The following is a 72,089-nucleotide window of genomic DNA, read 5'->3' as shown; positions in this document are numbered from 1 at the left end:
GAACAGAGCCCTATACGGAGAGAAAGACGAGAGGGAAGACTATAATGTTGCTCATCACTCTCTGGTTTTCTTTTCTCCAGTGATGCACAATAACAAGGCAGCGAAATGTGTTCTTTCTGTCCGTGTTTAATGGTAATATTCACCTTGAAAGAGGCACTCAACACACACACACACACAAAGCACTAACTCGCACAGCAAACACTCACTCACATATAGTACAACTCAATTTGTCAAAGGGATGTTGACTCAGCTGAGAGCTGTAACCCAGATTTGGTCTGCATGGAGAAGATAACGTAGATCTGTGGCTTCTGAGCCGAGTCTTCTCTTTCCTCTTCAATGCCTCTGTGTTCCAGAAACTCATCGCTCCCAGTGTCTTTACACGACAACACAGTCTAACATGATAAATTAGCTATGCTTATACCACCAGTCAAGAAGTAATATTGCTCTGTCAAATTTCCCGCTCATGTCTATGTTGGTCTCATCCATTATCTAAACCCACACAGCTGAAGACACACCCCAGCGAGGGCTGACACACAGAGACAAACAATCATTCAGGCTCACAATCACACCAACGGGCAATTCAGCGTCCGCAGTTTGTCTTTGGACTGTGGGAAGAAGCGGAGCACCCAGAGGAAACACAGGAGGGACATGGCAACTCCACACAGGGAGGGCAACGGTGCCAACCACTGCACCACCACCTCGCCATGTTACTGTAGGAGAATTCATTGAACTCTACAGTCTGAAAGTGTTCAAAACACAGAGACAAGTTTGAAGCAGGAAGTACATGTTTTGTTGTGATGGTCGCAGGGTTAGTGAAATCCCGAGCCATCGGAAACAATGCTGGGCCGACATGCAAGAAAGCCGTCGGTCGAAATTGTACATCATGTGATGCACTCGAGCCCAAAAATAATTTTTCATATCCATAATCATTTCAAAAGACACGATGGATGCATTTTTAGGAGCATTTCAACCATTCTGACACTGTTGGTAAATTTGACCTATTAGGTCGAATGAAAGTGAAAGCAGCAGGAAGTCGGTGAGCTCAGCCAGAGGACTCTGATGCTCAGACACAGTGCAGAGTCAGTGGTGCCACCTGGCTGTCTTGATTTGTTCGACTCTGTTTTGCAGTAGTATTTTGCATGTTGTGGCTCAAAATCTTGATTTTGATGTAAAAGTGAACTTCATGGCAGAACAAACTGTCTGCATCTTCCAGCCAGCTGCAGTTGCATATCTTTTTCCTGCTTAGTTTCTCTTTATAGCAGAACTGCACAAAAACACGTAGTGTGAGTTAACACCACACATAAAATGAATTAAAAAACACTTAAAAAACGACCTCTCATTGATGAAAACGGTCATTTTCAAACAGGAGTCAGTCCTGGAATAAATAATCACTTCCAGGATAATATACTCAATTAGACAGTTGAGCTTTTTTTTCATTCAGGCAATCAAAAACAATCATCTCACACCCACACAGCCACTCTAATTAAAAGAATCCCAAATATCATCAGATCTATCAGCTCTGAGAGGGATGAGTGTCTCCAACTTCAAGCTGTGTCGCAGATCATTCCAGTAGTGAGGTGGATAGTACTGAAGACCAGTCTTAGGGAGCATTCTGTAGTATTTGGTAGGTGAACTTGAAATAGTCCATCTCCCAAATGGGTTAACTCTATCCTCTACGTGCACAGATTATAAAATACTACTTGAAGTGTAAAACGAGGCTTTGGGCCGCAGCTATGCACATGAAGTGCGATGCAAGCTTTCAGGCAGCCTGTGCAGACAGCTGGTGGTCCAGCGTTTCATCCTCCATCAATAACCGCTGTATCAGTATCATACAGGGTATAGCATGCTGTGTAAGTGTGTGTGTGGGTGGATGCTGGGTTGATACAGATGCAGGCTTGGTTGGAAATGAAAATGAGTTTGGCTTTGTTTTGTCCGGTGAGCTAGCAGACATGATATCACAGGAGTGCACGGTCCTGGTGCGGCAAAAACTGCAGAGGAGCACAGGCCTTGAGTGTGAGGAAGAGTTATTTGTTTGCTACGGGGAAGCTATGACTTAATTACAAGTCATCACGACTCGGTACAGTAAGGGACTCTCTTACAGCACAGAGCATCAACATCTGCTCGGATTATAAAACTGTGGGAGGCAGACCCCTGAGAGCATCCTCATTAGTTCTCTGTTTATAGAATGGGGTTATATTTTCATCATTCATCGTTTTCCATGCCTTTTATAGGCTCTTTGAAAGGGACACACATGTATTTTCCTATTGTATATGTTCATGCGGTGTCAGACTGTCCTGTATCACCCTCAAAGCAAACCAATGGCACAAACAGAGAGTGAAATAATTGTTTCCAGGTTTCTATTGTATATATCATGTGCTTTTCTGCAGCGATGGAGGGCTATACTGCTCCAAGTCAAACAAGTCCTCTGAGATTTGAAAAGTCCTCATCGGAGCTGTTATTATTCAGATGTGACCTTTGGATAGTGATCAAAATAAAGTGCAAAGCTCTGTGTTCAGCTCTCAGTACGCTTACAGCTTCTACCTGAATCTCTGTGGTTCATGTCCCGGTCTGTACTTTCGGAGTGGGACACAGAATATGTCAGACGTGGACACATTCTGCTCCGTTTGGTCAGTGGATCAGTTCTACATGTCACAGGGAGGGGCAGTACAAACAGAAACAGTGAGCTGAAAAGGCTGCAGGCGACAGGACCTCCAGCTCGTCACCGAGGCGAACTCCTCTGCCACGCTGTGCGGTGCAGTGGAAATCACTCTATGCCTCTCCCCTCTCTCTCACCGTCTGGGCACAGGCGGCGGCAGGACTGCTGGTTGTCATGGCAACCTCTGGGTAATTGCTTTCCGTGGGAGGGCAGATGAGGAGGTGACCTCTCCGGGGGGCAGCAGTGTTCTCCCACCTCCACCGCCGTGGCTGTCGCTTCCTGCCCTTTACCAGCCGTTATAAAACTGCTGATGGCCCCACATGGCGTGCTATTTCTGGCTGAACACGCTTTTTGAATGGCTGTGTTGTCTAAAAGGGAGGGGGGGCTTCTTTTCAGCGGACAAAATAAAGAATTCTAAACATAAAGAAACACAACACGTCTCTGAAAGTGTCAGCATGACTGACAACAGTGGATCCTTCCGCCCAGTTCTGGGGCAGCGCAGCATCTCCAGCTCCAGTGCAGGTTGCCAGATACCGTCAGTGAGCATAGCTTTTGGTTTTGGTCTCTGTACAGGCACAATGGTAGCAAACCTGGCAACCTGACTGTGACAACAACACTCACGAGGACCACAGCCACCGTGCTACTGTTCAACAAAAAACAGTTAAAGCACGTTCTGACTCCAGCTCTGTGCTCAACATGAAGACGTGAGATTGATCCACGTCTCCTCGCTCTCAGAAACAAAGCCAGCGAGCATATTTTCCAAAAAGCTGACACTGCTATATTCTGTGAAAGAATTCCCAGCAGTCCCAGAGGAGGCTGCAGGGAGTCCTTGCAAAATAAAAAAAAAGCCAACAAGAAATAAATTCAAAGATATAGCAGTACAGTGAAGAATGACAGCAGTGATCCTGGGTTTCATTTTCAAGTGTAACAGTATATAAAGAAGAAAAGAATCAGGCGCCACAGCACAGAAAGCCCTCTAGGCAAAGAAACTGCATACTTACTTGCACCTCACTGTGGGGTACTCTAATTCACAGCCAGCTGTAAAAACCACACCAAGAAATACGGCTTCTTTCTCCTGAATCTGGAAGGGTCATGGACCAGGAGTCGGGACATTCACATCCATATCCCCCCATATACGACCAGCTGTTATCACGTGACTGACCTTGCATACTTAGAACAAACGTGAACTTACTCTTTTTAAGTGCAAACCGGTTCACTGCCAGTTGAACTTCCTGGATTGACTGAATCCTTCACTGCACTGCGTTGACGTAGTTTATCAAAAAGCTACAGCTGATGTTATCACTGCAGAGTGACACTGACACTGTGCTGGAGAAGGACCAGCACAGGCCTCCGTGTGACGCGTATCAAAGCCTGGAGACAGAAGCAGAACCGTCAGCCTCGTCTCTCTGTGTTTCGCTCCACATGGTCAGACCAAATTCACAGTCATCACTTTCTTACTATGGGTTGTGGACATGTGAGTGGCTGCAGCTGGCAATCTCAGAATACATTTTAAGTTCTGTTTTTTTATTTAAGGCTTTCTAGAAATCCCGTTAATGCCGTGGAAGGCATGAAGAGGAAATGTCTTTCAGGATAAAATCCACCCAGCCCCCTGCTGATGCTACACTGAGTGTAGCCTTCAGCTAATGCCCAGACACTAATGTTACAACCATGACTGCAAGTCAAAGGGTTACTCACAATACAAAATTTTCATACTATTTTGGCCTGGATTTACTAGGCTGACACCGATTATGATATTTGAGATAGCAATATAATGGCTTTGCTTTTCAATATAAACACAAACATAGTACTCAGAAAACATGGTTTGCTGGAACTAAAAGGGATGTCTTTTCTTAAAGTCTTTAGATCATGTCTCAGGCCCAGCACAGGGATTTCAATTTTGGATGGGCCAAAGTCATTTCGGCTTACAGAAACCAATAGTGGTCTTTTGAATGCTGAGATATCTTATTATTTAGACGCTGTAAACCACAGATAAACACATTCTACACAGCAGAAACTGACGTCTTACTATAGCTGACGTAAAACGCTGGGGGAAAAGCCTGAATAAAAAATGCTTGAGGGGCTGTGATTGGTCCACATTTCACACATGATAGTAGTCTAATAACTGTTGTCTTTAACTTTTTTATAGAGGGAAACATGCTTTCAGTCTGTACTGTGCCTGGAGGAGCTCCTGTTGGCTCACCAACAGAACTAGAGACTGAGTTCGGACAGATGATGTGAAAAGGACTGCTGTGATATATCCTCTCTTGATCCAGCATCACAGTCCTAGATAAGGCCTGAAAATGATTGGTTTTCTTATTGGCCACTATATGTAACATATAAGTGATACCATAGGCTCTGTAAATTATAGAACATTTCATGAGGAATGTTCACCTCTGTTGAAGTGATTAATGCTGTACTTAACTCCTGCCAGCAACTCCATATGCATCCATAGTGTTAAGTCAATAAAACAGCATAGTTAATTTAAACACAAGATACTTGTGCTCAAAAAGAGGATTCATTCTCAGTGAAGAACCTTGGAGCTCTAATCTGCCTCTATACATGTCAAAGAGCAGTGATTCCTAACACGTCTCTGGGGGTCATCAGGTGGAAACCTCCCTTCAACAGTGTTTCGCCTACTTAGTCCCACTACACCTCCAGGAGGCTAGGCGGTGAACTCCGGCGTCCCAGAGTCACCCCCCCTAGTGCCAGTTCACACTGCTCCTACACAATCCAAACAGCACTGCCACGTTCAACGGACCCAGAGATGCTCCAGGTAGTGGCCAGTACCGATGCTACCATTTAACTATTGCTAATGCTAATGCTAACCGCTAAGAAGAACAGAAGAAGACAATACAGTTCCGATGCTACCATTTAGCTAATGTTACGTGCTAACCGCTACCTGCTAAGAGGAACAGAAGAAGACAATAAAGCTAGATTCACCTATACTGTTAATGTTAACTGCTAACTAACTGCTAAGATACTATCCTACTACCACCGCTTTAGCTATTGTTAGCTGCTACAATGCTACCACAGGCCTAGATGTTACATGTAACTGCCGATTGCCACACTACCATCATCTACCCCTGCCTCTCACCAACTGCACCAATGAAATATGAATCCAAAAGTAGCTTGTATTAGCCATCTGATGTAACAGCCTCCATGCACAGTAACAATGCTTTTACAACACAGTCTAATACTCAATCTATTCCAAAACAAACTTTTTTAACAAATACAGAAACATGTAGACATGTGCTTTATTTAAAGTTACTGATCAATATTCTATAACAATGATCAATCCTGATGACTGCATCCCTGCTCTCATCAAACAGGCCCTGATAAACCCACTGTACACCACCTGCCCAGCACCAAACAGCAGACAGACACAGTCAGAGACCAGCCGGTAAACATGTTGGAGCATTTAGCAGCTAAAGAGACAGGTATTTGTCTCAGGAGTTGGTGGAGACCAAACCTGAGCTAAAAGAGAGCAAACACTGGACTCACAGTCATCAGGTGGACACAAACACCACTCCAAATGAATGCTCATGTTGTTCTGCCTCTGCTGTGTTTGCTCTATCCGTGATAAACTTCATTCATGACATGTTGTTCTGCTGTTCAGCTGAGTTGACACGTCAAACAGCCATGCTTAGGCAAAAAGTGGATGTCCCAGTAAGCAGGTCAGAGTTCAAGTGTCTGTAAAAAGGCAGGGAACACCTCTGCCTAACATATCATAAGACACTGTATGAATCAAGGGGGTAGAGGGTCTATCATTAAGTTCCGATTGGAGGAATTAATGAGGAGGAAGCCAACAAAAGCACAGCAGGCAGGAATAGGTCAGAGCATGTGGAGCCTTATTCCATCTGGATCATTTTCATCTCATGTTGAGGTTTTTCATACGGAGTGCCAATGCTGTCTCTGCTCCTTTTACACCTCATCTTACCACGAATTAGCAGCGGGGCAGCAGCGGGCTGCTGGAGCACTGTGGATAGCAAACACCGACTGACAGCGACTTTGCAGGAAATGCTGTAGATGCTAAGGAGGACATCGCAGCCAAAAGAACGCTGTGATGTCTGCGCTGACTGTCATTAACTTGCAGAAAATTGAATTAGTAATGGCTGCCCAAGGAAGAGCAGACAAGATGCAGGAAGAAGGGTCGCTGATTGAAATGTTCGCACTCCCGTAAATAAATGATCAGACTGGAAATGGCCCTGGAGTGCAGAAGCCTATCTGTATGCGAGGCACCAGAGTATTTCTGGTCAGCTGATCCAGATTTCTGTCAAAATCCTACATCAGGGACTATTCTGATCTGTCTTTTCCTCCGTCCTGCTAATGCACACATAGGAAACGATGCTGCACACATGGCCCACAATCTACAAGATGCAACAGGATGTAAGCCATAAAGGAAGAAAAACCTCATCCCCGCATCCACAGCGCAGCACAGCCCTCTGCGTAGAGCCCCAACCAATCAATGGTGCAGCAGGAGGGCCACTGCCCTCACTGGCTTCCCACCCACAAACAAGTCCAGTTGTTTTCCTCAGGACGAGCAATCAAGCCAGAGGCACCACGACCAGGAATCAAAGAGCTGTTGTGTGTTTATGAAATGAAAACCTGCAGCCAGAGCAGACTGCTTGAAAATCACTTCACACCCAGCTCTGGATCCACCACAGTACACTCTTCTGCATGACCTCACAGTGTGTGTTTATGGACTAGTATGCATTTACAAAATTGTTTTAAAAATGCATTTGGATGTGCAACTGAAATCTCTTCTTGCTATCTCCAAGAAGTGATGGAAATTATGTTTGAAATATGCAGCGGTTGCTGAGGAAGCCTCGTACAGTGGCAGACTTGGACTCTGGGGCCCTTGGCCAGCCCAGGCAGGGGGGTCGTCCTCTACAGGCCGTCACATAAAGAGCACCTACACACAGGCTTGAAATCATCTAGTGGTTGCCGCTTGCTGTTCTGCACTGCTGCATTACAGGTGAGTATGATAATATATACAGACAACAGTGACCACATCCAATTGATGGGAGGTGCAACATCATTAAATCTCTCTATGGAGGTCAGTGCAGCACTGAGATATAGTGAAGAGTGACTCAACAGCAAGACAAAAAACTAAAATCAGCTAGTGGTTAGAAAATATATTGTCATAATGTCGTGCTAGCTCCAACTCCAAAAGAGTTGTGTAAAACATAAATTAAAACAGAATGCAATGATTTCACTCTCTGTGTGTGTGTGTGTCCATACAGTAACATCCTTTATGCAATCATGTGTTGAACCTCGCTCCATCCTCGCCTTTCATTCCATTGAGTCTATGTCAAAAAAGATTAGTAAAGTATCACAGCAACGAGCAACCAGCAAGCAGGACCCACCATGTGACTGGCGTGTGAACATGCCTCCATACGCTACACATCTTTATTTATAGTATTTTTTATGCTACCTTCTGTGCAGCCAACAGGCACTGTAGATTAGTGAGAGGAAGTGCTATTAATTATTGAGACCACAAAGTCTCAGAGAGAAAAAAAAAAAAACCACCAGTGGTCTCCAGCCACTGTCAGTGTGCCTGTTTTAAGGTTCTTCTCAGCATGTCAAAATGACAGACGCCTGCTTTATATCACAGTGAATGAAGGAATCATACTGTATAGTTTCAGTATATAGAATGTCCTCATGTTACCAATGGCTGTATTTCTAAATTAGTAACACATGAGGCCATAAAACATTCACAAAATGCCAAACAGGGGTGAGGCGTCTGATTATCGCCACAGTATTTTTCAAGCCTTCGTTCTGTTTTTCACAGAGTCAAGTGTGAGTTTAGAATTGTGTGATTTACGCGCTCACTGCAGTCTGGGGCTGTGGGAGGCTACACAGTGAACGCACTAACAATCAGCCACGCAGCAGAGCAGACAGGCTGACACGAATGCAGCGGAGACCTCAAGTCTTGCCCCAATTTGAGCTTCGCTTCTGTTCCTCTACAGCTTTGTTCTCAATTTGTTTTGGCACATTTTGGATTTTTTTGATTGGACTGGATGTCCCAAGACAAACACTTCATGACTTTAATAGCTATAGCCATTCACTTAGCTTGACACTGCCAGTGTCCCCAGGAGGTGAGATTAATCTTGCAACAACTGTTGCATCACTGCTGACTTCAGTATAGCATCCACCTTCCTTTCAAATCTCCTGCACTGGTGATGAGGTCTGAGCGAACGGCTTGTCTTATCAGGCTACATCTTGAATCCATCAAAACACCTTTAACCAACACAAAACAATGTTCCCTCAGTGCGTTTCAGCCGCTCGGCTACTTCACAGCTGACAATGACTGTGCATTCAGAGGTGAAGTATCTGCCTCAGGCTGTCTTAAATGCTCAGGGAGGCAGAAATTTGCATCACCAGATGGATTCAGCCTGTCACCATTTCCTCGTGTACTGTATTTACCTTGGACTGGATGGCCTCTCAGGGGAAATCTAGACTCTGCTCACTGCTACACACACCGGCAGGAACCTTCCTGAACAAATAGAGATGCAATTTGCCGGTGGCAAAGGGCTGCTTTTCCAGGGCTGCCAAGATGTCCACTTATTTCATCCTCCTTCTGTGAGAGCAGGTAGCTGACTGCAGGCCGCCACGGCTGCTGTCCGCTGACACAGACACAAAGGGCCCGAGACAGCCAGGCTCAAACTAAAGCTAGCGGGCAGCAGTGGAGCTGTCTGCTGGTTGCTGACCACTCGATGTGCATAAAAAGAATCCAGCTGAGCAGCAAACTACAACGCTGACGATCTCGGAAGAAAAAGGACAGTGATTTTTCTAAATATACCCTCGTCATTTCTAGCAAATGCTTCACGTTTGTTTTAGAAATATAAAGGCTGTAGGAACTGAAATAAAATACACAGGAAGCAGCAATAAATAATTATATATCATATAACATAGGTATAACAACTACAGTTAGGCACCACTGCAGGTGAGGGGTGCCATAAACGGGAAAATCTGAGTGAGAATGATGAGGTTACACCATTGGTCGGTTGAGTGTCAGAGTTTCCCCATTGACCATCGTTCTTTTAAAATGAATACTCACACACAGTGAGTAATAATTAATTAATTAATAACTTAATTTACGTCCTTATAGTGGTTTCAAGTTGGGGGGGGGCAGAACACAGAAGTTTGGTGCAAGTGTGGTATGTTGGGAAAAAACAAATGCATAAGGGCATCTTTCTATTTGAAACACTGTCAAAGATAGATAAACTCCTTGCAGGGGGCAGGGGTGGTATTTTGCCCACTGGTCTCTTTGGTATACTATTTTCATTATGAAAATATGAACATCCTCATTTCACTATTACATTATATAAACAGCTACCCAGAAGGCAATGGGTCCCAGTAGGCTCTAAAACTGAAAAAAAACAGCTGTTATGCTATGAAATCAAAAACCCGAAAGAAATAGAACGATAAAAAATGTAACTAACGAAACACTCCTCCTCATCCTCGATCAGGTGGAGTGTTTCAGCTACCTGGGCTATATTTAAACACTGAAAGCACCCAAACATCTATGTATTGCACAACGCTGGAGAAACTCTGACACACCGTCTTTGTTTTATCCACAACTCTCTGCACTGCTGTTGTAGCTGAGCAGAAACCCGAACTCTTCCAAAACAACTGAGTCAAAGGATGCAGGCGGGTCACTGCCCTCGCCAGTGTGTGCAGACTTGTCACGCTGGCTCATGTCAGTTTTTTCACGTACAGGTAAGCCTCCAAGTTTTTTTTCTGTTTGGTTGTTGTTGAGGTTGTTCTTCTCCTTCTTCTTCTTCTTTGAGTGAATGACTACTCAGCAATAGACGCGACAGCTAATGTTTTAAATACTGCCACCTGCTGGAGCGGAGGGGAATGTGGCAAATACGCGTTATGCCTCCCGACAACATTGCAGAAAACCCGATTTTTATCGTTTTGTGAAAGGTTAAAAGTATGTGAGACTTATGGGACAATATTTAAACGAGAGGACAGAGAAGAGGACCAAGAAAAGCGGGAGGGTTGACGGGTCTGCCTGCCAGATTCTGTGTCTCAGAATGTGGTGTAACACCTGCACAGTGAGTCTGAACCGGGCTGGCAGTGGTAAACTGGTAAACACAGAGGATCTGCCAAAAGCCTCAGTATGAATCCTCAGACAGTCAACACTTTCAAGTTGTCCAGAGAATAAAAGGCACATTTCATCTAAATATGAACAGAATATATTTTTCATGAACTGATTTCATAGTCACATTTAATGATCAGCATGACGACAGCGCCTTTCCTGCACTGATAAAATGTGTATTTTTCTGTTAAAATCAAGGCTACACTAAATTGTTGACTTTATGTTAAGGGTCTCTAACTTTTTCCTTTTTTTAAACCATGAGACTACTCAAAACCAGTGAACTTTGTTCAGAGACATACTTAATCATATTCCGCCTCCATGGTTCATGGCTGCCTAAAACCTGCTGCTTTTACCACACTGATTGATTCAGCTTCCCCATCTGATCACCAGTAATGGACGACAAGAGCAACTATACAATTCACCTTCCACATTAGCAGTGTCAGACTTTCATTTCAGTGTGGAGATCATCATCACGTCTTTATCATCACATTATTCACAGGCTCTGGTCTCCCAGTGTGCCTTGAATACTCCAATTTCACCACGAGACATTTTGACTCGGAGGGAAAAGCACAGATGCTACTCATGACATTAATGATGGTTCAGTAAACCGTGGCAGTGTAACAGTGAGCCAGCACGCACAATACCAGGACTTTCATTTCATCATTTACACAGCGTGTCAAAAAGGCCTATCAGTGCTCAGCTACAGCAACCAATCTGAGACACACCCTGACTGTCACCTGACAGCTGGGCAGCACTGCACTGGTCCCAGACCAGTACAAGGACTGACAATCACAAACGGCCAGGACCAGAACTAAGAATCATGAACCTCCAGGACCAGGACTGAGAATCAAAATTGAAACTGGAACGGGGCTTAGTATTTAGCTGTTACTGCACAGCCTTGGCTCTATAAAACTCAGTTACAGGCATATTTTGTCTGCTATGGCACACATCTATTCTGTAAATCACTTGTCCTGTGTTCTCCTTTGAGAAAAAATCTGAACACCAAAGGCACGACGCTTAATGACACGATGACACCCTGTCTTTGCATCAGCTGGTCAGAAACACTGCTAAGTTTGCCCCTAAAAGATACACCTTCACAGCCAATCAAATGTCTTCATTTTAAACCATATTTGAATACAGCAGTAATGTCAGAAATCTAATGCAGGGTGTCCTGCATTAAAGCTCACTGGTGAAATCATTTTTCAGTTATCCTCTGATGCACTATGAGGAGCTCTCTGATTTGACACGCTCTCGTGATGCACTGACATCTCGTGTCCACGGCCGTCAAAGCAGCTTCATTAACAATTTAAGAGCTCTAAGATAATTACTGCATGACTTGGTGAGAGAGTTCAGTGGACAAACATGGATGTCTTTTCAAAATGTGCTCTATCATCTATTGGTGAGTCAACCTGTGACATCCAGATTCCTTCATCACCACCAAAACTCTAATACTGCTCCTCCTCATCTTCATAAGCATCGTGATCACATTCAGCGCAAAACTAGAAGGGATTATGTAAATTACAAAGGGTAGTAGTTGTCTATATGGGAATTTTTTAAGGAAGGAAATCGTCTGGGAATAAGCAAATATTACTTGCTATCAAAAATTAAATGTCACTATTTTACAAACACACACACACACTCAAAGGCAATATAGAAGTAAAATAATCTCCCCCTTAAAAAATGTGATAATGTATGAAGGTTTTTTAACATGGGAGCTGAGGTTGTCTCATTATCATTAGATTCTGAGAGAAAGCGAGAGAAAATGTCTAGAGACAACCCACGGGCGATAAAAATAACAGCAGCTCTTCGTCAGTGCGCTGCTCTTAATGAACAGCCATTGTCAGCTGTACAACCCCAATTCCGAAAAAGCTGGGACGCTGTGTAAAACATGAATCAAACAGAATGTGATCATTTGCTAATCCTTTCTATTCAACTGAAAACAGTACAAAGACAATAGATTTATATATAATATATAACATCAGCTTTATTGACTTTTGTAAACATCTGCTTGTTCTGAATTTGATGCAGCAGCATGTTTCAAACGAGTCGGGACAGGAGCAACGAAAGACTGGGAAAGTTGTGGAACGTTTGGATCATTCCACAGGTAAACAGGTTGATTGGTAACAGGTGATAGTATCATGATTGGGTATGAAAGGAGCATCCTGGAAAGGCTCAGTCGTTCACAAGCCAGGCTGGAGCGAGGTTCACCTCTTTGTGAACACATGATTGGATAAAGGAAGGTCAGAACATCTCAGAAAGTGTATTACCAAACAGTCTCTTATCGAGCAGAAGCAGGCTCTGGGAATATCCGGGTCTGATTATGAGCTCCCTGACCATCTCATCGCTCACCAGTGGACAATTGTGGAAAAGACTCGGTTATGGCTCCGCTTAAGGAGTGAACCTGAAAAGTGAGCTCCTCTGATGCTTTGGCATCAGATGCGATTTCTGCTGCGACCGTGCATCGACTTTTGACCCAAGATACTGAAGCGAACCATGAAGGCTGCTTAGCTGCAGCTATCAAGAGATGCTTCATGTGTGTGTCTGCTGAGCATGTTAAAACTCTAAGGGTATAATTAAATGCTTGGTATCAGCAAGTACCCAAATGGATGTACTTGTACTTTATCTGAAAAAAAAAAAAATAAAAACAGTGCACCCCTGCTCATAAACAATAAAGCTCACCAAAAATCCTTCAATTGACAGAATTCCACTTTTTTTTTTGCTCAGCTCGCATGAGATATGTGCCGCAGTCACTGTCATTGAATGAGCAACATAAACATAAACTTGAACAGACTCGTTTCCACTGACACCTGCGCTACTTGCAGCACTTCTGTATCTGGTTGTGTTTAGAGTATCTGCAGCACGTTTGTGTATTTTGTTGTGTTTTCTGTATCTGCATCGTGCGTGCTTTGAAATTCTCAAGAAGAATCAGGAATTTGCTTCTGTTTTGTCTGCTTGTGTTTTCTTAAGCTGCAGTGCATTGCGCTCTCAGGGACACCGTAGCATCGTAGTGTGTGAGAGCAGCGCAGTTTGTATTTTGGTCGTGTCATATTGTACTAAAAATTGTGTAGAAACAAGCATGAATAATAACCTCATTTTCCAAACACAGGGAGGCAGTGTTTCTATTGGCCGACCAAGCGCCCACACTCATTCCAGGTTGAACAAAAGTGAACTCTGAGCTGCACATCCATCAGAGCCAGCAAGAGATCGCGGCGAAATAGGAAGCGCACTGGCTTCAGCGGGAGTGAATGGGGGATGAAGTGAGTATTTGTATACCAGAAATGTCATCTGAGCGTGGTTTCAGAGTCAGCAGCCTGCTACACGTGAACCACACACTTTGATCAACAGCCTACTCTGGCTTTCCTGCTAAAGGCTCCATTTTTATCTGACCTACAAACACATGTTGTCCTGTTGAACGAGCCACCAGACAAACATAAACTAAGGCTGACCAATTCCTACTTATGAAATCACAATATGGCAAAGTGCAAAATCCAAATCACATGAGATTTGTGGCGCTGCAGAGATGCCCTGGCCTACAAATCACATTCTCGACACATAAGGGAACATGTTTGTTTGGTACAGACTCCAATTTGTGTGTGTGTGTGTGCGTGTGTGCGTGAAATGCAAAAATGACCATTCCCACTAAAATCATGACTCGTCGCGGTATCTGTCATGACATGATTTTTCTGCATGTTGTTCAGCCACTGTAAACCACAAATGACCTCTGTCCATCCAGATGCCGGTGTGCTTCTTAGTCTTCAATACCACTAACAACACAGTGTCTGCCTATGATGCACAAAATATGCCACACATTTGTTTACTTTGTCCCTCTTCCCCTGCTGGGGCTCAGCCTGCCAGCAGCTGTCAATCAAACACAAACAGGGACACGCCCCTCCAGCTGCTGACAGGAAAAGGAGCATTTCTGATATTTCCCCAAGACCTTTTTTTTGTTATTTTACTAATAAACTAGTAACAATACATTTAATAAACACACTGCCATATTTTGAACTTAACATAACATACAGTGGGCTATGTACAGTGGCCCCTCATGTTTTCCAGTCTGGTTTCTGTCAGGACTTGATGAACCTGCCCCCCCCCCCTCATTGGACGGAGGTGCTGCAGCACAGACAGAATGCACAACCAGTATCTAACCTGCAGCATCTCTGACAACAACAGCAGGCCACACAGTCGGGCTGCCTCTGCAGAGCGTGTATCTGATTGTGGCTCCTGCATCACTTGAGGCGACAGAAACACAACCCAGGAAGCACCAAGAAAACCGGAGTGCTGGCTGCACGGTGGTTAGCCCCGCTGGGACTCCGCACCTGCCAACAACAGGGCCTCTGTGGGCCGTTTCATTCATGTCAACCCGGTGGGCGGTCGCGCTCCAGCCCGGCACAAAGCCTCATACACGCAGCCGGTGTTGCGCTACTTTCCCTCTGAATCCCGGTATGGCATTTCCTCTGAAACGCGCCGTTATCTTCTCCTGTAGCCACTCCTCAAACAGTCAACAAACCGAGCGGCGACAGTCCGCCGTCCCCGCAGCCTGCAGCCGCACGGCCGCCACGGAGCCGCCCGCCGCCGCCGCCGCGCCGCGCCGCCGTGTTGTGTTCACGGTGCCGGCGGACTCTGAGCGCCACCTGAGCCGAACTCACCTGCTTTCAGCAGAGATGTTGCTGCGGGCTGGAGGTCCGCTCCTCCGCTGCCACACCGTCCTCCATCTTCCCTGTAGCGGGTGCTGCTGCTGCTGCTGTGTGTGTGTGTATGTGTGTGTGTGTGTGTGTGTTTTCGCCAGCCTCACAGCCCCTCCTTCTTCCCCACCACAAGCGCCACATCATTATGGACACAACAAACCGCCCGTCCGCCGTCGGACTGCTCTGACTGCTGGAGCACTTTGCAGCACTTTTTTAAAACCTGAGCAAAAATATCACATAACTATTCATTTCACATTATTTTATATGACTTTGTACGACTGTTTTTAAAAAGCATCTTATGTTTTCATCGAATTTTCAGTCATCACCATCTTTTTCTCTGCATACATCAGCTCTAATGTTGCTTCTAATCCATCTCTGCATCGTCAGGTATGTAATTCTGCTGGAAAGTACTACACTACTTTTAATAGCATTTTTTTATGTGTGTGTTTTGGTTAAAACAGTCAAATGTTAATTTATTTAGTCTGAAACATGTCAGCAGGTTATCAGCCCATGCCCTATGTGTAATGGCAGAATGAATGTCTGAGGACATGGTCTCAGCGCCCTCAGTGGTGGCTGCAGGCCTGGTTGGCACCAGACCGCCCCCTTGACTTTCAGCCAAGCCAGCCTGGCCACCTGCTAAGAAATGTAGCTCCAGTCACTGTGAAAATTTGGAGGATTAAATAGCATTTCATTATGCATACTGAGTTGAAGATAATTAAATAAATCACAATATCATGGTTTTCTTCAGTAACCGTGTCACAGTTTGGTCCAGAATTCTACACAAAGTGTTTACACACTGAAACTTACGTGTGAAATCCTTGGGATCAAAAACTTGTTGAAAATGAAAATAGAGCAATAGATTGCTGTATACTGTATGTATGTATTTTTACTCTAAATATTTAAAGAATGGCCAGATGAGCTCTAAGACACTTCACTGGTGTGATTTGCTTGTCTACATTTTAGCGCATTAACATTTTTTAAAAGTTTGTTCTTTACATCCTGATGCCTTCCAAGCATTAGTGTTTGCTCTGACTCCAACAGAACATCATTACATTTATTTTTCCAAAGAATGACAGTTCACAGCTTCACAGTGTCCACGGTCATGTTCATGCAGTGTACATCTCTCAGCGGCGTCTGCTGTTGTTCTCATGTCATTCTTGGTGTAATCCGTTGCCTGATTGGTCGGACTCTCCTCCTCATTCGCCTTAGCTGCTCATTATATCCTCCAAACAGGCTGAAGACCTTTTCATAGCCTCATCCATTAAAAAACTATTTCCTGTGATCAGAAAGCATTTGATGAAGGCAATTTCATCATCTGACTATGCAACTATAGGTGCAAGTAAATTACATTTGGGGAAATTGTCATGTTGCCTGGATTGCTCTTCAGTGTATCAGACAAAACATCTCTGCAAAATGTTGAATATCACTTTGGCGAAAGTGAAGATGTGGGTTTTGAAGCTGATATCAGAATCCAAAATGACCCATATCTCCTCACTTTTGATTTGATTTAGACTGCCAAACTTCTGAGAAAGAATATCGCTCTTAGTCTTGGGTCTTAAAAGTATTCTGTTTTAAAATAAAATACTGTTCAGCAAATGTAAGTCAGGTCAAACCCTTAGGGTCGTGAGGCTCCTCTGAAATAAAGATAATTGATGTCAAGCATGTATAGTAGGAAGAAAAGTGGGCCAAGACAACTGTCCAGGGGGACTCCTTAACATTTATCAGAAGTTCCTGAGACTTGATCTCCGAAGTGAATAAAGAACTTCCTGTTGAGGAAAGATCTAAAAGTTATTAACAGTTGCAGACAGACCAACCCAGTTTTCTACCAATACTTATAGCATGTACCTTGTTATATTACACTAACTAATCACGTTATAAATTCCCAGTCAATAAGCCAGGCCGGGTTATGCTGGGAAAGAACTGTTTTGCCTAAAATGTCGTGTGACCGAGTCAGAAACTAAAGCATTTAATGCTGTTCTGATCGTCCACACTCAAAGACAGGATGAAAAGCTGTCCGTCAGAGAAAGACATGATGTCATGATGAAAGGTGTGGAGGGGAAGTGGCTTCCAAAGCTATTCTTCCATCCAACAAACAATCCTGACGGAGCATACTGCCGCCTCAGGTCTTCACCTCTCTGACTTTGTTAAAGCATCAGTGGTGTAGTTTATCAGCAGGTCCACACAGCCACACTCACTACACTCAGATAGCAACAAATGAACAACAGGTTATCCCAGATGAGCTTTATTTCTTGGTAAGCAGATGACAAAACAGTGAAAATGAAGATAAAGACTTAAACCCTATAAATAAATAGAAAATTAATGAGATGCTAAGGGATATTCATTAAGTACATATCCTCCACTGACGTCAACTGAAGAATAAATTAGAAAAACAGAAGCTACATTATTCTTTTTAAAAGCTTGTTGAACCTTAAAAAAAAATCTGCATAGATAGTCTTGTATTCAAAGTTTGTGTTCTAGGTCTGAAAGTTTAAATGTCCCCACCATACAGGTCTGATATGCACCCATTCTTGATGAACAAACCTAAAGAATACATGGCTCAAAAATACTAGTTTCAAGATTATCTATGATCATGTACACAGTGATTTAAGGTGATAAAGCATTTTACTTCATAACTCTTACTTTGTAGGTTTATAAGAGAAGCTAAGTACAACATGGTAAGGGTTACATGGAAGCACATGGAGACTGTAATGAGGAGCTAGGCAATTTTGGCTAGCCAGCCTGTGCACACTGTGGCCACTGAAACCAAATGCAGCATTTCCTTTTCTCCTCAAATCTGCCATTTTGTCTTTAAGAACAAGCCAATGTAGGCAATCCAATCAAACCTCTATATACAGATGTGACTGCACCCAGATTGGATCAAGACCCCACTGGGACACAAATGCTCCTTCCACATTTAGGTGTGATCAGGGGTGCATGTGACCACATAGTACATATGTATAATGAATGGTAATGGCTACACTGAGGAACAACAATGTTACATGTGTAAATTTATGTATTTGTTCTTTGTGTACTAACATATCATTGACAGCTAAACAACTAGTAACAACGGCCCATAACACCCTTGGGCAACAAAAAGATGGATCCTACTCAAAGTGCACTCCTTTATATTTTCTATCCAACTATCTGGATTAGAGCTGACTTCAGATTTGTTCGATTCAAATTTAAGAACACCATTCTTCCCTTATCAATACAGAGGACACAATGTAGTGAGAGGAGCTATCATTTCACCCTCTACATTACTGAAGGATGAACTGTGCAGATACAGCATGTTAAAATGTTATAAGTAATGCTATAAATTATTCCTCAACACAAAGATATAATGTAGATTTTGACCTTTTGATATTATGTCTATTTCTATACAAGGTAGTGACATAAAACAGCTAGGCCTACTGTTAGCTAACCTGGTGCAAAATAACAGACAATAATTCAAAGAATTGTCATATTGTTGTTTAGCAATGATATCCAACAAAACAATGATTGCCTGCTATCATCAAATACTCCAAAGTGCTGTACAGTTTTCACCTGTTGCACGCTACATCCCTGTAACAGATACTTGTAGTAACGGCAACATGTAGCACCAGTGAATGTCAAGGGACTCACTTCCCCAGCACTCTATCCTTCAAAGCCAAACATCAGTACCGCTAAACTGGAAAGCTAACATCTCTCTGCTCAGACATTTAATGCTTCAGGTTGGCAAAATGTAAGACTTGCAAGTTAGCTATGACTAACCTTTCACATAGCAAAACAACCTTTTTTTTTTTTTTAGCTAACAACTAGCTTTTTGGCTTTCTGTTGCAAGCTACTTCAACTTAGCTACATAGTTAGGACTCACTGACTATATTCACCAGTAAAATTAGAGGGTAGAAATCGACCAGCAACGACAAACAAGGACCAACAGAAGAAACGAACGAGATAATGACATGGTTAATAAGTGTTACCACCTTCAGAATGGAAATCTAAGGAACCTCAAACAAAACAGGAGTCTGGCTGTGCTTAAAACCTGCCATTGCAACAAGGGAGGCCGGAGTGAATTTTAACACATTGCTCTTAGGAGGTGTGAACGTGCAGCTGGAGAAAAAAATCAATCAATCAATAATTAAATGTCAGGAAGACATTTAGTCAGAGCCACTGTCATTCCATTCCAAAAAATAAAAGTTTAACCAGCCAAAAACGGGCCAAAACTTCAAAAATTACGAATGGTGTAAATGATCAAAACTCATTATTGTGAAACACTTCATCACTAGTAACAGTAGTAACTTTTTTATTTTATAATGACATTTGTCGTCACTTTTCATGACAGAGCTGTTTCCATTGCTCCCCACTGCTTCCCCTTTCAGCCAATCGCTTGAGAACAGACTTGAAATTTGAAATAAAAATGACCTCCAATAAAACTGCAGCTATGAAAATATGAATGATGAAACAACATTTCACAATCATGAACTGAGTTTTAACAAATGTTTTAGTTATGTCACAATTTTTGGGTCATTATATATTTTACATATTCATTTTGATAATATTGGCTATTTTGGCATTCCATACAATCAGGTCCAACAAGTGTGATTTTTAGTGTGTCAGACTGTGTCAGAGTGTAAATTCTGCTCTGCTCTCACCTCTGCAAAGACATTATTCCTCCTCCTGTGGCAGCTTCATTTCGGCTTTTTGCTGAACTATTTGAACAGCAATGATGTGCAGGTGAATGCCAAACCGGCAATAAAAAGAGCAGTGGAAATTTGACCTGAGGCAGTGAGACACCTGAAATAAGAACAGAATCTACTGACACACACATTGTGAGCAAATAGGCTCTATGTGTACAGATTTCCATTCTGAAGGGGTTCTGGCTCAGATGAAGCTCAAGGGAATCCAGATGTTTCCGAGGAAGAACAGGCTAGAGACCCATCCTCTCTCCTCACTGTCAGGAGGATAGGACAGTATCCAGGCTGCCCCATGACTGGTTTCTAAAGTCACCACTGCATCTGAAGTACTATTAGTTATACTCAGCACTACAGGTAGGCAAGCTGATCCTAAATCTGTGTCTAAAGGCAACTTCAATATTGAGAAAGGATGGGGCTAACTGTTCTCTCTGTCTCTCTCTCACGGCTGCTGACCAATAACAGTGTCTAACCATTTCTTATATGCCAGGGCGAAACGTCTCTGCTCGGGGTTACAGCAGTTGTCCAGGATACTGCTCACAAAGCTGTGCTCAGACGGCAGGGCGGGGGGGTCAGGCGGCAGGACGCCTCTCTTCAGTCGCTTGCTGTCACGGGGGTCTGGCAAGGACGCCCCGTCTACTTCCATAGCTTCACTAGCATTCCTCTGTCCATTCGCACTCTCCCCCCGGCCTGCACAGCCTTGAGCGCTGACCTTCTGCAGGCCCGGGTCGCTGTCGTTAAGGTGAACAGACTCGCTGTCTCCGTTGTTGCTGCAGTGGTGCTGGTGTTCCCTCCTCCAGTAGTGCCACAAGTAGAAGACATGCCGCCTGGAAGGGGTGAAGACATCACATCTTATTACTGAAATTTACTATACAAATTCACTTGATCCCAAAAAGTACCGCCATGAGGGCACATCGTCCACATATTGTGGTGTGTTTTTGGTCTGGTGCCATATTTCTTGGATTGGGATAAACTACCCATTTCCACGCTCTTGGAATGACATGATCAACAGTCAGCTATAGGTTTAATATTGGGTGTCCAAATACTTTCAGCTATATACTTTATAAAGTTGAGGCATTTATGCGACTAGCACTCAGAATAACCAATTTTCCTAGGGAGATCATTAAAGTTTCATGTTTTCATCTAAAAGTTTTATGTTATCACAACATTCAGTTTAACCCAATTAAAGCACAAGTCTGATCATACCTCGTCGCTGACTAACCATTGCTTTTTTACCTCTAATTAAGGACAAAACACATTGAACTCCAAACTAATGCATTTAAAAACATTCCTAACAGTTCTTGGCTGTCCCAAAGTAACCAGAATATTGGTATTTACCCCACAACAGCTACTGTCACACATTCTAAGTGCAAAGGCAATTTCAAGTGACGAATGAACAAAACTTTGAGCTGGACAAAACTGCTTATAAAGTTATAGGCTTGGGAAACTGATCAAATGAACTTCTCTGATGGTTTGGCTCTTTGAAATGATCAGATTGTATGGAATAGAATTAAGCATTTTACTCTGGAAACCTGCTTTACTATAGAAGGCAGTTTGCCAAAACAGTAACATTCACTGGTTTGAATAAATGTATTACAGTTTTGAGGAATATTCATACTGCACTGATGGATTTCGCACACTTTTATTATGAAAAATAATAGTTACTAATGGTTGATTGTGTGTTTTGTATAAAAAAAACTTAATTTGTTAAGTACCTTGTAAATAAAAGCTGTCGGACAGTACAGTGGAGTAAAAGTAGAAAGTAGTAGAAAATGAAAATATGCAAGTGCAAGTACCTACAGACTGACAGTTACTGCATAAATGTACTTGAATTAAAATGTATACTAACACTCCACAACTGCTTTTGGCAGATTTGGAGGATGCAAACAGTGAGATCATACAAATCTGAAAACCCACAACATAATACAACACCAGCAAAGAAGAGCAACTAACCAATAAATCTCTTGGCAGCGGGAGATCTTTTTTAATTCATGGCCTGTACATCAGCTGAAATTAACAGCACAAACAAACATCCATTAAAGTCTAACTGCAGTGTTGTGTACTGTGTTTCTGTTTTACCTAATTACAGTATCAGCAGTTTATGTGGAAACAATTTTAGGGAGCAGTCTCAAGTCACGTTTACTGTTCCGTTCACCTCTGTGGCCTCACCTGTGACTCCAGAGTGTCTCGTGTCCAGGAAAGGACTGGATCAGGTCTGAGCACAGCTCCATCTCCTGGTGGAAGAGTTGAAGGACTGCGGTGAAGCTGAGCTGCTTCTCCTCCTCACCCGCTGCCTCTGCTCCTGACAGCTCCCCGTTAGCCTGGGCGTGGCTGTGGTGGTGGGGACTGCTGCTGGGGACTGTGCTGGAGTGGTGCTGGGGTGAACTGGTGGTGGAAGCTGGAGCCTGGGAGAGCTCAGTGATCAGCTCCTTGAGCAGGAACTGGCGGTAGTGGAAGCCACTGTGGTCAGAAACATGCATGGACACCCATAGGCGCATGGAGGACAGCTCATCATGGAAAACCTGTTAGGAAACACAGGATTTCTTCACATTAATAGAACACCACAGCACAACTACAACACCACCACAAATTAGTGCTTCAAAAAAAAAAAAAAAAAAAGGCATGTTGTGGAACATCTTTTCTAACAAACACTGTTTCAACAAGATTTCCCAAAGACCTCATTAATTGACAAACTATTGCATTGCATTGAATCAGATTTTTAAGCCGTTCCAGCCAGATCTTCTGTGGCACACTGCCGGTTTTTTAACACAGGTACAGAATGTGGATGGGATTAATAAACAGGATTGCAGTTAACAAGACCGGAGCTCACTGTAGGGTTGTGTCCTTTCTCCTTTATTTTTATGGTGTTTACAACAGATGCCTGTTTTAGTAAATGTAACATCACCATTTTGTAAAATCTGCTGATTATGCCTATTATGTCTCTTCCCAGTCAGTCAGCTCAATGACATGACCACATAAAGCTTTAAATGTATTCAAAACTAAAGAAATGATAATCGCACTGGAACACAGGCTCCCAACAGTCCTTCGTGACACAAGTGCCATTGTTCAGGCCTACAAATACTTGAGAACTGTTCTAAGAACGGTTTTGTTTTTGATGACAGACTGAGATGAAAATGTGAAAAACCTCAGCAGCATCTCCACCGTCAAGGTAAACTAAACACCTCAGAAGCAGATCAGAGAATACTGGCAATTATTTAAACTTCTTCACTGTGAAAATGAATCAGTGACCCCACACATGTCCTCTGTCTAATTTATGCTAAGGCATCAGGAATGTGTTTTCACTGTGTATGTAAAACAAATATGACACTTGGTTTTCTTCCAGAAGTCATTAGACTTGGGAACAGTACAAGAAACCAGTCAGTTCACCTTGTGTATGGCTTAGTTAATACACTTGCACTCTCACAGTTGACAATATAATAATGTTCCTTTACAGTGTTGAATATTGTTGGTCAGCTGCCATTAATCCTTGTATATTCCAACTCTTTCCAACATAATCAGGTTTGTATCTTTAGATGGTTTTTACTAGTTTATATGAATTGTTCGTGTTCTGAATTTGCTGCCTCAAACTCAAACTGATAGTGCATGCAATATTAAATGTCAACCCTGCAGATGAGGAAACACTGCAGCCCTGTATTTATTTGCATTTCCAAGTTAGTGACTGCAGCACTTCTTGCACAAGCTAACCACAGCATTAAAGATCTTACAGATGTCTGATTGATTGGCAGTGGAAAAGGCAGGATCTAAGTCAAACCTGGGCAAATTACAGCCCGCGGGCCACATCCAGCCCTTTGTGGTTCCCTGTCCAGCCTGCATGAGGCCAACCATAAATCAGAACATATACTGCATATACTGACTGAAGAGCAGCTACGGCACAAGTGTCTCCCAGTGTATGAAAATACTACAATAAATTCCATGAATCTTTTAAAAAAGAAATGAAAAAAGATATATTCCTCGTCCCACCTTGACGTTGCCCATGGCCATGTGCTGCAGCACCCAGATGCGGTGGGACCAGGCGTTGTAGTTGCTGGGGTAGCGGCAGGCAGCGTCACAGCACACCTTCATCTCTTGGTGGAGTGTCCTGGCCAGATGGTCACTGAGCTGCTGGCTCCTCTCTGCATCAGCCTGCTCTGCTTCGTCCTGCTGCTGTTGCTTCACCCTGCTGCGACCCCCCGCAGAGGACTGACACAGGATCTGCTGCAGCACCCAGCGTCTGCAGGGAGACAACAGCTGATGAGTTAGAGAACTCCACTAACCTGGTGCAAGGTTACTCCTAAACCAATTTTTTCATTTACTTGCTCCAGTCAAAGAGAAACTTAAATTTTATAACTGCCATGTGTTGTTATGAAAACACATAATGAAGTTTCAATGTGTAGTCCTCAAAGACCCAATGAAAAAGGGTACAAAGTACAGCTCAGGCTCAGGCTCAGTGTTGAACAAGTGCTTTTTGTTTCGTGAAAATGCACCTCAGCTAGTTAAACTGTCTGCATGTCTGTTACACACCTCTACAAGATCCTGTTTTATGGCAGGTCCTGCTGTTCTTCATGTAAAACATGGATCTATTGAACTGTTTCCACAGTTTTTCCAGGGGAACCATTTCAAGAACCCAGGAACCTTACCTGCATTTCAACTATAGGCTCCATAGTCTAAATTTAGATCCTCAGCCCTAGTTCCTGGATAGACTGTAGTCTCTGCTCTGACTGTAATATTGTCTGATGGCACAGGGATTGTTGGGGCAGAGTTTGCAGGGCCGAATGTTGATGATTGGTTAAACACAAAACTGCTGCAACTTGTGTACAGCTTCATTCACAAAATAAGAAAGTCCTGGGTAAAACTAGAATCAACATTAGAATGAATAGCTATAATGTTTATTTAAAAAGTTTTATCCTCAACTTAGTGACTAAATAGAAAGAGAATTTCAAAAGGTGTACATGCGAATGAGCTGAGAGAGAACGATGTGATTAAGACAAAGTGAACGAAAACAAGCAACAAAAGTTCTGCTTGAGATTTCTGCCTGTTAAAAGGAAGTTATTCCTCGCCACTGTCGCAAAATGTTCGCTCATCAGGCCTCTGTAGATAAAGAGTTTGGTCCTTATCTGCTGTATATGGAAAGCATCCTGAGGTGCTATATAAATACATTTTAATTGAATTAATGCTGATTGTTTCATCATGATTGCATTCTAAAGCAGAAATTAATAACCATCAACTACTCAGGAAATCATGGTCTTCGAAGAAAGGTGTCCTGGGTGTTTCGGTCTCCTTCTCCACCCCTTCCTGACTCCTTTGCATCTATCCATTGCATCAATCGTCATCATCTGTGCCACGAGTGACAAGGACAGTGCTGAGAGAAAAACAGGCTGCTATGCAGTCAAATCTTACCGGTGTATCCACGTCTCTGGGCTCTTGGGGAATTTGGTGAGGGCCAGTTTGCCCAGGTACAGATCCTTCTCTGGGTTCAGAACGCCGCACTGCAGTAGCTCCTTCCTGCAACAACAATCTGCTGTGTATTACAATAGACCTACATGGAAGACTGTGGCCTGTTTCCACAGGGCAAGTGTAGCATGCTTACTCACACTGGTGTGTCGACTTGTGATAACATGCATTTCTATTGCTTCACAGCTGTCTCACTATGTTCAGCTTTGAGTACCTTATGTGTCAAGACATCAGACACCTTCGAGGGTGGAGCCCATGAACACATGACATTCATAAGAGCTAATATTTCTGTAGCTGTGTTGTCGCTAACCGCTGTGACTGGATGTGTCTGTACCTGACATTCCATGCCGTGGTGAAGTCCGGGTTAAGCAGCAACAGAGTGCAGGTGATATCCACTAAAGCTGAGGGACACACAAACATGAAGCCTTCAATGCTGTTATCCTCTGCTGTTGTGTGTGCAAAGACACAGCCAAAAAAAGCTTTTCAACATCAAGTTCGAATCAGCAGCTGACTGACCACACTCTGCCAATGTCTGTCAACATTTAATGATTCAGATTACTGGATTCACTGAACATTATGACAAGAGAGACTGAAACATGTCGGACTTCCAACAGGTTTTCCTGGTCAAAAACAAACAGTAATTACTGGGAAACAGAAATGCTGGTTTTGTGATTCCTGTCTGTCATGCAGTGCATTCAGTGCAGCCGCCATGTAGGTGAAGTCTAAATGAAATGTAGGTCAAGCTGAAACGAGCCAATAATTCAACAACACAGTGTAGGACATTACTTTGTTTGTTGCTTTTGTAATGTGTAGGTAAGTTGGTCTTTTAGAAGACATGTTCATGTTGAAATAATATACAAGTAGTATGTCTCTTATAGTACTGGTTTTACCTCTTATGGGTATAATACGCAAAAGCAGACATGGTTTAAACCTATGTGGGTTTTTTTTAGAAGGAATACACAAACATAATTTTGGGCCAATTTTCGACAGCTCTAATGACGTTGACAAGGTAAAAAATTAAATATATTGTCCTTGTACAGTTTTTAATGGAATAGATGATTATCAAATTCTGTTTCATCTTTTAGAGTGCATCACAACTTTTTTTTATAATCACGGTTGTAAAATAAAAATTATTTTCAATTTCATCCTGGCAGATGAAAGACTTTCTGATATGACACCTGGCAGTTAAGACACAAATCAAAACATAACTACAGACAGTAGGGGACTATGATGGCTTCTGTAGTAACAAGCACAATCTGTGCATCAGATGTAGGAAACATGTTCAATACCAGTACAAGTTTGTACAAATGGTAGTAATATTTAAGATATACTTTGCAGGCATTGCGGGTTGCTGTTCATAAACACAACATTAAAACCTGATGCCTCCATCCTTGCTCAACACCACCAGAAGTACATTGGCTTATATGTAGTCTGCAAGCTGCTGTTGTAGGAATGTTAGATTTGTGTTAATAGAAAAGATGATACTTGCAAACTAGCAAACTAACTAAGATAACCACTGAAACCTACCTGTCCAACAGAAAACTCCACATTACTGTGCACATCCTTTCCTTCAGTGCTCACCAGTGGGTGAAAGCCAACCCTAGATTCATTTCTGTGTTTTTTCAGCACTGTCTGCCATAGCTTCTTCTTGGATATGTGCTACATACAGCCCGGCACCTGGTTGCTATCTTTTCATACAGTCCTGACCTCACCACCACCATCGTTACTGGCTAGGGCTACACATCTACTGCGCATTGGTTGTGGCCCAAAAACGTCCAGGTCACAGCAAAACGAGAACAAAAATACAACTTTTGGGTTTAAGCCGTTTTGCACTCAATGGGCCAAAATTAAAAACTGCAAGTAGCAACGAGCAGCTATCAGGCATCACAAAGGTGAGCAAAGCCACTGAAGCTAGTTTAATTCTGTTTTAAAGGAGTGAGACCAATCACTCTGTGGTTTCCTCATCACAAAGCCTGCAGTATTGAGCATATGTGTTAGGCCACGGCCACATGTATTGCAGGCCTGTGATGCTGTTTACACATTTTGGTGTTAATACAGTAAAAATCCAAAATATTTCTATTCATATTACTGTTTTTTAAAAAATTCAAAATGGCAGAAAAGCCATCATGGCACACTTTTATGGTCCATGCACCATTTTTGTAGAGTACTTTGAGCTAGACTTGTGCACCAATTGGTCTTATGGTGTGAGGGGCATGTCCCTTCCTTAATTACAGCGCTGCCATCCTTCTGACTGAGCTCATATTTCCTGGGAAGCACTTGCACATCATTTCCAGTTATGGGGCTGAGTTTTATGTTCCTGCTTTGTTCCAACTGATGGCAATTTGAGATGCAGGATAAAAACAACAAATAATAAACCCTTACAAACAAAACAGGGCTCTAACCTTTCTGGGCTTGAACCCCAATAAGAAAACACAGAAACAGGGCAGGGTCTCTGTCTCTTTCATCATACACTTCATACGTCTAGGTCATAAGTGATATAGAGTATATACATTGGCTTTTTAGGAAAATCCTGCATAGCATACCTTTAACTAAAGATAGAGATGGGAAAGAGGAACATGTACACAAGCAGACAGCTGCTGTGTCCTATTCATGATTCACTAAACTGTGAGGTTAAAACTGAAAATAAAACCCTGTCTCCAGCACACTTTGTACAGATATGTTCTGGTATAGAATCTGTCAAATACATACAGGTCACAGTAAATACATTTTCAGAATAAAAAAAATCAACCTGTCGGAATGATTTTGTTTAGAAAGATGTGGAGAGAGTTTGGTTACCTTCCCTGTCCAGCCAGTGTTTACGCTGGCGGTAGAGCAGCAGCTTGTTGTGGACATATGGCAGCAGGAACTTGACACACCAGCTCTCCACTCCCAGCTTATTCTCCACCAACACAATGGGACTGCGGTTGTAGCGAGCCTCTGGACATGGGATTACACCAATCTCATCACTGAGGAAGCAGACACTGAGAATGAGGGCTCAAGGAGATTTTTATTTGCCGTATATGAACAAGGAAGAATTGTTGTGACAAGATATTGTGGCTTCCCTGGTGGAATAAGTCACATTCTCAGGAATATCTTAACAATTTTGACTGACCTTTTGCTCAGAAAATAAATGGCTCTGTGTCTTAGCTTATAAGCCATTTCGACTGGCTCTGTACTCCAGGCTTCTTGGAATGCTTTTTTTATTTTTTGTTTTAGACGTGTGTGTTTTTGGACTAAGATCTGTCTTGCTCATAAAGCTCGATTGTGGGACAAAAAATGCAAACACAAATGAGAAACCAGAACTGAAAGATCCTCCAATTACATGTAGATCTACTGTATGGAGATTACGGTTTCACAACCAAAATTACGATGAGTAGTGTCAAACTGCACGTTGACACTGTTCAACTGAAGTCAGGTATGTTTGTAGAAACACTTCGAACGTGTCATTTACGACCTGTATGTGCTGATTAGCAGTCCAAGACAAACACAGATGGGACAGTCCTAGTATCTGAGTGCCTTAACTGTTACAGTAAGAATTATAGCCAATGAGCCACTGTTTAATTTTTTAATTTTTCAAAATAAATGTCATTTTTTGCTTCTTTTGTTTGTTTCTTTGCTTGTTTGTTTTCCCTGCTGTACAGATAACATAATGAACCTTGACCCCAAAAACAAGGTACGCATCAAACTAGGAATTTTGTGAACAGTTTCTAGTATTAACTAGTATTAATGTTGAGGCAAACATTTGGACAATTTTAGCAGTACGGTATAAATCAGTAAACAAGCATTTGCGAGCAGATACATGCTGTTAACTTGCATCATCCATCTGCAGCAAAATTGGGGCACAAAACAAGCTTCAGCTGTAACATTGGCACAGTCTTTAAATTTTTCACTTTATTTTAAAATGTGCATGGGTCAGTGTTTTCTGTGCCATTTCATGATTGGTTTGTAGATGTGGCTCATCACAGGTTACACTGTAAGAAATGCAGTGTATGTGGGCCTCAAGCCACTGGTCTCAAGTCCTGAGTGCCGTTAGGGTGTTTTTGGGCCTTGTCTCTACAGCTAAAAACGAGAAATAACTGTTACTTAGAGGAAATAAACAGAATAGGAGAGGATGCCAGACTTAAGACTACATGAAATTTCTGTTTCTTGTGAATTTAACAAAACTGTTTCCTGCATTGAAATGAATGTGCATGCCACAGAACAAATGCAGCACTTCATTTGTTTAGTTTTGGAGTGAGAGGAGGGGAGGGAGGATATTTAGTTTTGTCTTTTGTTGAATAGTTGTACGCCTGGTATGTATATCTTGCAAAGATAATACTGAATAATAAGGTGGTCATTTTGAGAGAGGGGAGCTGTGTTTCCAAACATCACAATCCGCTGTGTTGAAGTTGCAAAAAACAACAAAATCTTATGATCTATTGAATGTTGATTTAGAATTCACGTGTCAATGTTATGATGACTCTTCAAAGCTTCAAACTATTCAGTATAGCTATACTGTATAATGTGCTGAATATTATACCTGAGTCTGAGTAGTTGTGAAATGATGAAGGTGCAGTGCAAGTGCAATATATCAGCACCTTCTTGAGGTTAAACTGGGTGTACAAAGGACCATTACATTGATAACAATGCTTATTTTCTGGTTTTAAAATGTTACAAACATGTATGTATTATAAAGCATTTCTGATCTCATGCTGGTGCAAATTTTAGGAAAATGCAACATGTTATCACTCATTTAGGAATTCTGGGCCACAGAAACATCTGACAACTTATCACATTTCACATTATCATGTGGCTGGTGTGTAATTCACTTAACATAAAACTGTAAATGAACAGGTTTGCTTGGAAGAAGAACAAGATGAATTTTGTCAGATGTTTAGAAGGGTTTCAGCTTTGTGCGCTGCACCAAGATTTGAATAACAGCATGCTCACCAGACTGTACCACCCAGACTTCACTAAGCCAGGGGGTCAATCATTACAAGCACATGTTGTACGGATGAGTGTTTTTCCAAACCACAGAACTTTCCATTTCCAGAAATTTCCATTTGACAGAGTTATGGTTCGACTACTTCATTCAGAGTCAGTATCTCAGCATTATGTGCTGGAACGAGCAAATACAGAATAAACATTCAGTCTCTCACTTCTAAGGTCCACATAGCGTACAACACAGTCCAGTACTTCAGCCCTCAAGAACTCGACATGTAGGTTCTAGGTTTTTCTATATTTAAATAAACTTAAAGAAACTTAAGTATAAATGCTCGTTTCAGTGGACGGACTTATCTGTTTTAAAGAGGTCACCATTTAATTCACGCCTCTGTGTTATCTTGTCATACACATTTTCACAACCCTTCACTGTCCACAGGATAAGTGCTAGTAAGGATTCACTACTAAAGTCTGCCTTCAATTCGGGTTACACTAGACGTTAGGTAACTGTAATATAATATAATATATATAACTGATGACGAGACTGTTTTCAAGTACTGCATATTTCGATATTAGCATTATAAAAAACGTAAGATAAACAGCTAGTAAGTAACGTCAATGTTAGCTAGTCAAAGCGTAGTGTTTGCTAACCGTGACAGCCTGATGCCGGTGTACCTCTGTAAGTTGAAGCACCTCCATGATGGGGACCCATGGGGAAATCTTAGATAACTAAATTTCAAACAAAACTATGTTACACTCGTTAATTAGTAGGTGAAGTAATCACACTGTTAATGAGCTAACGTTACTGGCCCGTGCAGACTGTGGCAGTTTTGACAGACGTCTGGCCACGTCAAAGGGCTACCATAACTAATTCAGTTAATGTTACATGAAACAACACACTGAAATTACTCAACGAGTAGCATCCTCGGGGTGTTTCTAAGAAACCCTTTCATCTAGCTACTTAACAGAACAAACAAACAGCTAAGCTAGCTTGCTAAAGTGTCAACTTTCCCTGTGCCGCTCTTATTCCAGGTAATAGTCCAAGCCCAAACAGTTGAAAATCAGGTTCAAGATGTTGTTTGGCTCAGGGTCCACTGGACGTGACAGACGCCGTCTGGTACGTTAACAGTGAACTATACTTACATGTTGGGGTTTCTCTTGAAGGCGTTAGTGATGTCTTTGACAACTCTCTGGACCAAGACGTCCACCTCCTCCTCCGACTCCGCCATTTTTATGGCACATAAACGTCACATGGATCAAGAACTTTTTCCGGGTAAAAAAAAACCGGAACTACGGAAGCCCAGAGAGGCCTTAAGCGAAAGTACCACGAAGCTGGAACGGTTCTGCTATTTTTTTTTTTTTGCGGTTGTCGGAAAAAAATAATTTCCAACTTGTATTATTTATCTAATATAACAATACAACTTACAGTTGTACAGAATCCTTGATTCCGTTTGGCATGATGACCATTTTTACTATTATTATTATTATATATTTTTTTATTTTATTATTATTATTAGTAGTAGTAGTAGTATTAGGCTATCATTACTATTATAATATTTTTTTTTAATGCATGCCATGTAGCAGTATGCTGTTCGAGGTATTCTGTAACTGTTCTAGTTCTGTTCTTTGTTGCCGCAGAAAACTGCACATGGCAACTATACTGCTAAAGCCCCAGAAACCAACCCGTACGCCTGTACCACAGGTTTGCTGCATGTTAATGAGTTTGTTATAATCTGGTTCAAAATAAAGAGGATTTAGCAATATGCACAAGGTTCCTCTGCAAGACATCTAGATTAAGATTCAAGATTCAAGATTGCCTTTATTGTCATTGAGCAAACATGTCAATAAAATTTGCATTGCAACCCCTGTGTTAGAAACAAGATAAGAAGATAAGAAAGATAATTAAATAAAGTAAAGATACTAGAAAAAATAAACTAGCATGCAGTGAAAATATGCGTAAATGCAATAAAAATATACCAGAAATGAAAATATACTAAGACAATAAACAGTAAACAATACCGTGTGTGTACTTAAATGTTATGTGCACAGAAGGTGAAGGTGAAGGTGGAGGTGAAGGTGCAAAAGTGCGGTGTGCAGTGGTTCACAGTTCTCACAGTCTCTCACTCCAGTGAGGGGCTGCTGGGGGTGGAAGCTCTGACAGCTCTGGGGAAGGAGCTGTCCCTCAGTCGGTTAGTGGTGGTGCCGGATGTTCCTGTACCGCTTTCCTGATGGAAGCCTCACCCGGCCTTCATATACAGAGTCTAGGTCAGGAAGGGGACAGCCCACGATGCCCTGTGCAGTTTTAACCACCTGTGCCAGTTGGTTCCTCTCCTGTGTGTTGGCTGAACACCACTGGGTGAGCTGGTGTATCTCCTCTCTGTAGTGGGTCTACATTAGGTCTATTAGGTGCACAAACTGCATTAAATCTTGTATCACTGCAATCCAGACTGTGCATTATTGACACATGACACAAACAAGTATAAGATTAACTAAATTATCTGAAAGTAATTTCCACACATGACCCTGCAGCCTTTTTTGGCTGCTGGGAGTCGAGGGAACTGGGGCAGTTGTCTGCTTTTCCTGGTTGGTAATCCAGCCCTGCTCAGATATCAAAGTGCCGATTGTCATATCTCTTTTCAAACTGATAAATGGAGCTCACTATCACTTAATCTATTGTAAATGATCTTTGTAACAGTATTTGTAATTGTGATTACTCGAGCGCCGTTTATATGGTCCCATTCAACAGGGAAACATGCATAAAGCACAAAACAGATCTGCCAGAAGGGGGGGATATGTAGCCATTATAGCCTTAGGACACATAGGGTGGCTATTGCAATCAGATAGTCTTGCCAAGCAATGCAGTGTGAAGCTCAACAAAATTATCCAGTGCATCATTTGTCCCACATGATGAGAGCTTCCTGAACTTTCTCTGTTTGTTTCATGTAAATCTTGCTTTGCAAAGTTTTCAAATCCAAACATTCGTCTTTGAAATTTCACATTTAACGTAAGATTAAGATCAAGCGCAGGCAACACTGCGACATACAGGCAATTCCCAGAGGTGATGTAATATTTAAAAAAAATCATGAAAAGACTGCATCCTTTGGAAATGAAACAGCTTGGCAGTCTCTCACTGACTCCCCCACCTGAAACTGAATAAAGCCTGAAACTTCACTTTCAAACAATGTTACATAAGAGATGAAGAGCATCTGTGGAAAAAGCGTGTTTTGCTGATGTGGGGGAACAGTGGGGGAGTCAGCTGTTTACTGGCCAGAAACCATCAAAGCTATTGTTTCACCCTGCTTCCTTATAATGCTGTAAGCAATGAGGAGCAGTATAAAAACATACTGATACTCGATAATTAAAATGTATTACAATAGAATGCACACAATTTTTATATACAATTTTTTTTTTTTATAAATGATCTAAATCTAAATTTACAGCCAGTTCAAATCAAACAGTGTTACATTACATACATCCACTTATTTCTCCATGTGTTCATTATTTTGTTGAGTGTGGACATTTGGATTAATCAGGGACAGTATTAGGGGTCAGTCTGCAACCTCAATTTGCCATTGTGGCCAAGAATGTGGACCGTACCATTTGATTTGAACCATAGTTCTGTGGCCTCATCCTGGTCCAGTGCCAAACTTTATGTCAACAACTGACCACACTGCAAAAAAGCACACATATATATATAAGGTCTCAAGAGACTAAATCTTGTAGAAAAACTAAATCTTGTAAAAGCTTACTGCACTGACCTTGATGGATTAAAAGGTTCAAGTCCTGCTCATACCTCTATATAGTGGTTACCCTGTAAGGTACAGCAACCAGGGAGAAACGAGATTTATTGAGGAAATCATTATGGCGACCCCCTGACCTACAGCACCTTTTCCTGCTGCACAAGCCAGGACAAATTCTGTACATTTGGTATCTGGATGTTTGTCCTCCAGAGGATTCAGCCTCACCTCTTGTCTCCCTCTCCTCTCGTATGAATGGTGTCCTTGTCTCTTCTCCCTCTGTGTGAATGATTCACTAGTGTCTAGTCCCTTGCATGTGTGCAGTCTGGCCTCTTTCCAGGTCGCCATGGTGGAGAGGAGGTCCTGTGACGCAGGTCCTGGAAGTAACTCCACTCAGATCCACATTTTTCATATAGTTTGTAATCTAATTTTAATATTTTCATCCTGATTTTTACTATTGTTATTTGGCTCTGTTCTCTTTTTTAAGGTTTCCTCTTTTGAAAGACATTTTTGGGAATATTTTCCTTATCGGATTCAAGGGTCTGACGATTGATGGTGTCATATGCTGTACAGATTGTGAAGCCCTATGAAGCAATTTGTGATTTTACGCTATATAAATAGAAGTGACACTTTTGAAGCAGAACTATTAAAAGCTGCAGACATTTACATTCACAGTATTAGTTAAACATTTGGGAAATCTAATGAGTTGCTTTCTTTCAGAGAGTGAGATGTCAGTTTCATGTCTGTGTGTTCAGTACGGAGCTGGAATCAGGACCTGCTCAGTCAGCTTAGCAAACAGTACGCAAGCAGGGAAAATAGGTCAAAAATGCACCTACCAATACCGCTAAAGCTGATTTTTTTTTGCACAGCAACAGCCATTTGCATTTTTAGAGGGTTTCAAATGCTGAAAAGTTTTCTAGATATTTATCCATCTGCCATATACTTCTGTGCAGCAACAGCTGTAGTGAGGGTTACAGACACTGAACAAAGGTTTTGGTTTTGATTTCTGTACAGGCACAGTAGCACCAAACCTGGCAACTCCACCATGATGATAAGACCTCAGGACGCTGCACACAGTCATTGTCTGGCTGTTGTTCTCCTTGAAATGGTCCCTCAACAAACAAAATACAAAATGTAAATTAGCACCATAGTTCTAATGATGTGATGTGCTGTTAACACCCTGTCCTCACATACCTGTTTTACACTGTTTATTGCAATGTGTTTTAAATGTAGTGTTTGCTGTGATTTATTGGGTTTATACAGTGAGGTCAGATATTACCTGCCTGGTCAAACTATGAGCAAAATGTGGAGGGTCAACCATGATGGGAACCATCGGTGAGCTTCCCTTCCAGCTGCCAGACCCACAGGATTCTCCCTTTAACTTGAACTACAGCTGTGTTTTGTTTGGGTCTGTGTTTCATTTAAGAAGCTGGTCCAACACAAATGGCTTGAATTACCCATTAGTGTTTCACTGCAGTAAGAAGGCAGTCAGTGTAACACATCAGACACTCTTGATAAGCAGATTACAGAATGAGTGACGGCAGTCGTGTAAGTTATAACTGCTGCATGTGAAAAGGAGTGAAGTGTGACATTGTTAGAGAGTGTGCAGCTTTGCAAAACCTCTTTGGGTGGAGGTCTGGGTGGATGGCTTGGCCAGCAAAGCATGGACTATTTGCCATTTCCTACCAACACTGAACGTTGTTCTATTTTCTAATGTTAACCAAACTGTTCTTTTGACCAAACCAAACCTTAACCATGTGGATGGCAGATCAGAAAACAGTCACATGAATAATTTCTCTCATGACCATAAAGGTATTGAGAAAAAAAACTGTCCTCCTGTTGATGGGGCTATCAGATCAGAAAAGGCTTGCACTATTTTGGAGGGCAATGTCAATGGAATGTGTCTACTGGTTTGACACCTTGAATATCCGAGGTATTGCTAACATACAGCAATAACGTGCAATAACATAAAAATTTTACATTCAGTGCTTCAACAGCAGTATCAAAGAGCTTTGACAAAAATAAAAGTGTGATGCTTTTCTAATAAATAACCAAACTCGAGCAGTCATGGAGCCATTGTTGACCAAAGCCAAATTAACTTCCAAATCTACACTCAATGAATGTTACTGGTAAAGGACCTTAAAGGTTTCTTGAAGACCCGGTCCCTTCTGAAACAGTTTGCTCACTGTAATACTCTTCTGTTCATACTGGTGGCACTGATCAGATTTTTTGTTAATATAAGTCTGTCTGAGCAGTCTGAGTTAGTCATAGTCCAGTGGGTAGATTCCAGTCTTTCTACAGAATTCCCTTTGTTTCCTCACACAGTGATTGCAAAGCTGCAATGGAGGGATAGTAAGACAAAGAGGGAAGTGCACACTAAAAGACTTTGGAAGACATCCACTTCAAACTATGGCTGGTAAACCCTCATTTAACTTCAGATAAACTTTGGAATACATTTTTCACAGAATGGGGAGTGTTGTTTAGAAAAAAGCACAGATATTTAATGGTCGGCATGAACAGGAGGAACGATTACACACAGCAAAGCCAGAAAGCCTGTCCTCACAAACAGACTGTGCTTACTTCATTTGTTAAGAACAGCAGGACTTCTGCAGGAGTGCAGGGGGTTTGGGAGGAAAGGCTTCTTCCTTGATGGTAGCTTGAGTGGGAAGACTTGTCACCGACGAGTTCAGGGCTTTCCGCATTCACAATAAAACTGAATGTAACCATACCGAATGTGGCACAAGCTATTTCTAACAAACAAGCCAGTCAAGCTGAAAAGTTCAGTCGCCCACTAAATTACGAAATAAGTTCGATGAAGAACAATAACAAGCTCTGTGTGATGTTTTTCTCCGAACATTTCATAAGGCTAAACACACACGTCCGTGTGAGTAAAAAACCTGAGTAAAAAAGGAATGTGCACCCCTGTTTATAACACACCTGATGTCATTAAAAATGAACTGGTGGCCCAGGAGCTCCCCTTGGACCTGAATGCTTTCTTGCTCTCGCCATCCACATTGACAGCTATCTCCATGAGTGCATAGTGTGAGCTCTCTTTTCTATTTTCAACTTCATCTTCATCTTCATTCTTTGTGTTTTCCTGGCTCACAATCAGATACCTGTATGCTACTGCATTGCAGTTCATTGGTCCTCGCCCTCACAAAAATTCGTATCATCAGTATAATTAGTATCACTTTATCGGCAGGGGTGTGCGTAAGACTGACATGACACTGTCTTGATTGTGTCATAACATGACATGACACTCTTCATGGAAATGAAGCAATCTTAATGAATGTTTGTGACTGTTGTCAGTAAGTGTCACGCGGTCAATTACCCCTAACTCTAACCCCATTAAAATGGAGTAATTGACACTTAATGACACTCAAAAATATTGTTTCTTCAATTATCGCCTCCTGAGGCACAAAGTGGTATTATAAGACAGGACGGGCCAGGTTTTGCTGGTTAGCATGCTAACGTTAGTAAATACTTCTGCAACACAATACATAGAGGTCTTTGACAAAATGTAAAAACTGTTAATTCTTCACATTCTGCTGAGAATTTAACTAAGATTCTTATATACTGAACCTTTAAGGACTGTTTTAGGTCACAGTGCAGATAGAGATCAAAACTATGTCTTCTTTTCACTTTCTCTGTTATATCATTACTACTGCAGAGAAGAAGCAACACATACTTTGCCCAGTAAGCAGAAGCAGACTTGTAGTATTATGTATTGGGATGTGATGTTTTTGAATATAACCATAACCAGATGTGTAATATGTTTCCACAGAAGCCAACTGTGGAGTTCTGAGCTCTGGGTATATCCTGCAGGGCCCACATATATTTCACATTAGATGTTTCATCCCTTGGAAAAATTACTCTCTTCTTGAAACAGGAAATAGAGGAATATACAGGGATGTAGCGGAGGGTGAACCCACATGAACACAGTTCATCCTTCCATTTATTTGCACAGTGCTTTGAGGCTGCTGATGTTTTGTAGTATCGGCGGTTCCAATGGTTCATGCTTACCAGTTAGAGATCGCATTTAACCTTTCTATTCAGCGCTGCAGCACTGTCCACATATCTTCATATCAAAGAAATCGAAGTTGTATTTTCCTCCTATCATTTTCATCATATTTTCATAGCTGTATTAGACAGGTTCAAACACTGGACTCTAAACATCAACCAGTAAAAAAAGGTTGACAAAATAGTCTTAACTCAAGGTCTACTGACTGGCTTTCCCCCCAACCATTCTACCACATCTCGTAGTCTTCATCGCTGAGTGAAGTAAGCTCAGCTGTCATGGAGTTGTCATCGTGTCTGAAGCTTTGGTCATGAGAGAATAGGTGGCCGTATTGATGGGGGGAGGTGGATGGTAGCTCCTCTCTCTGTACAGAGATGGCCTTTGGTTTCGGATGTGAACGTCCTCCTTAATCTTTCTCATGGCCCTGACTCATTCCTGGCTGATTGCTCTCAGTGTTGAAATGAATACTGTATAAAAGCAGAAAAAGATCCGTCAGAAATGTTTTAGAAGCACTTTGTCAGCGCTCTCTGGTGGACAAACCGTGTATAAGACGCTTTCCTTAAACTTTACAATAACTTGCTCTGTATATAACATGAGCACATTTATTTAATTAATTAATTCATTATTTGCTAATTAATTTTAATTACAAAATTTAAGGGCTATGGGTTGGCATAAGGGTAATGTAATGTTTGGGAGAGCGGGGAAGGGTCCTTTAACATTTCATGATTGCAGGTTTAGATTTTATTTCATTATTCCCATGTGAGATGTGTGTTGAATACATAAATAAACAGCAAATAGTCACATTAAAGCAGATATGATGTGTTTGTACTAATCGCATGTGTAACATGAAAAGTGTCACTCTTAGTGACGAACAGAGAATTATCACTCACTCTGCAGTTCACCTCAGCTCTATGGAGCATGTTAGCCTCTTTGTCCTAATTTTATGGCCCACAACTTTAATGTTGTTTGGTGTCAGTGCTCTCATCATCCTTATGATTGGATCAGAATTTTACACTGTGCACTACACTGTGGTCGACAAACCTTTTTGCACATACAACAACAGCAAACCATTGCATACACCATGGCTGACGAGTCGATCCAAAGCAACTTAATGATTCATGACCAAACCATGTGGATACAACCCCAAAATGACAAGAATCAGGCAGCTTCATTACACTGCCTCCTGGGTGAGGAATGGACATATCCTCCTGATGTTGAGAGGAATTAATCTGTCAGAGCAGGTTGTTGCAGCAGTGTTGGCAGCAAAGGCCGGCTGGTCATCCAGTTTCACATGTGGGTTCCTTGCAGTCTGAAGTGGAGACTCCATTGAGCTCTCAGTGGAAATGGACAGGTCATGGATGGGAGATGCTTGGCCTTGTCGTGGTTGAGCTTCAGGTGGTGTGCAGACATCCACTGAGAGACGTCAGCCTGACATGCAGAGATTTGCGCTGCCACCTGGGTTTCAGACTGGTGAAGGACAGGATTAGTTAAGTGTCGTCTTCATAGCTGATTTTGGAAAGTGATTAACAGAGCCTCTACAAGACTAAGCTGCTCCTCCTTCCAAAGGAGACATCTCCCATCCATGACCTCCCCATTAACAGGCATTAAAGTGAGAAAAGAGGAGTGGACCTAGACCAGAACCCTGAGGGACCCAGTAGTGAGGCTGCAAGATTTATACTCTTCACGTTACCCTGTAGGTGTGGTCCTTGAGGTAGGGTGTGAACAGGGAGAGTGCAGAGCCTGAGACTCCTAGTTCTTAGACGGTGGAGAGGAGGATCTAATGGTTCCCTGTGCTGAAAGGTCCAGCAGGATGCACGCAGCAGGATCCAGCATCCAGCAGGACGATCTAGCAGATCACTAATCTAGCAGTCTCTGTTGAGTGTGCTGCCTTGAAACCACACTGGTTGTGGTCACAAAGGTTGTTCTGGTGGAGATGTGCAGAGAGTTGAGTGAAAACAGGATGGGCAGTGGAAGGTAACCGGGGTAAGCACCTCATGGGGAGGTGAAAAGAAAGTTAGACGAGGAAATTAAGAGGTAGGACGGGACCTAAACTGTGCCTCAGGAGCTCCTGATCCATTTCTACTCCACATTGATCCAGTCTATTCTCCGCATAGTCATCGCTGTATATCATCCATCTATGAATCATGCATACTGTACTGTATGTTTACATTCATATACTGTCCATCATAACCACCCACTACTTATAGGAAGTAATCTAGTACTTCATATATATGTGTGTGTGTGTGTGTGTATTTTCTATACACAGCTTTGTTGTCCTTGTTTTTAGCTGTAAATACACTGAGTGTGTACACATACATGGCCAATAAAACTGACTCTGATTCTTATTTGAGACTATGTCTCATAATCTGTGCCTGCTGTGGTTCAACAGCCCACAGACTAATATGTAACATCAGTCAACTTTTTGCTTTGAAGCCCATGCATTTGTTCATGGTGGCCGGGTGGTTGAGGTGGATTTCCACGAGGACCCTGAACCAGTCTGGGTGCGGCCCTGGCTCATTAATGCTGCGGAGCAGAGTAGGCGGAGAGGCGCTGCGACCCGGACCTCTGCTTCTCCCTCCCGCCCCCGGGACATCCATTCATCCACCCGGATAAACACTCCATCCCTCCTGCTGCCATCGTTACATCATGTGAAAGACAACCGGTGGCGGTTTCGACTAGTTGGCGCTGTAGTTCTGCGCGGGACTGAACGGGAGACGGCCAGAAAACGACAGAGTTGGATCCCAGAGCCGCTGCAGAGATACGATGAGGACCGTCTGCCTCAGTCTCCAGGGTGAGTCCAGGTCATTTCAAAATGCAGTGTTGCACCAGAGTTCTACATATGGCACACATTTGTTTTTCTAACTTTGGTCTCAGTTTAGTTTAGTTTAGTTTAAGCAGAAAACTTGGATAAAGCAAAGCTGACTGCTGCCTCCTCCATCTGCTCTACAGCATGGATGCTGCTCTCTTGTCTCGCTGCAGCGCTGCTGCTGTGCGGCTCCGTCAGGGCGCAGCAGCCGCTCCTGCCCGGCTCCTGCAACTTTGAGCTGGGCACCTGTGGCTACGCATCAGACCCAGAGTACGGCAGCTGGAGGATGAATGAGGAAGGTACAGTGTCAACAACTGGCTCTGCTTATTGACAGAAATACACATGCTTGGAATGCTGCAGCATTACTCATACCTCCATTGAAATATGTCATGTTGAAATCTATCTTTCTGGCAAGGTGTATGGCTCTGGACCTGTAGAACCAGGTAACAGATATTCTGTAGTCACACATAAATCAATCAAGCCAATCAAACCAGGCAGATGAGACTTAATACGTACAATGAATGAATGCTGAACGTTTTTATTTGTAATATAAGAAAAGACAACATGAGGTGAAAGTGGTGAAAAGTAACCACAAAGCATCCTGTGTCTCCTGCGTATTGATCTGTGATCCGTCATGAGAGCCATAACAGCCTTTGAGGACTCAGAGGTCAGAGGCTCCTTAATGGTGGCACACTTAGCAAGATCTGAGAGGCCTCCCTGCCACCAGTCCCCCCCCCCCAAAAAAAAAACAACAAAAAACTGTCTTTCATCTGGAATCGTAAAAATGTTGCACACCATAGATGGTGGAGTTAGCTCCAGTAATACCCGATCACATCAACTTGCCTCGTCCTCTTTAACCCTTTAAAATGAGCAGACAGTTTAATGTCCTGAAAGGAGAGTTCTGATTATATCCATCATGACAAATGTATTGTCCAGAACAAAATATGCTTTCAAAGGCAGATGATGTTGAATTAATGTGTCAGGAGAGACTGTCACTTTATTCAGTGGTTGATTGAAATTGTTGCATTCAGGCAGTCATACCAGGACACATGCAATAATGTCTTTACTGTAATGAGAAATGTGATTGTTTGGCAGTTTATATGCACAGACTGTATGAATCATATAAACATTATTATTATGGCTCCCTGTAATGATGGGACCAAATTTACGTTGATGGATTAAAGATTTGCTTGAATGAAAAATGTCGACTATATCCCAAATGATCACAATGTTGAAAATCTCTCTGAGAAGCTCACAGACAGGCACAATACACACACAGAAGGCTAATTCCAGTTATATACTGGAGCTGTATGCAATACAGATTAGACACACAGTACCTTTAACTGCATGCAACAGGTGTTTAGTTTGACTGAAAAGAGGACTTCATTCATTCTACAAATATGATACATTATACAAAAAGGGAATATTGCTGCATGGCACCACTAGTGATCCGTGGCACCATTAAATGTTCACACTGTGCAGTACATCAGAAGAAAAAAGTAAAATAAAATCAGACAAATAAGCAACATTTTGTGCAGCAGATTTTTTTCAAATGATTGTTTTCTAACCCAGTAATCATCTGGTGATCACTTGTGGGAGTTCTAAAAATCCTGAGCTCGACGCTTTATTCCAAAAAACACCAGGTTGCCAGGTTAGTGGTTAATTGACAGCGACATCACCAAGTAACTTGGCACCCTGGGCCATCAATGGCCGTTCAGTTTTGAAGCTACAGCGATACTGTGTGTGTGTGTGTGTGTCTCTGTTTGCACTGGTGACACCAGCGGCAGATTAGTTAAACTCTCAATAGTAGCTCATAGCATTAATTCTTCAAACGACGTCTGCTGCTTCTTCTTCAGTGAAAACATCAGAATGTACAGTATGTACAGAGTCCACAAATATGTTTCATTTTAAAAGTTCAACAACTGGACACAAGCGGTCTCCTCCTTTGCTGTGAAGTTTACTCTCAGGGTCTGAGTGCTGCAGGGTTCAGGTTTTCCACATCACACTTGTAAGCCCCCCCCCCCCCCTCCCATCAGCATGGATTTATGTGGGTGGGGTGATTTTAACATTAGCTGCAGTGGTCAGTGATTTTAATCCTGCCTGGAGTGCACATGTGGGTCATTTTTCACCCCCCCCCCCCCCCCCCCCCCGTAATACTGTAATTACAGCAACAATTACATACTGTTTTCTGAGAACTGGCTGGTCCTCCTGTAGTTTATCTCCAGTCCAGAGTAGCTGTATATCCTACCTATTTTATTTGCTTTTAATCAGCTGAATGTGAAATTTAGCTTTTGTCTGGAAATGGAGGGTGTCCAAAATGTTTTTGCCAATCTGAACCAACAATGAAGCCTATTAGGGAACCAGTAAGCCCCTGGGAGAGCTGTAAAAGCTCTTCAGTGCTGTTGTAACATCAGCTCCAGATTCTTGGTGTGTATTCTCTTTTGGGCCCTGTTTTTTAGCCTGTGTTTGTTTGTGTTTTGTGATATTGGCACCATTAAAAGTAAGCTGAATTAGCTATTAGCATTTCCTGTTTGCAGTGTGGCCGTGGATGTACAGAGAACTATCACTGGATTACTGTGACTCACAACCAAGTCCTGCACTGTGTTTTTTTCAATGATTTCTGAGAAGATTTATGGACATTTATTCGCGAGGGACATCAGAGATAATGATATCTTTGGACGCTTGAGTCAAACTGAATGATATCAACATGTTGGTCATGCCTGTGTTCAGATTTGACTGAGCTCAGACATGCGTCTCCCTCCGTGCCTCACCTTCAGCTCTTCAGTGCCCCCCTGGGGAGACTTCTGCTTTTCTCTTTCAGCTCGGTCCTGCTGAAGGTCCATGTCTTTTACAGACCATATCCTGCAGTTCCTCGATGGTTGAAATGCCGTCTGGAACAATGAGTTAAATTACAGGAGAAGCACGGCGAATATTTCATTCACCTCCTCCCCTGGTAATGTTAATCCCATCTGAGTGGGTCTTAAATTGCATATTGGATCCAAACTAGTTGTGACCCTTCTTATATATTCACCTTTTAAACTCTGAAATGAGGTGAGCACAGTGGATGGGGGCTTTGGTGCCAGGCAGTGTTAGAGGCAGGCCTCGTTTCTCCTCTTTCATCAGTAAAATTGTACATTATACATTTAGAAAATAACTCCAAGTCCGCCTTTTCTTGCTGCTTTCCTGGACCATTTTGCTTAGTCGTCATGGAGATGGTTCAGTTGTCATCAAGTGATCAAAGAGACTGTGATGACAATTGAACAAATGATATCCACTGCGGGTGGAGCTGTTATTTGCATATTTCCCATGGCTTCTCCAGTGCACTTTTGTCCTGCTTCCAGTCTTTGAGCTAAGCTAGTTTAAACTTGTCCCTAACCTGCAGTATCTCTTAGATGTAAGTCTCCTCTCTGGTCCTCTGTGCACCTGGCTGTAATGTGTGTCTTGGGTGGTCCGATCACAAGTGGTTAGCTCACAGGTGTACAGGTGTGAACGCACCAAAGACGCATTGAGGATGCGATCGCTCAGATCAGACTCAGAGGCGATCTGACTCTGTGCAGGACTGAAAAAGGAGTAGAGCTCAAGGGCAGCACACGCTGATGGAAAAACACCTGCACCGACTGTTGTCAGCGCAGGCTTAGACACCACCTTGATCATCGCAGGTTGACAGGATGCATCACTGACATAGGAGCAGGTTTAATCTGCTTGCATCTCTGTCCAGTTTTCCAGTGTGGATGTGCTCCACCCAGGAATCTCCATCAGCTCCATCTGCACGTCGAGGCTGCTGTACCCTGACTGCTTCCTCTGTCTCTGTGATAATGTTTGGTGAGCTCTGCAGGCATTAACCGACACATGGCAAAAAGTAAAAAGCAAAACAAAACATTTTGTTGGAGCAGAAAACGGCCCATTTTGTTCATTTTTAAATTTCTACATGAATTTTGGCAACAAATTTAAGATAATCAGAATACAAGAAAGTATGGACCAAAACTGGCCGTCAGTTCAATTAGCAGTTCAGTTTTCATATTGTACAATAACGACACAAGATCATACGTTGGTAAATGTGCCTAGAGAATATTAGGAGTCTGGTGGAGAGCTTTAGTAGCTCCGACTGTTCTGCCTTCATGTCAGTCACTTCAGCCAGCGTGAGTCAACCTGTGCCGCAGCAGTGAAATCATATGATCTCTCCTCATGTCATTTTAAAGAGGAAGTGGTCGAACAGACTCATCAGTGATAACACATTGTGACAGATGACTGCATTTCCACTTTCATGGCCATGACTCAGACTTTTCCAAGTTGAATCAGATGTTTTTCTGTGTGTTTTTCTTCTCTCGATGTGTGTTGAGTAGCTGCCCTCACACTGTGGTCCCTGTTACTACTGTCTGCGCCGTTGTCCTGAGGATGCTGCAGACAGCCGCGTGTCTCCTCAGATGGACATGCTGTTACCAGCTGCCTCTTTTTCAGTAGAAGTCATCGGCGGCAAAGAAATGGCTTCCCACATGCCAGCATTACCAATTACAGTTTTACAGGCTGTTTCTCACGTCTCAAAAGAGTATCTGCAAAACCACTTGGAATAAATGATTAATAAAACTGCTCACAATGGCTGCACGACTGAGGGATGTCGACCATGTGTCGCGTCACTTCTGCTGCGTTGCAGTGAAATTAATTCCTCACGATTAGAACAGTGTGCGTTTACAAGCAGCTGAAACACCTTTTGGAAGCTTCCCCTCAGTGTGTGCACTTGATAGCACATTAGTAGTGTCTAATCTGAGCTGTCAAGGAAATGTAAACCATCACTGGATGTTTACTCTAACTTTTCTGAGTTCATTAGAAAGGGAAAAGTGCTGTAGCTGTGTGTTTGTCACTCTCATGATTTCATTGGATTGATGTGTGTGTGTCTTGACACACTGAAGTGGAACAGATTGGAATTAATTAGCAAACAATGTGTTACAAAGTAAAGAGGGCACCAGAGTGTTGAGTATGTTTAGCATGTTAGCCATTGTGCTAGCACAGTGATGACGTCTGGATGTTTTTTTAATTTTTAATTGTTACCAGGCCTTTATTAACAAGCCAGTCTTAAGTCAGCCTATTTCAGTCATTATATGAATACAGCTTCATCTTTTTCAAACAAAAGCATTTAAACCTGTAGAGTTAGAGCCTTTAACTAGTAGTAGTGCAGCTACATTGGACTCTATCAGTCTAGTCTGCAATCTGTTAGTATAGTAAAGTGTAATGTGGTGGCACTGAGACTCCTTAAATGGGTCAAACACACCGGATTGCCAAGCCACAATATTCCAGGGTAGCTGTGTTTCCACAGGCGCAGCTGCCAGGCAGGAATCAGGTGGGCTCTGCCCTACTTTTTTTATTTTTGGGTTAAGAGGCGAAAGTGGCGTGATACAAATGGCTGAAAACTGGACACACAAGGTGAAACCAAAGAGCCACATCAGTCTGGGTTCGCTGTTTGCATGTTCGTATTCACTTGAAACACAGCTGCACTGACGTCACAACCACAGCTCATTGAATTCATATCAGCGGGCAGAGGGAAGGGAGGTGACCCCGACCAGAGCTGCACACACATCACAGCAAAGTGTTTCCAATCTGTCCAATCTGACCTAAACTTTGTTGTCTGCTACCTTTTTATCAAAATATTCTGACTTAACTCACACAATACTCTGATTTATCAAAAAAAATTAGGACTTTATTTAAACTTCTCATTCCATCGTGACTTTATCTATTCTTGATACATATGTGTGTGTGTGTGTGTGGGTGTGTGAGTGTGTAATTTTGGTAAAACGACAACTTTATTATCATAATCTTAGAAATTTTTGAAAAGGTGCAACTTTATCTGTTAGTGTTATAACTTGTCTGAAAAAAATCCTGAATTTTTAGATCAATTTCTCTCCAATGCTGGTTTCATGTGTGCACTTTCTTTCAGAGAAAAGAGTTTTTTTTTAGTTCTGAATTGTGATAACAGTTTAAGTTTACCTGACTTGAAGCCTTATGCCGTACATTTGTAATTACACTGAGTTATTGATAAAAGATTATTTGATGAGATTTAATGTAGAAGTTTTGCAGTGTGAGGATGCACAGAGTTTTGATCTCCTTCATCATATAAGTGTGTCACCACATTCCACACGTCAAATCAGACATTCCGATCGACTCCCCCTTTTGTCTTGTTTTCCACCGGCTGCTGCACTGTGCGAATCAAACCGCAAAGCGCCCCGAGGCAGCTCCCTCTGTTTATGATAATCTGTCAGCGCAGTTTATGTTCCCACTGTTAAGATAAGTGGCGGTCCTGAAAATTGTGTGTGCCATCTCTCTTCCAGCCAAGCTTTAGGACGTCAGTGCGTACTCACTGTAGCTAGAGCGCTGCATATTCCCTACCCCGCTAGAGCTCTACCCCAAACAGAAGCTTCTGCAGAGAACCGGCGCGGTTTGCACTAAACCCATAACCAGACTGAGATGGAATGAACTTGGAGATGGTGATAGACTACACCCACTGTGGCAATAAATAGGCTCATAAAAAGAAGACGGGACCACGGTGGTGTTTTCTGTTTGGTTGCCACGGCAATGTGGGCTTGAGCTGAGGAAGCTGCGCCAAAAAAAGAACCCAAGGCAGAGTTTGTGGTTAAAACCAGGATGGATGTCCTAGGTGATTATATCCACTAAACAGAGACATCAGAGACAAAGACTTCAGGCTGTGCTGGGGCAGGATAAACAGAGGGATGGGGATGGATGGAGCGAGGTGGAGCGCTGTCTCACAGACCACCACGATGAAGACTCCTTATCTCCCTCTCTGGACTCTTAAGAGCTTCTCTTGGCCGATGTCTGACTTCAAAAGTTGACAAATTAAGGTGAAAAGGTCTGCTAATATTAGTGGCACTTAAGTCTATGGAACACTCATAAACACTCCTCTCCTCTCCTCTCCTCTCCTCTTCCTCTGCCGGTGGCAACGGAACAAAAGTTGAATTCAGGAGAACAAACAGTGCCCCGTGTTGTGCTGCTGAAAATGTCGGATTTGTCCACTAGTTGACGCCGATAATGGAAGTGAGCAAATCGCTCCTCAAAGGCTACTCAGAAGCTTCTCGATGAACATCATTTGACCAAATAAGGGATCACAGATACAGCTGTAAATCCCCCTGCCTCCCCTCCCCAAGTTGATTTAGAACTGAGGGCACGTAAACCAGCTTTCCATAAACACAGTTTATATCCACTAAATTGCCTCTCTGCTCTCTCAGACCTGCATGAGCCGGTAAGAAGTCTCTCAGCTATGACATAAAGGGAAGATGGAAACTCTACTTCAGGGTCACCTCATTTCTAATTCCCTTCATAGAATACATCATTGTCTCTCTTTAATTCATACTTTGGCCAGCCAGTAATACACATATCCCAAACCTGATGTGTATCTCTATTGTGCACTGTAATGGCACCTTACCTTTCCACATCCCCCTGTTTGTTCCCCCCTTCTTTTCTTGTGCTCCAGTGATGCACTCAGTCAGCACGCTGTGCTAATGACAGCGCACTGTAGAGCAATGGCGAGGCTGTGAGTTCAAGCCTCACCTGGAAGACAGTAAAGAGATTTCTGTTTCAACGAGGCGTCCTCGCTGCTGCAGCCCTGCCTTTAGCTCCCTCCATGTCTCCAGAATCTTTCTGTATTAGCGCCTGGACTGAATTGAGCATGTTTTAGTTCAGGTTCGTTTATGGTTGTGTATGACCGACCCTGCCAGAGGATTCTTGAACCCAGGGACAAGCCTCTCGAGCAGGTTTGTTACAAAGCTCAAATGCATGTGTCTGTTGCAGTGAATAAACAGTTTTGTAGGTTTATAGGTTCTTGACGCAGCTCCTCTTCCTGATCACCAAAAAAAACATCAGCTGAAATCTCTTGATACGAACAAAATATGATATGAAATAATCTATCTTTAGATAATGTAAAAAAAAAAAAGATTAGTATATATAACCAACACAGCAGCTCTCAGCCATGTCATATTCATCAGTATTTGTTCTCATAGGGCATTTGATAACAGTGGACTTCGCCTTCTTACGAGATCAAGAGCAGGCGGTTCTTGTCAGTCCAGTTCTGGACCATCAGGAGTGGAGCTGCGTGAGGCTGGTGTACCAGATCACTGGACGGGGTTCCCTACAGCTCCACCTCAGACCAGATGGCGATAACTTTGACTACAGGCTCTGGACTGCCAACAAAGCCTCCGACAGCTGGCTCATCGCTAGTGTGGACCTGCCCAACACCACAACCCCCTACCAGGTATGTATGGCTGTGAAGACCATAATCACATGGATCTGTGTGAAGCCACTTTTAACTAATATGCTGCTGTTTGTTCAAACTCACTCACTGTCAGACAGGAGTAGGTCACATTCATCCACGGCTCTGCACCTCCTTGCTGTTTGGTAATAACATTAAGAGGAAGAAACTTTGAAAATCTTTAACTAACCATGATGAAATAGAAGAAAATTGCAAGTTTCCTGTAAAATGTCAATTTGCTGCTCTACTCCATAACAGAATTATTCTTACGAGATGTGGTTTTCCTTCCTCATCCCTCCTGATAAGTGCACCTGGAATCTTGTCAGTAGTTTTGCTGCTGCTGCTGAAGATTTCCAAAAGTAGTAGAGAGTCAGAACAGCTCCACCTGCTCTCCATCTGCATTTGTTTTTAATTACCTGTCTGGTTTTATTATTAACCTGTCTGGTTATTATTATTTAATATTTTCACATTTCTGTAGGTCTATTTATAGGTATTGTTTCATGGTGGGAACCCACTAAAGCAGAAATAAATAACCATTAGACACTTTTTCATGTCTTGTTTTCATCCATTCATTGCATCCATTCAAAGATCAGTGAAGCCACAGTAAATCCAAAGTCAATACAAAGACAACACATGACTGTGTTCTTTAGTTCTTCAATTGAGCATCACAGCTTCCTCTATACAAGATCCACGATGGAGCTACGCTTGACAGAATCCCAGCCCTGACGCTGATATCGGCCAACTGCTAACCTTCCATTCCACAGTTGGTTGGTTATCTAACCAGGAATCATGGAAGTCTTCCAGTCAGGTTTTTGCAGTGCTGTGGTGGACCTGAGTACAATTTAGCACAGTTTAATTGTAATATGCATATGTATTAGCTTTGCTTGCTAATCTAAATTTAAAGAAAGCTAACCCTCCTTAAACACAGAGTGAGTCTGAGGCCAGGGCCCACAAGTACTATAATAGAAGCAATGATGCCATCTAAGCCTCTTTCTAAATTTAACTAGCTTCTTTATTGTTAACCAGAGCACTAACCTCTTCCGTAACAGTCCTGTTTAGAGCAACTTTTCTTAAAATGAACATACAGAACCTGAGACGAAATAAATGGCGCAACAGGGCATTAACTGAAAACTCTGTAATGGAGACTGTGAGGTTGCTCCACATGCCAGGCGGAGGGGAAAACAGAACTACGTGATGTTGGTACTTAAAGTAATGGCATGACAAAGGTTTAATGGCTGACTCCAGCTTTATCTGAAATTACTAAAGTATGGCTGCAGACCAGGGTTTATAGCTCTAGAATTAGGACTCGCATTATTGGCTTGTGTGCTCCAAAGCACTGACTGGAAGGGTCGCCTGTCTGTGGGCAGACGTGAGCACATTCACAGTTTCAGAGCTCATTCCCTAGACTCCCAATAACACACCAGAACGTCAGACTTAGCTGCATTTTAAAGACAAGAGAGGTGACGTACTGTGTGATATGATGCCATGATGTTGTGTTTGTTGTAAGTCTCTTTTTTCTCCCACAGATTTTGCTGGAAGGTCGACCTGGACGTGGCTCAGGGAACAGCGTGGCCATCTTTGAAATTCACATTGTTCCTGGTTACTGCATAGGTCAGTGTCAGCGTTATATCAGGTCAGATGCTTCACCTGTGATTTAGAGTCGGATGTGAAACTCTATTTATTCCACTTAAAATGTTAAGATAGAGTCAGGAATGAGGGTTGTCTTTGCTGTTCTTGTTACCAGAGTGTAATTTTGAGGAGCATCACCTTTGTGGCTACAGTAACAGCTGGAACCCAAATGTCAACTGGTATGTCGGGGGGAGTGTGGCGAGAGAGCCTGAATCTGACCTGCTGTTAAACCACACCAACAATAACCAGAGAGGTAAATACACACACACACACTGTATATATATGTATATATATATATATAAAAGATAAGTCTCTTTATAGTATCAGATCTTCTTCTTCCTACAATTCTCTTGAAAGGTTTGTAGCTTGCTCCTGCACAGAGGAAGACAGCTGCACATATACTGTACAATAGGAAATATAAGTTTGGATTCTCAGCAGTTAAAATAGACTCAGTCTCATTATACTTCAAAAAAGTATCAAATGTCCATAAACAAACCTTTACTGCAGCCTAAACCAGCTCCTCCCTGTCTGTTTCTATGGTCAGTATGTTCAGAACCCCCCAAACGAAAATATGCTAAATATACAGTTTCCATATGACGCTTGTGTGGTTAGCTGTGCACCCAGCTGGTTGTTATTGTGCAGAGTGCTGTACAGTGCCGAGGCCTGACTTCTACATCTTACAGCTGCTGTTTGCTCAAGATATGAGGAAGCAAAAGAACAATTTTGACTCCTGCCTGCATCACCTGTAACTGCATGGCTTAAATTCTGGAAGAGGAGACTCTCAAACAAACATCTTTATCATCGACTCAAAGTAAATCATGTTACAGTAGTGCCAAGGCTATCACAGAGAGGATAAGTGTATTTAGAAGAGTAAGTCTCAGTCTGTAACAGCTGCCCAAGGGTCTTTATGCATATCACTGTCCCCATGAGCACAACTCACAGTGTTACATCATCCACTGTATAATCTAAGGTATTGTCTCATCCATGTCCACAACTGTCAACTTGACCGTCTCCCACCTTGTTCATACTTCACTGTGCCTTAGCAACACATTTTTGCTTTTTAACGTAATGTCCAATCTCATCACAGGTGGTGTTAATCGACAGATGGTGTTTAAGATCAAAGTGCAAAAATATTCTTGCATAAGGCCCAGTGTCTAGCTTTGTGTTATCCATTTTCCAGCACTGCAGCATTGTTGTGGTTTGTGTTGACTCTGAGTACTTGTCTTCTCTCATTTGGATTTCTAATCAAACCAAGTGTTGTCATCAGTGAATTTTATTACTGTTGAGTTCTTCTTTTTTACCGCTGCTGCTTTCAGAGTATATCAAGGTTCATTTAATGTCATTTTACAACACAACACAATGAAATGTTAGTTGCACCCCCTTCATGCTACACACTCACAGAATATACATTGCTTAAATTAAAACAGAATCAAATAAAAAAAGAAAATAAAACAATATCTACAGTCATACATATATATACCTGAAACAATATGTACAGTATGTGTAGAGTCTGGAGGATGATTTGAGGAGTCTCACAGCCTGAGGAAGGAAGCTGCTCTGTAGTGGAACAGCAGCAGATACTTCTGTATCGCTTGTCAGACGGCAGCAGGGTGGACAGGCTGTGGCTGGGGGGTATTGTCTTTTAGTAGCCTTTGGGCTGTGCACAGGCACATCACCTCTCCAACATCATAGATGCTCTACATGCATTGTTCGTTTGCACATACTACCTACATTGTAATGGTTGAAATCTGCAAAGTTTGTCTTCTAGAAGGCTTTGAAGTGACTACAGATCCCTGCCCTGTTACAGCTCTTTCTGGAGCACCCTCTGATGTCTACTCTTTGAATAAGCTCCAGCGTGACCTCTTGGCATGCTGTATGTTGCTTGCTCATAGTCTAATTCTTCTGAAATGGAAAGGCGTAATTCCTCCGTCTCATACGCAGTGGATCTGGAATGTCTTATATAATATGAGGTTAGACAAAAGTAAGCACACACTGACGTATGTAGAAGAGGAGCGAGACTTACATGAGAACCCTCCATGCAAATGTGATGATAGGATAATGCTATTTATTAACTCATTCATATTGGTATTTTTATTATTCTATAAATCAGCAACAAAAAGCAATCTAAACTTGCAGAGTGTGGTACTCTGTGGATCTATTGACTGAATGTGAACTGGTGAGGGTACAGCCTGGCTGGGAAGTTGTCTTTGAAGTGCTGGAGAACCCGTTTCTCAAAGCATGGAGGGTGGAGCATGTTGTGACGACCTGCTCCGCCCAGTCTGCCTGTTACTTGGATTGTGTGGCTGTCTTTTCAGGCTCTGCAGATGGGCGCGACAGCGGGTCATCAGAAGTGCTGGCAACACCTGGCCGCTCAGAGCCAGTGCTCTTTTAAAAACCCTCTTGCTGGCTTCTCTCTCCTGTGGCTTCCACCCTATTTGTATTTATTTGTCTTGATCTTAATTTCCTAGTCAGGTAAATAAACATATTTTACTTACAGCTGTGCGCTCACCCCTTCCTTGTTTGAGCCAGATTGTGACAAAATGGGGGCTTGTCTTGGATGCAAGCCTGTTTGGTGAAGATTGAATCCAGCCTTAGTAATGACAAATGAGGCATTTGGTTTGTGAACTTGTGGTTTGTATTCTAAAGTAAGTTTAGGTGCTGTTTAGCAGCAGAGATTGAGAGAAGTGTCTTTAGTATCTGTCCAAAGACTCGGGCTGAGACCACTCAGATGCTGAATGGATGTAGTGAAGTGCTGAGGAGCTTGGGCACTGTTGTGGCCGTCCTTGGATTCACCACTGTACATGACCGGTACATGCATTTGTGTTTTTGTATGGCATGTGGTAGAATCAGGTTTGGTAAGTGAGCAACTTATTTTTATATTAGCAATGAAGAAGTTGTCACCTTAAATGTCGTTTTCAGCTCGGCAGTTTTGCCAAGCAGCTCTGGTAGGTTTGCGTGGTTTTGTTTGTGTGAGCTATGTTGTAGCTTGGGCTCCTCTTTGTGTTGTGCATCTTGGGATGACTGGTTGACTTGTGAGCCTTTGTTTCAGAGGAACCGTTGGGTATGCTGCTTTGGTTCAGAGTTATATTTCCTTTCCAGTTTTGTGTGCATTTGGTAGCTGGAATTTTTGGAAAGGCAGAGCATCTTAAATTATGGTTTGTTGCCTCCCCTTGTCTTCTTCTGTTGTGTTTTGGCGCAGAAGGCAGTCAGCCCGTTGATTGCAATAGCTTGATCCAGGATGTTGTTGATTTTCCTGTGACGGGACATTAGCCAGGAGTAGGCTGGGTCAGCCTTTGGCCCAAGCAGGGTTGGCTTAGCTGTTGTCTTGACTCTCTCCCCCCGTTTTCCTGGGCCGGTCGCACGCTTACGATGCTGTTTGGTCTGGCTAGGTGGTCAGACAATGTGGACAGTGAGTGTCTCAAGGTCCACTGCACTTAATCCATTTCCTGCGCTTCCTTTCCTCATGTTGAGTGATAGGTGCTATGAGGCACTGGCCACTGCATCTACACACACTGGCGTCACCATGGTAATAGTGGTACGTGCTGCATTTAAATAAACTTCAACTTGAATCAGGCAAAATCCCTGGCCACGACGCAATCTATGTGGATATGGACATATTCCCACTTCTAATCAGTTCATGGTCATGGTCTTCGTAGTCCCGAATCCAACTGCATATCAAGTTGCAGAGACCGGCCGTGCTCTGTAGTTTCACAGTCAGATTAGATTGATGGTTCTGGAGGCAGAATCTGTAATCAGGAAGGTGTGCTGGCCAGTGAAATGAGCTACTGTATTGTTTGGTTGGAATGAAGACTTGCATGTTTGGACCTCTGTGGCTTGCGGTTATATGTCTCATACATATCTAACAACATGCTGTAGTCAGCGCTCATCACAGTCAGTAAAGAACACACTTGTTTAATCTCAGAACACTGATGGAGGTGTTATGAGAATCACTGTATGAGTCATCATAACAATCAGTGAGTGAATGTCTTTTTCATTTGAACAGTCTTATGACAACTTGGACGTTCACACACATCCCTTATATGTGACTGTATCAGCCCATTACCAAGTACCCCCAGCTCATCTGTCTTATCTCATCTATCTTCCACTGCTCTAGGCCACCATATGTATGTGGACTCTGTGTACGCCAAGGACTTCCAGGAAGTGGCCAAACTGACCTCACCCATGACTACAGTGCCCATGGCTGGCTGCCTGTCCTTCTACTACCACCGAGACCAGGAGAGGGGAAACATCTTCTCAGTTTACACCCGAGACCAGCTAGGCCACTATGAGGAGATCTGGAGGCCAGAGGTGTATGCTACCACTGGCTGGACTCTGATCAGTGTTGACATCAAGGCCCCGCACCCACTGGAGGTCAGTACTGGAGCTAGAACGCACAATTATCAGCTTCATATGATGATTGGATTGAAATGAACAAAAATGTTCATTAATTTAGCTACTGCCCATCTGCTGTGCAAAATCACTATAGAAATACATTTTTGTTGCTTTCTTGATCATTTCTGTCAGTTATGATAACATTGGGATAACATTAGCTCAACAGTGGGTCAGGAAGCATGCAGTCAGACTATCAGACAAGATGTAAACAGACAACAGCTTATCCAGATTATATAAATCACTTTATCTGGACAATAACTCCTACAACTACAGTAAGTTAAAGTGTGCTGGTATCAAATTTGCATACTTATTATTTATCCAGTCATCCAACTTTCATGAAATGGTACTATTAGAGTTGAAATAATAGCAAAATGACTTAACACCATGTCTGCCTTGGGTTTTAACAAACTAACAAATCTAACAAACACCGAACAGTGAACAGTTCACTGCAAGTTTGATGGACTCTCCAAAAGCATGGACGTAAAATTCACTTAAGAACACCATCAAAAAATTCACAACAGTCGACTGGGAAAGACTGTGAATCCGGTGTGGTGTCTGCGTGTCTTAGGCTTTATGCATCTGCTCATTATTTTTTTTTATTTCTTTTTGGGTGTTAATTACAGTGTCCCTGAGAGCTCCACACACTGCAACCAAAAACAGAAAGCACAGCCAAATACAGAAACACTGCAAGTATCACAGACAGCAGAGCAAACTGTATCCAGGCTGGGACATGCTTGTTGTCCCACTGAATCAATTTAGCTCATTTTCCAACACCACTGATAGACAACTTCAGTAACTTCAAACACTTCCAGTTTCTGTTGCCATCTGTGTTACTTCCAGCATTTCTGTATTAGTTTTTTCTATTTGCAGCAATTTCTCTAAATGCTGTGCAAGTGTTAAGCTTTCAGGGCCACCGCAGTTAACCTGAATTTATTTAGAATTATATTAAAAAATTAATTTTGTGTGTTTTTGCTTTCAAATTGATACTAAATTAAGAGGAGTTTGTTAATCTTTCTGTAGCACATACAATAGATATAAATTTAGGTATGATGAAAATTAGCGACAACAGGCGTTAATGCTTAAATGCAATAAAAATACTTTTTTTTCAAAATTCATAAATGTTCATCATAAAAGCCATTCAAAATTCATTTATTTCACCAAAACAGCCATAAAATTGGCTTACAACCATTACATTGTAACAACAACACAACAGATGTAGTTTTCACTTTGACCAGTCTGATGAGAAACCAGTGCTTGCAACAGGTTCCTAGGTGTGTGTTGAATATGCACAAACCGGCATTGGAGGAATGCATGCACGATTCAGCTGCAATGTGGATTAAAGTGGTATGTTGCGAATTCGCGACAATAGCCGTTAAGGGGTTAAAAGTCCTGTTTTTGAACAATGTAGAATCACCTCCCGATGATTAGCGGTGGTCTCTGTATGAAAACAAAGACACAGCTGCAGAATAATGGTCTTACTACTCATCATGGGTTGTCATTTTATGCTTTCATGAGTTGTATGTGTACACCATCAAAAGGAAACTAAAACAGATGTCCTCTGCTTGTTTGCATAAGCATGGTGCCCAGCTCTCTGTGCCTCTGCACCACAATACTGATTTATTCCCATACAGCTGCAAGAATGATACTTTAAACAAAGTGCTGCTGTATACCATAACTGAGGACTGCTAGTTTAATGGTGCGGTGTAGTTGTAGCCCGGTGGCGTATGCTCATCAGGATGAGCTCAGCTTGGGGCTTGGCCGCTGCAAGTTTCTAACAGAAACTGCACAGAAGAGGCCAAAGATGTGGGCGGATGTGGCAACAAAAGATGCCATCAAGTTGCATCATTGGAAACGTAGGATCCGGTGATGTTGGAGCTTGATCCGTTGGGATATTCTCGGCCTCTGCTTCACAGATTTTACCATTCTTTTTAAATTTGTTCTGTTGTCCCCCAACATAATGAAAACACCATACCATTTCACTACTACTTCACTTCACCAAATACATCCATTCTGTGTAAGTGAGCTGCTTGTTCATAGCTGCTGCACATTTCCTGCAGTCGTCAGCAGTGTGTCCTGACCAGTGGCTGTCTCGGTATGAATGATCGTTATGGCCTGTGGGGGGAAACTCATCCTCAGCCTGTCTGTGTTGGCCTTGTTAATGTGGAGGAGTTTGTCTGACTGCAGCAGCTGAAAAACTCCACTTTTCATTCTCCTTCCCCTCGTCCTGCACAGTCTAGTGTAGATGCAGATGTATATGTAGGTGCAGGCTGGCACCACCTCGAAAGATGCATTCGGCACCACCCGTACAGGGTTATGTGACCTGTCTGTGTCTTTTCTGAGTAATGGTAGATGAGACCTGTGCAGTTCAAAACTCCTCAAGGCCAATAATGACGTGCATTCATACAAAAACACTTTTGACTTCCAGGACAGATATTCATGAGTCAGATTGTTTGCTTTTTCACAGTGTTGACCACAGAACCTAGCGTTGTCTACTCCTCAGATAGGAAAAAGATTGGAGCACACTGATGTTTTCCAGAGATGTCAGCTGCATCTCTACATGGAATTTATCTGGATTCCAGTGGGAGTTGCCAAAGTTTATGTCCCAGTGCCATCCACCATCTATTATAACAAGCAAATTGTCACAAGAATACAATTATATTGTTAAGTGGCAGACGGTAATGATCAGAAAGTTTTGCAGCAAAGGGATATAACGCATTAGAGGAAGCATGAAAAATGTATGTTCTTCATGCTCAGGGTATGAATCCAACATGCCTGCACACACTAAATACACATTCAGGAGTTCTACACACATTCTGTGAGTTTGTAAAAAACAAACTTGTCTTGTTTCTACATGAAAACATTAAATGATGCAGTTACTTCGTCGAGGTATATGATCAAATAGAATGAAAATGAAACAATTTGTACAGTTACTTGTACCTATATCAATACATGTATACACCCAGAGAGTATGCACAGTGTGTGCAAACTCAGTGTAAAGTTCCATGTCATTTATTTATGGTGGAGTGTGGAGGATGAGTTGAGGAGTCTCACAGTCTGAGTAAAGAAGCTGCTCTGTAGTCTGGTGGTACAGCAGCAGATACTTCTGTATTGCTTGTCAGATGGCAGCAGAGTGAACAGGCTGCCGCTTGGGTGGGTATTGTCTTTTAGTAGCCTTTGGGCTCTGTGCACCTCTGGCACCTCACCTCACTGACATCTCTGATGTTCAGTCGATGTGTACCAATGATGTTCACAGGAATTATGTCTTCTTAAGTTTCCTGAAGAGTTGCAGTCATTTCTGAGCTTCGGTTACAAGGGTGGAGGTCTGTGATGACCATGACATGTTCTGTACAATGCTGATTCCAAGGAACCTAAAATTGTTGACCTGTCCCACCTCAGCTCCACTGATGTAGACAGGGGTGTGTCTTTGCTACCTTTATTCTAAAACCATCAATCAGCTCCTTGGTTTTGACGGTCAGCAGTAGGTTGTTCTCTGTGCACCACCCTGCGAGGTTGTTCATTTCCTCTTGATATGAATTCTCATTGCTGGCCAATGATGGTGGTGTAGTCCACAAAGTCACAACAGAGTTCCCTGCATGTCTGGGATTGTACTTGTGGGTGTATAGCATGAACAGCAGGGGGCTGAGCACACAGCCAGGGGTGGCTAGGAGCACTAGAGCGGAGAAGGTTCGAACGCCAATCCAAACTGTCTGCATCCGCTTGAGAGGAAGTCCAATATCCAGTTGCAGAGAGTGGTACTGGGTGCTGGGTTTTTATCAGTTTCATGTGGGAGATTGTTTAAAAAGCTGAGCTGAAGTCAAGAAGCAGCATTCTGCCGTAGGTGACGGTGGGCAGTGGAGATGGCGTGCTCTGTGCATCTACTGGTTCTGAATGGAAACTGGCGAGGGTCCAGGTTGGCTGGGGAGTTGTCTTTGATGTGCTGGGGAATCAGTTTCTCAAAGCATTTCATCAGAATGGGGGTGAGTAGCACAGAGTTGTACACTGCAGACTTTGTATGTACAGGGATGTTGGTGGATGTCTTAAAGCAGGTGGGAATGCTTTCAGACAGTCACTCTGAAAGTGATATGTTAAAACTGTCAGTAATGATAATATATCAAGTAGCTGGTTGGCGCATGTTCTTAAGACACTGCCAGGAATGTCATCAGGTCTGGCAGCTTTGCTCACATGCACTCTGAGCTGGATTCTTCTCACATCCAGGCTTTCTGGTTGGGGAATAATTTTATTGTCTTTTGATTGTCTATTGATGCATGATGTCACTGATGATGTATTTCTCATGATTGATGTGGTTCCCCTCAGTGGTGGCTGTCAAGCTGATGTAGCTTCATCTGTCCACACTGTAGCTATTGTTTCTGATGGTTTAATCCTTTTAATCAGCTGGTTGTAAGTTGGCAGGAGAAATAGCAAAATGTGGTCTGATTGTCCAAAGTGGGGGGGCTTTGTTGCAGCCAGTAATGTTTCTGTAAACATGATCCAGGGTATCTCCCTTTACATCTGGGAACCACTGTCCATCAGCTTTGACTATTGATGGAAACATGAGTCCACCTCCCCCCATCTTACCAGAGTCGTGTGTTCTGTCAGTGCTGAACACAGTCCACCCATCACGCTGCAATAGCTTGATGCTACAGTGTTAGGAATCATCATGTGATAGTCAGCTACACCATGCACCATGACATTCTCCCAGATTAACAAGTTCACAGATCTCTGAGGATGTGAGCAGAAGACCCACCCTCTCTGCATGTGTGTGTGTGTGTGTGTGTGTGTGTGTGTGTGTGTGTGTGTGTTTGATAGAGATTTAGTGGACATTAATCTGCCAAAGGCTGCACAACCCCATCTTTTATGAGAGATCTTGGACTGAAGGTTAAATGAGATTTATGAAGTTTGCCTACAAATACTCTTCTTGACTCTTTATTTCTTTTCCATTTATACTGAGAGAAGCAGAGGACGTTGAAACTGATACATAAAAAAGCAAATTGTTGGATAAAAATTCATGCCCCCTGTGCATGAGACCAGGGCCAACAGCTCATTCACAGTATTCACAATACTCTGCAATGCTGCACAGAGTTACACTTTAAATCAGCTGAAACGAGAGCGCACTTCCAGCCAAAGGGTTACCCTACAGCTCGCACTGAAGGATTAATCATTTTTATATTGAAATAGTGAATTGTGACAATCATGATTTTAATGACATAAGGTGGAGGTGACAGTCTTAGCTTTCAACAGCAGGCAGACACAGGGTATTGCCTTAAAAGCACCGGGTCTCCAGGGCCTCCACTATGGCCGCTGGCAAAGTTTTTCCACATTGAATGAGGCAACCCTAGTCTCTTATGGGTTGCACTTGTGGTGGCGTTTAGTCCGGCTGGTCTGGCTGGGTGGTCAGACGATGTTTTGGGCGGTGATTGTCTGCAGGTCTGCTGCACTTAATCCAGTATAGCTACCGGCTGCCACATCCGCACACATCGCCGTCACCACTATTGAAACCTCTGCTAAGCTAACTTTAGCTTCACAGATGGATCAGAGAAGCTGCTGAGCAGTTCTGAACCCTGGAGGCCCGGTGCTTTTAAGGCAATACATGTTTAACTTTATTGATCACTGCTGGAAGTGCGCTCTCGTTTCAGTTGATTTAAAGTGTAACTCCGTGCAGCATTGCAGCGTATTGTAAATACTGTGAATGAGCTGTTGGCCCTGGTCTCAGCTGTTCCTGCTTCGTTGGTTTGTGAGAAAGATTTGCTGCTAACCCCTGCTCATTTTCTTTGTAATTAACTTATTTCAAGTGCCTCTGTTATTTGTCTGGTGCGCTTTTCTGACATGTCAGTGCAGGCAGACATCGCCTCTCTTTTCCCTTCATTTAATTTCTTTTTCATCTCACGCTGCAGAAAGATCACATTTTTCCAAATATCATCAAAGAAAAACACATATGGTACTTTTTTTCTTATTGTCGTGTTGTGCGCAGCAGAGTAGACACACACACACACACACTGACATGCAGTCACTCCTCTGTGGCTTTCCACTGCACATTCAAATGTGTATCCTTCCCTATGACTCCACAGTTTCCTCTCCCTGTGCATTCAGCCAGAACACCTCCCACAGCCTGCTGCTGCCTCTGTGGAAAGAGGCTTGCGTAACATTACTAACTGGGTCGGCTCCTCTGTCCAGGCCAAGCCAGGAGTCGTACAGAGCTTTTCCACCAAGCAGCGCTGACTAACCCATGTTCCTCAATTTGCCCTGCGCTGATGTCACTGTCTGGCTTCCACAGCTGTCTCGTCTAACAAACATGTCTTTAACATTTCAGCGAGCATGTTCTCAGGAACAATAGGTCTAAGTCATACACTGCTCATTTGCCATCTGTTAACGGTTGCTTTTTATGTCTGTGTGTGTTACCAGGTGGTATTTGAGGTGGCTTTTAACAGTGCCAGAGGTGGATATGTGGCAATTGATGACATCTCCTTTTCCCCTGAATTCTGCCACACTGACACAGGTGAGAGGAGACATTTAGGTCTCAGACACAGACTGTATTATATCACCGTCCCGGTTTAATTTGGCTGGCTGTTAAACATGCTGGACTCAAAGTCTAAGCTCAGACTAGAGGCTGCAATGTTAATTGCACCCCACAAAGCAAAAGTGTCGGACTTATGGTAGAGTATTTTGTTATTAGTACTACAATTAAGAAGTTTAGGCTCAGTGATTCTCAACAGCTCCTCCAACAAGCCCTCTGAGTGGTACTTCAACAGCGAGTCGCAGGCAAACCAGAAGCCAGCACATGTCACTCAAGACCTCTGGATGAAATGTAACATGAAAAAGGATCAGCACTGAGTTAAACTACTGAGTTTAATTCAGAAGACAAGAGAAAACGAGGAAGAGTCAGAAAACAGGAATAAGAGGAAAAAGGACAAGTGAAGAAAAGGGTAAAAAAAAAAAAAAAAACGACAGCCAGGGAGGAAAGAACAGAGGGACAAAAGGTGAGAGATTAAAGGAGGGAGGGAGGAGAGAGCAAGACAAAGAGAGAAACAGATGGGTTAGGCTCAGGCTCTAGCATACATAGAGTCAGTGCTATCTGTTAGCCTGCGGTTAGGTGTAGGGGGTTCAGGTTGGGGGACTTAATAACAATGGGACTAAAAAGGTAAAGTTTGTCGACAGTCCTTGAACCTGACTATCCTAATCTAATTTAATATAATCTGAGGGTGGCACTAAAGTCAAAGCCCTGGACTCAGCTAAATAGATAAAATCCTCTGGTAAATTTCAATAAAACCTTCCCACTAGTGGAGACTTAACAAGTCCTGCACTCATCAAACTCTTGCTAGCTGAGCAAAGAAGTGATATTTTAGAGAATAAAGAGTGTGAACACTTCACTCACTGCACACGGCTGCATACGGCTTCCTCTCAACATTAAAATCAGTGGATATGTTTGTACCTTTTCCCATGATGTTAAATCTGTGGAAGATGTCATACCATAATACTCTTTTACTCCAGGATTGTAACCATAACCCCCGCCTCCAAACTTTATTTGCATGATTCACACTATTCATGCCACTGACCTCTGTTAACCAGGCAGGTTCATGTTGGAGATGCTGTGTTTTGTGTTCCAGAGCCAACCTTTGACCCCTCGATAGCCAACTGTGACTTTGAGAACGGGCTGTGTCTGTACTATCAGGAGAGAGCGGAGAGTAAGGTGTGGAACAGAGTGTCAGTCAAGCCAAATGCCTACAGGATAGGAGACCACACCACAGGAGCAGGTGAGCCACACTGCACTGATGGATATCTGGATCATTTAAATACCTGCCTCGAAACATGCTGGAGCACCATTTCAAAGAAATATATTATCTCAACCAATGAATTGTGCTGCAACCTGAATTTGAAAAACATTATGAGGCTCTAGTAAGAGCTTGCTTTTGCATTTAATTTCACACATGGGAACATTTTAAATATACACCACTAAAAAGTCAGAAGCGTGAGTGTGTCATTGTCATGGTCTGCTTGGAGACTGACTTGAGCTGACAGTAAGTCATGGAAGGTCCGTTTTGTGGTTTCATTGAATCCAGGCCCTGCTGGCATCACTAGCTGGCCACTGGCCCAAAACAACATCCAGCACAACAAACCACTTCATAGTTTTTCAGCTTACTTCATTGTTTCATTGTGTGCATTGGGATCCTTTTTTTTATAATCTTGTTTCATCTTTAAAAACACTTTCCGTGCACTGTTTATGCGTACTGGCCAGTGTCCTAATTCAGTCCTGGGAGCTCATCCCTAAATCGGCTGGAGAACACAGGAAACCTGTGACAATGGATACATAACATTTTGCTAAGTTTATGAAGTGAGACATGGCTGGTGGTTCCATTCTAATAAACAAATAGCATGGGGAATTTGGGAAAATGGACACATCATTTCCTTCCAAAATAAAGCTGTGGTGCGACTCGTTATGCAAGGAAAGTAGAGTGACCTGGCCTTCAGATTCTCCAACATCACAGAGTTGCACTGGAATAGGAACTTTGTGAGTTATAATACGTGGTCCTTGCTACTCTATACCCAGGCAAGAAAATCATTTCTCATTTGCTGCCTCATGATGGAGAGGGCATTTAACGTCGCACCGTTTGAACTAACATTACCGCTGTTGTTCTTAATGATGTTCTTTGGCTTATTTTCTTAGGTTGCTTCCTCCTGGCAAACACTCGTTTCACCTCGAGGCCTGGTTACATGGGTCGGCTTCATGGTCCCTTTTTACCGGGGAATCACAAATACTGCCTGAGGTTCTACTACCTGCTTTATGGGTTTAGGAAAGTAGACAATGCTCTGGTTCTGTACATTTATGACGAGAATAATGTGGCCCAGGAGAAGGTGTGGAGCCTGGCTGACACTTCCAGGGCTGTGTGGACTGAGGTGGAGATCACCTACATGAAGCCCATGCTTTCCAAGGTATGAAGCACTGGATGGGTGATGTATGTGGAGGCTGATGTTTTTGAATGACCTGAATGGAGGAATGGAAACACAGGCTGATGGGTGGATGAGAGATGAATGGACTGGAATGGTAGCTGGATAAATGGTTGAATAGCAATCTTTTTCTCTGTTTCCCAGTTTGTGTTTGTCAGCATATGCAAGAACTTCTGGGAATGTGGCCTGGTAGCCATTGATGACATCACGGTGAGCCTGGGGGACTGTCAAATCACAGCAGGTAAAAGACTCACTGAGACACTCACTGACAACTCATGTTGATGCCAGGGGCCCTTTGACGTTTCAAATCCTTCATGTTGTTTGCCTAGATTCAATACAACACCAGAAAATCTTCTGCCAGAATGGACAGAACAAAAGGATTACAGATTTAATGATTTGAAGGATCCAGTGTGTGCATTGAGTGTCTGTGTCCTTCTTAAAGCAATGAAAGACATCGCTCAAAGCAAGTCTGCAAATGCATTTTCTGTTTTTAGTGGACAACATGTTCTTATTCAGCCATAATGGTACTCGAATTTTCAACTTCTTAAATTTGTATGGAGCAAAATCAACAATTCTGTGATAGGAAAAGTAGAATTGGCTCCTCAGTATTGTTAAAACAAGCAAACACAAAAAAATGTGGTATTTAATTTGAAAAACACAACAGTGTAGATGAATTTGCCATCAAAGGTGAGGGCAGACGGTACGGACAGATATCCACGACTCTGCATTTGCAGTCTGATCTCTATTTTCGTCATGGCAATGGACTTGGGAGGTAGTTAAAGGAACCAGTGGGACCCACAGCTTATATGGCTGTGCCTATACTCATAGAATGTGGAGTTACGGAATGTAACTAATGGTCGCACTTATTCATTTGAAAGAGCAATGGCCAATGGGGACACTTGACTGACCAGTGATGTGACTTCATCACTCACTCACTCACACAGTATGTCACAAGCCCTCGTGTTTATAGAGCCAGCCAGCCAAATCACAGCATCTGTGGCAGAGATATCATAGATATAATTTTTAGTTCTTATATGGGTCAAACTTCAAAACATGCTTGATCCCACTTTGAACTTAATAAAATCATTGGAGTCTGTCTTTGACTTAATTTTGAACTTGATGCTCATTGGATGATAAAAAACTACAGGATGTAATAGAAACCCCACCACTGACCTGAGCTCTGGGCGCCTTCCCTTCCCAGAATGATCCTTCGGTATTCATGACCCTACAGCACACACTGCGCACTGACTGTATGTGTTTGCTCCACAGGCTCCCTCCCAGGCCAGTGTAACTTTGAAAGTGGAGTCTGTGGCTTCATCCAGGATCAGAAAGAAGACAAAGCCGACTGGATGCGAGTCCGAGGACACACCCCCACCTCCTATACGGGACCCAGAGGAGACCACACCACTGGGGTGGGTGAGTCATTTCCTCGTTCATTCCTTTATTCATTCATTCAGAGCTCATGCCCCGACAAGATGGCTGGATGCAACCTGGTGTGTGAAACGTGAAGGATTAATACGTCACCCCACTGTTTCAGTTTTGAATCTCAGCACATCAGACTCTGACAATCATTTATTCTTATAATTCTGCTGAAGATGTCTGAACGTTGGAGCTGTTGGATGTTCTCATTGTTCTCATGTATACAGTATTCTGTGTTGTCTTCTTACAGCTGCAATAACAAGCCTTGGCTGGGATCAATAAAGTTCCACAATGTAAAGAGTGTTATTCATGGCTCTGTCCGCTCTGTGCTTCTCCAGGGTACTTCATGTACATCGAGGCGTCCCTCATGCGTCCGGGTCACAAAGCTCGGCTGCTGACCTCTGACCTGCGGGGCTCCTCCTCCCCTCAGTGTTTGATCTTCTATTACCACATGTATGGATCGGGCACCGGGATACTGAGCGTGCTTCTGCGGCACAGCAGCAGAGAGCAGGACACGCTGCTGTGGAGGCGGCGGGGTGAGCAGAGCGTCAGCTGGATGAGGGCGATGGTGGACTACCGCTGCGATGTCCGACACCAGGTACGAGGAAGATAGGAGTCACAGACTGTCTCCTAACAGTACGATAGTGAGACAACACCTTGAAATACCAAACAACAGCGTCTAGCTTTGCTTGTATCCACTGATAATTAAATTAAGCCAGCTCATGCAGACTGTGTGGTACAAATAGCTGTTGCACAAGTAGCTTTTGTACTCATGGATTTATGACTGTGCATCTGTGCATCAAACAGGCATGTATGCTGGTGCCACAGCTCGACCAACCTGGCCTCCATATTTTGTGTCCACACAATGGACACAAGATGCTCTGTTTGCCACTTCGCGCAGGCGCAGTGAGAAAAAAGGCACTGATCTTGGGGAATTGACTCATAGCTCTGTTTCAACTGTGCGAGAGCCTGACGATGCTGACCAAAATTTCGGGCACTATTACAAGATAGTGGCAGATTCGGGCCGACTCTAAAATGAGTTGTGCGGCTCAAAAATTGTGCCAAAACTGGCTCAAATTGTGTAGTGGATGCCCAGCTTTGTGTTTTCATATTGAAGACACAAAGGCATCTCAAAAAACATGTTAGCTTTGCATTAAAATGACATACTTGACCAAATCAGTCATAAAGATACAGAAAGACTCCTTCATGTTCATGGCAGATGTAATGTCAGTCTTTTTGAACACCACTTTAACTGCAGTGTTACCCAAAACTTAACTCAGAGTTAAGAAAACAATCTCACCTATTATTTAGGAGCTTCTCTGGACCATTTGAGCCCAAACTCAGCACAGGCTGACTGACAGATACTGGTTGTTAATTTGGGTTAGATGTGATTGGCTGTTGTCGTAAACAGTGCTAAACAGTTTTATGATTGTCTGTTCTGTCATTTTTCAGTTAGTTGCCCGACTACTAACTTAGCCTCTGGTTACCGTACTCACGTAGTTTCTGTTTCCGGCAGATTATATTTGAAGCCATCCGAGGACCATCACTACGAAGTGATATCGCTATCGATGACATCCGTTTTAAAAGAGGACCATGTGAAGGTTGGTGTAATACACAGTACTTCCTGTTTCACTCTGAACAGCTGTTGTCACCTCTCTGTCAAACATGTTTTTCCTTTACAGACCAAAATGTGACTTGTTTTTCCTTTAAAACCAGACCATGGAATGATTTAGATATTTGTACAGTAACAGTATTTAAGCAGCGCCCTGTGCATGAGTGTTGTTAGATGAGTGGAACTATAATATCTGTTGTTTTCCCCTCCTCTTCAGATCCTGGTGACATCACTCCATACTCGGGCTTCTCAGAGTATTTCAATGAGATTGAGAACTGAGGCTGGCGGGGAGTCTTTCAGAGTGGGTGGCTTTCAGAAGTATGGATGTGAACAGTCGACCATGACAATTTACAAAGTTGTAGAGCAATGGTTATGCTGCAGCCAGCGCCTCCACCACACTGTACTGCCGTCTTTCTTCACCTCCCGGTCCAGCAATTTCAGTTGTTGTGCTCTAACCCTCAGTGTTTCTGTGATCGCAGTGCAAGATAATGGAACTGTATGATATTATCCAACTACGTGTCACAACAGTCGCACCTCATTCTCATGACACCCAATTACACAATCACAACCCAGTGTTAAGCCCTCTTGACACTATGCACAAAAAGTTGTACAAATATTTGCCAAATCTGCCAAAGGTTAAGGAAAATGGTTATTTCAGTTGCAAAGCCGTACAGCTCCATCATTTTCATTCAGAGCTCAGGTAGAGGGAACTGATTTCCAAATGCACACAGATGACAAGCCCGGAGGCATGAGGTTTTCAGGACTCAAAATGCAGACCACAGACAACTCAGCGAGGTTTCAAAATAAAGGAAGTTTATTAACACAAAACGCTCAGGATAAATGACCAAAATGCAGACTAGGTAATGTGACAAAGTACAACAGAAAACGCTAAGGATAACTTAATTTGGTGAGGAACAAAAACAATCAACGGATCAAAAATAGCTAGGCAACAAAGTAGCAAACAAAAGATTCAAGGCTGGACTACTCACAAAAACTAAATAACAAAGTAGCAAACCAAAATGCTAAGCTAGACTAATCACAAGACTTACAGGGAACAGGAGACAAGGATCATAGAACGCTAGATATCAATGCAAGTACAGGACAAGGCACGAGACAATCAGGCACAGGACAAAGGGAGACACGGACTATATATACACAAGGTAACAAGGAACAGGTGGAGATGATTAGGGCGGGGTAGACAATCAGACAGGCGGGAAACACACTGGGAAGTCAAGGGCCTGAAACGAGAGGAGAGTTAGGTTTCACAATAAAACAGGAAGTGCAAGACAAGACATGACGCTCGTGAACAAAACACAATAACAAATCCGACGAGACATGACAACAGACAGTAGAAAGGTTGAACACTGGAAGCCAACAGAGCTTGTCTGTAATGACATCCGCGAATCCAAACACATCTGGAAGATTTGTCCTCTGAAGCCTGATAGTCATTTACATCTTCACATTGAAACAGTAGTACTGAGGCACACATAGCAGGTTACATGACAAGTTTTTGAGCTCATATTCTTGTTCTTGTTGTTTTAGTTTGAGTGCGCTCTCGCTCTATAGACATACCAACACATAAATGAAGTTTCTTACTAAGTAATCAACAGAAAATCTGCCCTCAGGAGCACTAAACACTGATGTTTCAGAGAGCAAGATACCCTGAACTTTATTCCACAGTATGAGTCAAACTCCTGGATCAGTTCCCATAATGCAGCTCAGCAGTATCTTTTCATTTGACCCTCCCTGCGTGGTTAACAGCCACATCTTTCACCGCCCCCAATATGTAATCTCTATACACAGATATGTGCACATGAATGCAGGATCTGTAGGCAAGGGACATGGTTTTGGTATTGGAAGCGTTCTAGTTTCTGTTTGTTGTCCGAGTAGCATTCACCAGTCACGTTTGAGCCGGCTTTAGTTGCATGCAGGCAAACAGTCTGCGTGGAGAGCAAAAGAGGCCGAGCCTGCCGGGGGATTGTTTGATGACAGTTTAGCTTGTCATTAGCTTTTTTCTCCGTTTATCTGCATTCACATGCAGATATTTGTGGGTGGATCCTCTGGAGGACCCATGAGAACAAATAAAACATGGATGAACACATTCTAAATGGCTCCATAGAAAAATCCACATGGTACTAGTTTCCCTCCAGAGCTACAGGAGCAAAGTAAGCGCAAAGTGTGTCATAAGAGAGGCCTGTATGCCAGGTGTCCTGGACCGAAGGAAAAAAAATGCTTTAATATGAACCATATGGAGGAAGTGTTGAGTTTGCATGAACAGCGAACGGCAGCAATAGCAAATGAAACACAGCACAGGGGAGGAGCTCATAAAACAGGGAGGACACCTCATACAAACAGATCACAGATAATTGCTTGTTTCTTGCCTCCTACCTTCCCCACTTTAAAAGAAAGTTCAACTGCTGGTCTCCTATACTTCACTGTGAAGTCCTTTCTCAGTGTATGTGCTCCGGAGGCTGGTTTCCCCATCACGCCTGTGTGTGAAGGTCAAACATTGAACTGTAGGAAGAAAAAGAAAAATCCATTTCTGATGGGAGGGGGACTTTAATCAACAATGGAGCTCTATGGCTTAAATATATCAAGCTTTAACACACACAATACTTGTTAGTAGGATACATTCATTGTTGGTTTGGATACTTTTAAGGAGATCTGACATGAAGAAAGATATAGATTGCCACCCTCATCCGACACACATAACATCCAGTCAGGAAATCATGAATTGAATGTTCGATAGTTGATCCTGAGCCCAAAGAGGGAGAAACAAAACAGACTTAAAGGTCAGATAATCAACTTTTCAGCTCCGGGAGCTCACGGCTTCGCCTAATTGGACTTTAAGAGAGGAGAATAGAAGGTGAAACAAGTATTTCCACACTTTGGTGCATAGTGGCACAAGGGCTGGACTGTGAGGACACACAGTACACACAGTACACACAGTACACACAATACACATCCACACAACAATACCAACATGAAGAATCTGCAGCACACTTTAACTTTGCTGACAAACCTGCTGCCGTCCCTGTGAGCCTGCAGCTGTCAGTCAGCCAGCTTCTTGAACAAAACAATCACACATTCATTCTGAGAACTTACAAATTTTAGTAACACTTCCTTTATTTGGACTTCTTCTGTTCTGTATATATTTGTTTATAGTATCAGGTGTTAGGATTTAGAAATGCTTTGAGGTCCAGGAGATGGGGATGCTTAGCTATGGACAGGTTTCAAGTTTGAATGCCAACACATATAACTTTGCTGATATTTCTCACACATCTCATCTCAGAAGGTTGCGTTGGTTATTTTTTCATCAGATGTCACTCAGTAATAGTTTCAGCACCCCTGCTCTCAGATACGGATCACTTTTTTTTTAATGAATCCTGTGTCAGCTGTATGTCAGCATCTATTCAAGGCATGGCTTCAGTAAGGTGCTGGAAACCTTCCCTAGAGGTTTGATCCGTGCTCACTCATTTCCATCATATGGTTCCTGCAGACTGTTCAGCCACACCTGCTACAGATCTCTGCAGACACCTGACTGCACAGATGTCCCCTACATGTACCCTGGTCTTCCTGTTTAGCTTGATAACCAAACTGAAGTGCCGTTTTGATTAAATTCCTGAGAAGATCAGAGATGTGGGCAGTGAATCAGAGGCAGCGTCTCTGCTGGCCTCTAGACTCTCTGTTTCTTGTTTATCTCACTATTCTATTACCTCTAGAGACTATAGTGCATGGACCTGTGACTGTTCTGAGATGCTGGAGCCACAATGTCAGGCATGAATAAACATAGATCACACTGTTGGTACGTAAAGAATCATTTTGATTTATTATAACTCGTGTTCTCTGATAATTTGAGCCGTTATTTCCATGACAGCCATGATCACATAGTATAAACCAGAGTAACTGCCAAGATCTGGGAACACAGTGACGTTGCTGTAAATAGTCTGCATGATAATTTTAACGTTAGCCATTTCTCTTCCAAATGAGTTCGCCGTCCTGGAGGTTTGTTCATGATTCAAAGTAATGGTGAAAGCGTTGAATTCCGTGTTTCTTGTGTTTGCTGTAGTTCCTCATCTCCACAGAAATGCCAGGGTTTGGGCAACTGGAGTTAATTTCCTGCCGAGAGGAAGCGCGCAGCATTCGCCTCTCAAAGAGTCAAAGATTCACAGCACATGATGTCACATGTGCACATATCTGTGACTCAAACAAACCTTTCTGTTTCCAAAAACACTCCATTGCAGATCTCAGAGGATAGAACCTGTCCAGAACTGTCTCATGTCCGTATAGTTCACGTCAGTTTCAGGAAGGCTGTCGTGGGAACCCTCCTGGTAGATGAATAGTTTCATGATGGGACTCATCACATCCTGATGCAGAGTGCTCTCTGTTTCTGATGTGCTGATAGTGACAGCTAGCGCTCACAAAACAGAACAGCATCTCAATACAGTCAGCAGGTCAAATGTAGAGTCAATTCTGAAATGAGTCAGATTAAGGTCCAGAGTTTAGACACCCCGTCTCTAGATTTACTTGTCTACGTTCCGAGGTAATGAGCTTTGATGATGACTGAAATGATTCAATCACAGATACAAAAGGCTGAATGACTTTCCTTCAAGATGTCTGGGCACATTTGGAGGGCCAGGCGAGGAGCTCAGACGGACTGACAGTCGCTGCTCCTTCTGATCAGGACGAGCCTGGACTCCTCCTCCTGTGGTGGTGTTCTGTCACGACCGGCTGGGAGCAGATCAGGACCATAAGAGCACAAATTCTCATATAAAAGCTGGTGTTCAAATAAC

At 42.7% G+C, this 72,089-nt stretch overlaps 2 protein-coding genes across 2 annotated transcripts; one reads left to right on the top strand and one right to left on the bottom strand.

The window, feature by feature from the left end:
- Positions 1–17,683: 17,683 nt before the first annotated feature.
- ptar1 (protein prenyltransferase alpha subunit repeat containing 1) lies at positions 17,684–31,737 on the bottom strand. Its single transcript, XM_041937000.1, has 7 exons — positions 31,636–31,737; positions 28,369–28,538; positions 25,907–25,973; positions 25,519–25,623; positions 24,103–24,352; positions 22,291–22,643; positions 17,684–20,948 (listed from the first exon to the last, which is right to left on the bottom strand). The coding sequence occupies exons 1-7, from the start codon at positions 31,719–31,721 to the stop codon at positions 20,564–20,566; spliced, it is 1,416 nt and encodes a 471-aa protein (XP_041792934.1). The 5' UTR covers positions 31,722–31,737; the 3' UTR covers positions 17,684–20,563.
- Positions 31,738–41,010: 9,273 nt separating this feature from the next.
- Positions 41,011–67,575, top strand: mamdc2a (MAM domain containing 2a). Its single transcript, XM_041937838.1, has 14 exons — positions 41,011–41,038; positions 41,227–41,352; positions 49,057–49,307; positions 50,831–50,915; positions 51,049–51,186; positions 55,048–55,304; positions 61,725–61,818; positions 62,927–63,073; positions 63,985–64,250; positions 64,410–64,506; positions 65,535–65,681; positions 66,023–66,282; positions 67,201–67,285; positions 67,514–67,575. Exons 1-14 carry the CDS (start codon positions 41,011–41,013, stop codon positions 67,573–67,575), a joined length of 2,043 nt encoding a protein of 680 aa, XP_041793772.1.
- The last annotated feature ends 4,514 nt before the right edge of the window (positions 67,576–72,089 follow it).

Source organism: Chelmon rostratus, chromosome 5 (assembly GCF_017976325.1).
Source record: "Chelmon rostratus isolate fCheRos1 chromosome 5, fCheRos1.pri, whole genome shotgun sequence".
In the NCBI taxonomy this organism is placed as follows: Eukaryota; Metazoa; Chordata; class Actinopteri; order Chaetodontiformes; family Chaetodontidae; genus Chelmon; species Chelmon rostratus.
The sequence above is the reverse complement of the archived record's forward strand: the minus strand, read 5'-3'. Positions and strand labels throughout refer to the sequence as shown.

Excerpts from the sequence above, each read along its gene's own strand:
- ptar1 (XM_041937000.1), bottom strand. The coding sequence starts at position 31,721 with ATGGCGGAGTCGGAGGAGGAGGTGGACGTCTTGGTCCAGAGAGTTGTC. Across the intron at positions 28,539-31,635 it reads TTCAAGAGAAACCCCAACAT|TGATGAGATTGGTGTAATCC; the intron begins GTAAGTATAGTT and ends CTGCTTCCTCAG. Across the intron at positions 20,949-22,290 it reads GAGACACTCTGGAGTCACAG|GCGGCATGTCTTCTACTTGT; the intron begins GTGAGGCCACAG and ends CACCCCTTCCAG.
- mamdc2a (XM_041937838.1), top strand. The coding sequence starts at position 41,011 with ATGAGGACCGTCTGCCTCAGTCTCCAGG. Across the intron at positions 41,039-41,226 it reads CGTCTGCCTCAGTCTCCAGG|CGCTGCTGCTGTGCGGCTCC; the intron begins GTGAGTCCAGGT and ends GTCTCGCTGCAG. Across the intron at positions 67,286-67,513 it reads TAAAAGAGGACCATGTGAAG|ATCCTGGTGACATCACTCCA; the intron begins GTTGGTGTAATA and ends CCTCCTCTTCAG.